General features: G+C 38.0%; 1 protein-coding gene across 5 annotated transcripts; it reads left to right on the top strand.

The window, feature by feature from the left end:
* Positions 1 to 1376: 1376 nt before the first annotated feature.
* On the top strand, positions 1377 to 43431 carry ZNF112 (zinc finger protein 112). 5 transcript variants are annotated; one of them, XM_026013953.2, is made up of 6 exons: positions 1377 to 1552; positions 18145 to 18746; positions 20656 to 20703; positions 24297 to 24423; positions 28144 to 28239; positions 40030 to 43431. In XM_026013953.2, exons 3-6 carry the CDS (start codon positions 20689 to 20691, stop codon positions 42531 to 42533), a joined length of 2742 nt encoding a protein of 913 aa, XP_025869738.2. In that variant the 5' UTR covers positions 1377 to 1552; positions 18145 to 18746; positions 20656 to 20688; the 3' UTR covers positions 42534 to 43431. The 5 variants fall into 5 exon arrangements, with proteins under 5 accessions (XP_025869738.2, XP_025869737.2, XP_025869739.2 ...); XM_026013952.2 differs by having other exon boundaries at positions 1395 to 1552; positions 18145 to 18615; XM_072754529.1 differs by having other exon boundaries at positions 1467 to 1552; positions 18145 to 19227.
* Positions 43432 to 60948: the final 17517 nt, after the last annotated feature.

Here is a 60948-nt window from a genome sequence, read left to right as displayed (position 1 = left end):
TAGCTCATCATGCGATCCCTTTTGTAAATATTTTATTTGTGCTTGAGAAGATGTATGTTTTGTAGTTGTTTTTTTTTTTTTTTATGATAGTCACACACAGAGAGAGAGAGGCAGAGACACAGGCAGAGGGAGAAGCAGGCTCCATGCACCGATGAGCCCGATGTGGGATTCGATCCCAGGTCTCCAGGATCGGGCCCTGGGCCAAAGGCAGGCGCTAAACCGCTGCGCCACCCAGGGATCCCCAAGAAATAAAATCTTTTTTCAAAAAGCTAAAGAAAAAACTTAAGATCTTGTAAAGGTCTTAATTCCTTCCCATATTACAGTGTTTTATATCTATCAATACAGTTGCTTCCATTTGCCTTATGACTCAGGTTTCATAATCAGCAATTAAAGCCAAGGAAATGTGGGAAACATTTGTTGCTTCTGCTTTAAGTCCTGATCAATGGTTGCATCTGTTTCTTATGAATTCTTGGCATCCACGTCCATTCTTGTGGATCTTGGGATGAACAGCTCAGGGTAGGTAGCACGGACAGTTTTAGATGCATGCGTGTGCCTATAGAATAAAAAAAGGCAATCCGGTCAGAGTAAGATTGAGACTCTATATTTGTCAAATTCAGTACTGAATACAGGTCAGTACAATTTCCTTATAATATCTGAATTCTGGGGCGCCTGGATGGCTCAGTGGTTGAACGTTCGCCTTTGACTCAAGTCATGATCCTGGGGTCCTGGGATCGAGTCCTGCATCAGGCTCCAGCAGGGAGCCTGCTTGGCCCTCTGTCTATGTCTCTGCTTCTCTCTGTGTCCCTCATGAATTAATAAATAAAATCTTAAAAAAAAAAAAAAAAGAAATCTGAATTCCGCTGCCTCCTCCAATCCCCCACATGGCTTCCTTTTTCATAACGTCTTCCTTCCTTCCTTCCTTTTCCTCTTTCTCATATTTCAAGGTTCTCTAATCTCTTTGAGGTAGTTTCCTAGAATAGGTAGATAGCTTGCTTTGGTTAAGTTTCTTGTGATAGTTTTCGTCATGTTTGGAAGAAAAAAATTCAAGAAAACGACGGAAGGGAGGGCGACCAAGCTCCACTAAGAGCATAGAATTAATTCAGACTATCCAAATACTATCTCAAAGAGAGGGGAGCCCTGAGGAAGAGGCCCCTCCGCAGGACATGCCGGGATTTGTAGTCCACAAAGTCAGACGCATCAGGATCCAGAAACAAGCTCTGAATGTGTGGCTGGCTGGAGAAAATAACAGAAGTCTGTACAAGTTCTGTACATTGGGCAGCATTTCCAGGCTCCGGAATTCACGCCAGAACGCACGCTGTTAACAAGAACCCAGGCTCTCCCTGCGGCAGCCCGCACTTCCGTCCCAGGAAGGCGACGAGGCGGCCTGGGAATTCTGGGAAGTGTAGTCCGGGAACACTTCCGCCGCAGGACGCCAAGACGACCTCCCGGCTCCTGTCGGGAATTCTGGGAAGCGTAGTCCAGGAGGTCTCTGTGGGTAGAGTCGCTTCCGCTCCAGGTACGCGAGGCCGAGGCCTTCATTCCTCTGCGAAAGGTGAGCCCTCCCTCCCCGGGCGCCCTCCCCGCGGCCGCGCTGACCTGGCCTCACTTTCCGTTGGGCCCGTGGTGACCAGGCCCTCGATCCGGGGGAAGAGAATCCGCCTGTGGCGGAGGACGGGGTTTGTGTTTCCTTTGAATGGGCTCCGTGCAGTCCCGGGCAGCGGGTGCATCCCCGGCTCAGGCCCCGGGCCAGGTTCCCGCGTCGCCAGGAGTGAGGGTCTCCTGGGGTCTGCACCTCCCGGCCCTAACGCGACCACCAGCCAGTGCTGCCGCTTCCCAGTTCGGAAGAATTTCATTAACATTCGGAGAATTTCTTCGCGTCTCTGCCGTCTTCCTCTTCTTGAAGTTGATATTAGTGTCCACCTAATAGAGTTATTTTGAGAGTTCAGCGAGGATGTAGAAGTGAAAGACTGAGGTCTCTTGATAGCAGTCCTTTTAAATTTTAGTTCCCTGAAATCAGCATCGGTGAACCTGGGATGGGGTGGTCAGAGCTCTTGCTGCAGTGTCCCTGGCCCTTCTCTGATCCCTGGAGGAAGTGAGGCTGCATCTAGATACCTATTTTTTTTTTATTTTAATCTAAATTTAAGTTTCTGTAGAGGGTCATTCCTGGGTGTTGTCTGGGATGTCCACTGTGATTTATGCGCGGGTTCTAATGAAGTTGTGATTTCTCTCAGCCTCCTTTCCCTCCCCAGCCTGGATTTCTTGAGAAAGGCCGTGGGGGAGGAGGGAATGACACTTTGGCTCCTGGGAGCAGAGCCTTTCCTGAGTAGGACTTAGCATTCTTTTTCTTCTTAGGTTATCTCCTGTCAGACGAGAAGATATTTCCTTTACTCTTCTATAAATTCTTCTGCCACAAAGATGCCCTGACCTTTGGTGAATACATGCAGGAACGGATAGGGGAGTACTTGAGCAAGAATAATAATGATTATATTTATGGTTTGTTTTTTTAAAGCTTTTGTTTAAATTCCAGTTAGTTAACAGACTGTAGTATTGGTCTCAGGTGTACAATATAGTGATCCAACAACACTTTCATACATCGCCCGGTGCTCATCACAAGTGCATTCCTTAATCGCCGTCTCCTATTCCACCCATTCCTCCACCAACCTCCATTCTGGTAACCATCAGTTTGTTCTATATAGTTAAGACTCTGTTTCTTGGTTTGCCTCTCTTTTCCTTTTGTTCCTTTGTTTTATTTCTTTAATTCCACATATGAGGGAAATCATATGGCATGTCTTTCTTTGAATGACTTATTTCACATAGCATCATACTCTCTGGCTCCATCCACATTGTTGCAAATGGCAAGATTTCATTCTTTTTTGATGGCTGAGTAATATTTCATTGTGTATATATACCACATCTTCTTTATCCATTCATCAGTTGGTAGACACTTGGGCTATTTCCATAATTTGAGTATTGTAGATAATGCTGCTATGAACATCGAGGTGCATGTGCCCCTTTGAATCAGTATTTCTGTGTCTTTTGGATAAATACCAGCTAGTGTAATTGCTGGGTCATAGGTAGTTCTATTTTTAAGTTTCTGAAGAACCTCCATACTTTTTCCACATTGGCTACACCAATCTACATTCCCACCAGCAGTGTAAGAGGGTACCCCTTTCTCCATATCCTCGCCAAAATGGTTTGGTTTTAATCATTCTGACAGATGTTAGGTGATAGCTCATTGTAGTTTCGATTTGCATTTCCCTGATGATAATTAATATTGAGCATCTATTCATGTGTCTGCTAGCCATCTGGATGTCTTTTTTTTTTTTTTTAAGATTTTATTTATTTATTCATGAGAGACACAGAGAGAGGTAGAGTCACAGGCAGAAGGAAAAGCAGGGTCCCTGCAGGGAGCCTGATGTGGACTCAATCCCAGGACTCTGGGATCACAACCTGAGCTGGAGGCAGATGCTCAAACACTGAGCCGTGGTGCCCCCTATCTGGATGTCTTCTTTGGAGACAGATCTGTTCATGTCTTCTGCCCATTTTTAAATTGTATTATTGTTTATTTGGGTGTTGATTTGTGTAAGTTCTTTCTCTATTTGGATACTAACCCTTTACCAGATATGTCATTTGCAAATATCTTCTGCCATTCCAAAAGTTGCCTTTTAGTTTTGTTAATTCTTTCCTTCACTGTGCAGATTTTTATTTTGAGGTAGTTCCGATAGTTTATTTTTGTCTTGTTTCCCTTGCCTCAGGAGATGTATCTAGAAAGAAGTTGCTATGGCCAGTGTTAGAGGCTGCTGCTTGTGTTCTCTTCTAGGATTTTGATGGTTTCCTGTCTCACATAAAGGTCTTTCGTCCATTTTTGGGTTTACTTTTGTGTACAGTGTAAGATAGTGGTCCAATTTCATTCTTTCGTGTGTGCTGTCCAGTTTTCCCAACACCATTTGTTCAAAAGACAGTCTTTTTCCCATTGGATATACTTCCCTGCTTTCTCTAAGATTAATTGACCATATAGTTGTGAGTCCAGTACTGGGTTTTCTGTTGTGGTCCAATGATCAATGTGGAGTTTTTTTGTGTGTGTGTGTGCCAATACCATACTATCTTGATGTCTGCAGTTTTGTAATATAACTTGAAGTCCAGAATTGTGGTGCCTCCAGCTTTGTTTTCTTTTTGGGAATTTTTATGGTTTAGTACAGATTTTAGGATTTGTTCTAGCTCTGTGAAAAATGTTGTTGGTATTTTGATAGGGATTGCATTAAATGTGTAGACTGTTTTTGGGTAGTATAGACATTTTAACAATATTTTTTTTTTCCTGTCCATGAGCATGGAATGTCCTTTTTTTTTTTTTTTTTTTTTACAATTTTTTATTTATTTATTCATGAGAGACACAGAGAGAGAGAGAGAGAGAGAGAGAGATTGGCAGAGACACAGGCAGAGGGAGAAGCAGGCTCCATGCAGAGAGAGAGAGAGAGAGAGAGAGAGAGAGATTGGCAGAGACACAGGCAGAGGGAGAAGCAGGCTCCATGCAGGAAGCCTGATGTGGGACTCAATCCCGGGTCTCCGGGATCATGCCCTGGACTGAAGGCAGTGCTAAACCGCTGAGCTACCAGGGCTGCTCAATGAGCATGGAATGTCTTAACATTTCTTTGTTTCCTCTTCAATTTCTGTCATCAGGTTTTTCCTAGTTTCAAAGCAGAGGTTTTGCACCTCTTTGAATTTATTCCTACCTATCTTAAAACCATAAGATTTTAATGTGCAATTGGAAAAGGAATTGATTCCTTGATTTCTTTTTCTGCTGCTTTATTATTGTTGTATGGAATGCAACAGATTTCTATACATTGATTTTGAATCCTGTAACATTATTGAATTTGTGCATCTCTTCTAGAAATTTTTTGGTGGAGTCTTGTGGGTTTTCTAGAGTATCATGTCATCTGTGAACAGTGAAAGTTAGACTTCTTCCTTGCCAATGTGGATGCCTTTATTTCTTTTTGTTGTCAAATTGCTGCCAGTACTTTGTTAAATAGCAGTGGTGAAAGTAGACATCCCTGTCTTGTTCCTGACCATAGAGGAAAAGCTCTCAGGTTTTCCCCATTGAGGATGATATCAGGTGTGGGTTTTTTTAATATGACCTTTATTATGTTGAGGTATGTTCCCTCTATCCCTCTGGTGGAGGGTTTTTATTGTGAATGGATGTTGTATGTTGTCAAATGCTTTTTCTGCATCCATTGAAAGGATCATATGGTTCTTTTCATTTATTGATGTGGTATAACACATTGGTTAATTTGCAAATATTGTACTGCCCTTGCAGCCCAGAAAGAAGTCCCACTTGATCATGGTGAATGATTCTTTTAATGTACTATTGGATTTTTTTCCAATAAATCCAATTGCTAGTATTTTTCCAATAAATCCAATTGCTAGTATTTTTCCAATAAATCCAATTGCTAGTATTTTTCTGAGAATTTTTGCATCCATGTTCATCAGGTATATTGGCCTGTAATTATTCTTTTTAGTGGGTTCTTCGGTTTTGGAATCAAGGTAATACTGGCTTTGTAGAATGAGTTTGGAAGTTTTCCTTCCTTTTCTGTTTTCTTGGAATAGTTTGAGAAGAATAGGTATTAAGTCTTTAAATGTTTGGTAGAATTATCCTGTGAAGCCATCTGGCCCTGGGCTTTTGTTTGTCAAGGAATTTTTTATTACTGATTCCATTTCTTTGCTAGTTATTCGTCTGTTCAAGTTTTCTATTTCTTCCTATTTCTATTTTGGCATTTTAGATGTTTCTAGGACTTATCTATTTCTTCCAGGTTTCCAGTTTGTTGGCATATACTTTTTTTTTTTTTTTAAGATTTTATTTATTCATGACAGAGAGAGAGAGAGAGAGAGGCAGGCAGAGACACAGGCAAAGGGAGAAGCAGGCTCCATGCAGAGAGCCCAACGTGAGTCTCAATCCCGGGTCTCCAGGATCACACCCTGGGCTAAAGGTACGCTAAACTGTTGAGCCACCCAGGCTGCCTGGCATATACTTTTTCATAATATTCTCATAATTATTTGTATTTCTGTGGTGTTGGTTGTTATTTCTCTGCTCTTGTTTGTAATTTTATTTACATGAGTCCCTTCTCTTTTTGATAAATCTGGATGGAGCTTTATCAATTTTATTAATTTTTTTGAAGAATCAATTCCTATCTCATTGGTTTGTTCTATTGTTTTTTTAGTTTCTATATCATTTCTGTTCTTATCTTTAATATTTCCTTCCTTCTTTTGGCTTTAAGTTTTGTTTATTCTTTTTCTAGCTCCTTTAGATGTAAGGTTAGGTTATTTATTAGAGATGTTTCTTGCTTCCTGAGGTAGGTCTACATTGTTATATGCTTCCCTCTTAAGACCGCTTTTGATACATCCTAAAGATTTTGGACCATCATGTTTTCATTTTTATTTGTTTCCATGTATTTTTAAATTTCTTCTGTATTTCTTGGTTGACCTATTCATTGTTTCATAGCATATTATTTAACCTACATGTATTTGTGATTATTCCAGACTTTTTCTTGTGGTTGACTTCAAATTTCATAGTGTAGTCAGAAAATATGCATGGTTTGATCTCAAATTATTTGTATTTGTTGAGGGCTTATTTGTGACCTAATATGTAGTCTATTCTGGAGAATATTCCATGTACACTTGTAAAGAATATGTATTCTACTTTTTTAGGATGTAATGTTCTGAATAGATCTGTTAAGTCCATCTGATCAAACATGTCATTCAAGTCATTGTTTCCTTGATGATTTTCTGCTTAGTTGATCTGTCCATTGATGTAAGTGGGATGTTAAAGTCCCCTACTATTATTGTATTGCTATCAACTAGTTCCTTTATATTTATTATTAATTGTTTTATATATTTGGATGCTTCCATGTTGGGCAATTGTTATATCTTTTTGTTAGATTGTGTCCTTTATTATATAGTGCCCTTCCTTGTCTCTTGTTACAGTCTTTGTTTTAAAGTCCAGTTTCTCTGATATACATACTGCTATTCCGGCTTCCTTTTGACATCTGTTTGCATGGTAAATGTTTCTCATCCCTTCACTTTCAGTCTACAAGTGTCATTAGGTCTAAAATGAGTCTCCTTTAGGCAGTGTGTAGATGAAGTCTTTTTTTTTTTTAAATCCATTTTGACACACTATGTTTTTTTATTGGAGTGTTTAGTCCATTTACCTTCAAAGTAATTATTGATATATATGTATTTATTGCCATTTTATTACTTGTTTTATGGTTGTTTTCTAGAGATTTTCTCTAATCCTTTCTTGTCTTTCTCTCTTTTATGGTTTGCTTATTTTCCTTAGTGATATATTTGGATTTCTTTCTCCTTATTCTTTTTTTTTTTAAAGGTTTTATTTACTCATGATAGACTTAGAGAGAGAGAGAGAGAGAGAGGCAGAGACACAGGCAGAGGGAGAAGCAGGCTCCATGCCAGGAGCCCGATGCCGGACTCGATCCCGGGACTCCAGGACCGCACCCTGGGCCAAAGGCAGGCGCAAAACTGCTGAGCCACCCAGGGATCCCCCTTATTTTTTTTTTTTAAGAAGATTTTATTTTATTTTATTTTATTTTTAAGATTTTATTTATTTGTTCATGAGAGGCACAGAGGCAGAGGGGCAGAGACACAGGCAGAGGGAGAAGCAGGCTCCATGCAGGGAGCCCAACGTGGGACTCGATCCCGGGTCTCCAGGATCACACCCTGGGCTGAGGGCAGTGCTAAACCACTGAGCCACCTGGGCTGCCCTTTCCTTATTCTTTGCATGTTTATCAGTGGTTTTGGAGGGGTTTTGTTTTTTAGTGGTTTTTGATATATGATTACCATTAGGTTTGCATATAGCCTTTTCTGCATATAGCAGTCTATATTAACTTGATGGTTAAATTTGAACCCATTCTTTTCTCTTTCCCCATGTTTTTGGTATATGTTATTGTATATCTTTTTGTGTGCGTGAGTTCCTATACTTACTTTTTACAGAAATATTTGTTTTTACTGCCATTGTTTTTTCCTACATTCATACTGTGACTCTGGTCTCTCCTTTCCACTCAAAATTTCTTGCAGAAATTTTGTGGCCACAGACTCCTTTAGTTTTTACTTGTCTGGGGGAACTATTTGTGTCTCCTTCTATTCTGATTGATAGCCTTGCTGGGTAGAGTATTCTTGGCTGCAGATTTTTCCCATTGAGCATTTGAATATATCATGCCTCTGTCTTTTGGCTTGCAGTTTCTGTAGAGAAATCTCTTGCTAGCCTTATGGGTTTTCCCTTGTAAGTTACTCCTTTTGTCTTGCTGCTTTTAGAATTTTTTCTTTATCACTGTATTTTATAAATTTAATTATAATATGTCTTGGTGTTGGCCTACTTTTGGTGATTTTGATGGGAGTTCTCTGTGCCTGCTGGATCTGAATGTCGGTTTTCTTCTCCAGATTAAGAAAGTTTCAGCTATTCTCTTCTCTTTTCTTTTCCTTTCTTTTCTTTTCTTTTCTTTCCTTTCTTTTCTTTTCTTTCTTTTTTTTCTCTTCTTTTCTTTTCTCCTTGATTTTACTTACTTATTTGCCAGAGAGAGAGAGCACAAGAAGGGGAAGCAGCAGAAAGAAGGAGAAGTAGGCTCCCTAATGAGCCCAATGCAGGACCCAGTCCCAGGACCGTGGGATCATGACCCAAAGGCATGTGAAGGCAGATGCTTAACTGACTGAGCTGATCAGGCATCCCTCAGCTATTACTTCTTCAAATAAATTTTCAGCCCCCTTTTCTCTCTTCTTCTTCTGGGACTTCTATAATATGAATGTTACTACATTTGATGGAATCATCAAGTTCCCTAAATCTATCCTCATTTTGTGTAATTCTTTCTCTGTTTTGTGTAGCTTCATTGCTTTCCATTATTTTGTCTTCTAGGTCATTGATTTGTTCTTCTTCATCTAGCCTGTTGTTTATTACATCAAGTCATTTTTGTTAAGATTTTATTTATTTATTCATGAGAGACATAGGCAGAGGGAGAAGCAGGTTCCCTGCAGGAAGCCTGGTGTGGGACTCAATCCCAGGAACTTGGGATCATAACCTGAGCCAAAGGCAGATGCTCAACCACTGAGCCATCCAGGTGCCCTGCATCAAACATGTTTCTAATCTTGTTTATTGCACTCTTCATCTCTGATTCTTTTTTTAAGTCTTTTATCTGTGTGTTAAGGGTCTCAATGATGTCTCCATTCTTTCTCAGGTCCAGTGAGTGTCCTGAGTATGATTGTTGCTTTAAATTCTCCATCAGACATCTTAGTTGCTTAAATCTCTGGCTGTGGTCTTGTCTTATCCTTTCATTTAGGATAAATTCTTGTCTTCTCATTTTGTCGAAGTCTCAGCCTGCTTCTTTCTCTATGTTAAAAAGCCAGTTATGTCTTTGCTCCCAAAAGTAATGGCCTTACCAAGAAGAGGTCATGTAGTGTCCAGGGCCTGGCACTTTAGGGAGCATCTCCAGTGTGTGCTGCAAGCACTCTGCTGTTGTTTCTGGCTGCTCTGTCCTTCAGGCCAGTTGTCTGCAGATGCTCTCCTTGCCTACTCTGGACGGTGATTGGTCCCTGGCCTGAATGGGGTGAATTATATCTAGGAGTGCTCTATCTGCTTGTGAAATGAGACTTTCCACCACCTCCACCAAAAATGAGGCCATGTAAAACTCTCTGGTCAGGAGACGTGGTGAGGGCAGGGTTTTGTGTTTGTGTTTAGGGGGAGGGGCCTGCCACGCTGGGACAGATAGATGTAACTGAGAAAGGCCGTTCTGCTGGAGCGCAGCAGGGTGGGGCTTGATGTAAGCAACCAATGTCAGCATTGCACTGCTTCCCACTGGCTCTGTGTTTATGTTTAGGGGTGGTGGAGGGAAATGGTGCCAGTCAGCTCTTTTGTTCCCACAGAGGTGTCTTTGTGAATGCTGCCTCTCAAGGACATGCTCTGAGAAGAGCAAATAATCTCCTCGCTGTGTGCCCAGGTGCTCTTCAAATGACTGTTTTCATGTTGTATGCCCCCAGGTTGTTTACCTGCCTTTCCTTCAAGTGTAGCACAGTGCCACTTGTCTATCCCAGCCAAGCCTGCTGACCTTTAAAACTCCAGGCTTTCATAGTAGAGGTTGTACTGTTCTAGGGGAGTTCCTCTAAAGTATTTGTTTGTTCAAACCTTATAGGTCACCCCAAGTATTATTTTTGTTGTCCAGAAATCCAAGGTACTCAAATATATTACTATAATCTAGTATCATAGCTTTTGAGGTCGTACCTTTATCTTAAGGGCAGTAGTTTGCCCTAAAATTCTTATGTAAGGATCATTGGATAAATGTCTTAGACATGAAATTTATGAATGGCCCTTTATCATTTCTTTACCCCCCCTTCTTGACATCCCAGGCTTGCCTCCAATTTTAGGTCCTTCAGTTTGCTTCTGCAAGCAGAGAGAACTCCTACATGAGGGGGCTCCTTTCCCTCATGTACAGTTCAAGTAAAGATCAGGAACCTTTTGTAAAACTATGAAAGTTTACTATGCTAATGTCTGATGGAATATTTCCCTGCTAGTGCAACTTTTGGAAGTTGCTTTCTCCATTGATTTAAACCTACACATGCAATTAAAAAATGCAATGCAAAAAAAAAAATCCCCACCAGAAAACAAGCTTTAAGTCCCACTGTTTGTAAGAACTTAGAAAATTCAGCCCTTCTTACTTTCCAAGCCAATGGCAATAGGGAAATGTTCTCCTTGCATTTTCCCCTGTGTGCTCCACTCTCTCACCCTTCTCTGTGAGCATGGTTTCCACCCCTGCAAACCAGCCAGGATTCATTTCTTCTCTAAACCACATCTCCATATTTCATATTGAAGAATTGTTGTAGCCTCTTCTATTTAGTAGGGTTTGTTCTGTCAGTCTTCAGATTGATTTCTGGGATATTTAGGATGATTTGATAGTTACCTAGTTGTATTTGTGGGACAAGGCAAGCCTAGGGTACTCTTACTCTGGCACCGTCTTCCTGTCTCCTAACAATTATATTTAAACATTCAGTGCTAAATATTGTTGTAGGAGTTTTATATGAGTTAACATATTCAATTTTCAGGAGTTCCCTAGGGTCCAATGGATATTGTTAGTCCCATGTTAAAGATGAGAGAAGAGAGACAGGGTCAGCATAAGTAATTTATCCTGGGTTCACACACATAAGAGGCTGAACTGGGATTTCAATTTAGGTTTCAATCTGTTGTCTTAGTTCTGACTGTGTTTGGTATCAGGTTGAGAAGTCATGTTTTAGACTTTTGTAGATGGCCATAAAAGCTATGTATGTCAATGAGCTTTCAGTTTTTGATGATATTTTCAGTTGTCTGAAATTTAATTGTATTTTATTTAAAATCATATTTATAGTTCTAAGTGAAATAAGTCAGAGAAAGACAACACCATATGATTTACCTATATGTGGAATCTAGAAAACCAAAGCAAACAACAATAAAAAAAAAAAACAGAAACAGACTTGTAAATACAATGAACAAACTAAATTGGTGGTTGCCAGAGGGGAGGAAGTGGGTGCAATGGGTGAAATAGATGAAGAGAATTAAGAGGTACAAACTTTCTGTTATAAAATAAATAAGTCACGGGGATGAAAAGTACAGAATAGAGTCAATAATACTGCACTAATTTTGTGTGGTGACAGATGGTAACTAATCATAGGGAGAACTGCATAACATATAGAATTGTCAAATCATTGTGTCATACCTGAAATTAATATGTCAACTATACTTTAAAATAGGCTAAATCCTAGAAAGAAATCTGTAGTTCATATTCTGATTATAGAAATGATTATATATTGCATATTGTAGAGAATTAGGAAAATGCATGAAATATAAACAAATGATAATAGCAAATATTTTTAGACTCTTACGACTAGAGGCCATGTTTCCAATAGTTTATGTGTATTGATTTATTTCTCATAACAAATCTATTACTCCTACTTTACAGATGGGGAAATGGATTTTTAAAAAACAATTATTGTATGGTAAAATTCATTTTTTTTTCTTTTTGGGATACAGTTTTATTAATTTTTAAAAAAGATTTTATTCATTTATTTATGAGAGACTCAGAGAGAAAGAGAGGCAGAGACACAGGCAGAGGGAGAAGCAGAGTCCACGCAGGGAGCCCAACGTGGGACTCGACCCCGGGACCCCAGGATCACACTCCAAGCCAAAGGCAGGTGCTAAACCACTGAGCCACCCAGGCATCCCAGTAGTACTACCATACTTCTACTTTTAGCTTGAATTTAAGAAACATCATCAAGTCTGTAGCTAAAGCTAGTTTCTAAAGCCATTCATGATTGAGGTCAATCTTTCTCATTTAGAAATATTTCAGTCGCAGCTCTGAGATTTTTTTAAAAAGTCACAATAAAACTTTACTGCTGCTCAGCCATTGAACTGCTGTATGGTAAGGCAAGTTAGGATATTCAGTTTCTGTTTCTGACAAAATTCATTAAACTGATGATGGTTAAGTCTGTGAGACTAAATGAAGTTTACTGTTGACACTGCTGGTTCTGTAGCACATAATAGATTACAATATTTTCTGCAAAGTACCTGCTTTGAATAACAAAATAAATAACCATAGGCTTTAAACACATTTGTATAAGCTTTATAAATTTGTAATCAGTTTTAACACATCCTAGCTCCTTACACTTCAGGATTTACTGAATTAGGATTTTTTTCAACTTTAAAAATATTTTAAAAAATAAAAAATAAAAATAAAATAAAAATAAAAATATTTTTACCTGTAATTGTTCCACACAGACTATTCCTAGAGGCTAATTATTTAGTCACTTTAAACTTGGCATTGATTCCTTGAATGAACAACTACTGAGGAATGTCAGTAATATATGTGGAATTATCAAAAGTGAAATAAAATTCATTGAATCATATTCTTTGTATTTTATTTTATTTTTTTAAGAAAGTCTCAGAAGGAGACAATATATTTTTTTAAAGATTTTGTTTATTCATTCATTCATTCATTCATTCATTCATGAGAGACACACACAGGGGGGGAGAGAGAGAGAGAGAGAGAGGCAGAGACACAGGCAGAGGGAGAAGCAGGCTCCATGCAGGGAGCCTGACCTGGAACTCCCCAGGTCTCCAGGATCAGGCCCTGGGCGGAAGGCGGCACTAAACTTCTGAGCCACCTGGGCTGCCCTATTCTTTGTATTTTAATTGACTATAATGTTTTAATTGTTTTCAGCTTTCAAGCAACTATTTTTGCCCCAAGTCTAATAATCTTAAACAAATTTGTTTTCTCTGGACACATTTCTTTGGCTGCTATAATCAAACAAGATTTAATTAACTCATCATTGGTAAATTACCTTTCTTTGCTTAGGTCAGAAATAGAAGCTGAATGTCCTAAACTTACTTTGGTTGTAGCTTCATTTTCATTACTTATTTTTTGTGAAGAAATTCTGCTCTGATGAGACATTTTATTTTAAATTTTCTAGTTTCTCTGACCACTCCTTTACCATAAATTGAGGATACTTGTGATAAGTGCTAGACTTTTTTTTTTTTTTTTTTTTTTAGCATAGCGATGTTGTCACTGCATAATAAGGAAGAGGCTTTGTCATCTAATTTAGTAACAAAATATTTCACTTCCAATGTGCCTTAGAAGTGCATCATTTAAAGTCTACTTTTCTCTTCTTGTTTTGACAGGATGAGTATGTACTTGTAAAAAAAAAACAAAAACAAAAGGTTGTGTACAACAATACACACATGGTACTTGAGGTGCTGGTAATTCATAACAGAGTCATAGTGATTTGGATTGTGCTTAGTAACAGTACAAAGAAATGAGAGTGGCAGTACAGTCTCTGTTACAGCTATACAACTGCTGCTGTAGTATGAAAGCAGCCAGAAATAGACTTAAAGAAATGAACATAGCTTTGTTCCAGTAAAACTTATAGAATTTGTGGAATAATACCATTTGATCATTTACACATGCCATAAAATAATGATCTTTTAAAAAAGTTTTTCTAACCATTAAAAAATAATCAGTGTTGGGGGGATCCCTGGGTGGCTCAGCGGTTTGGAGCCTGCCTTTGGCCCAGGGTGATCCTGGAGTCCCAGGATCGAGTCCTGCGTCGGGCTCCTGGCGTGGAGCCTGCTTCTCTGTCCTCCTGTGTCTCTGCCTCTCTCTTTCTCTCTCTACATCTATCATGAATAAATAAATAAATAAATAAATAAATAAATAAATCTTTAAAGAAAAATATCAGTGTTAGTCCATCACTAAGTATGGTAAAAAACCAGTGTTAGCTCATAGCCTAAACAAAAACAAGCAGGGGGGCTGTATAGTGGCCACATTTAGCTAAACTTTTTATTTTCTCTTGTGTTCTTATGTTTTCAATTACATTGGTTTATGTCTTATGTTTATGGGATTTATTGATTTCTATCCACTTTTTATTTTTTCCTTTTTTTCTATTTACTTTAGGTGTAGTTTATTTGCCCTTTCCTAGTTAGCTTAAATTGATTTAAGACTCTTCTTTCCTAACACATGAATACATTTCTCTATAACATTTGCTTTACCTGTATTTCACACATTTTGATATGTTCTTTTGTCATTTTGATTCCATTCTAAGTATGTTCTAGTTTCTTTTGTGACTTTGGCCTTTTGGTTGCTTAGAAGTATGCTGTTTAATTTCCAAATGGAGGTTGTCCAGAAATCTTTTTGTTATTCATCTCTAGTTTATTTCTATTGTAGTTTGAGAAAATACTTCATAAGATTTCAAATTCTTATCGAATTAATTTTTTGGAAAATGTATCTGAAATTTAAAAATTTGTTTGATGGTCTCAATAGCAGACTGGAGATGACAAAGCAAAGAATCCACGAACTTGAAGATAAAGGAATATAAATACTTCAATCTGAGCAAGAGAGAGGAAAAAATATTGACAAAAAGAGCAAAGAATTAGAGCCTTGTGGGACAATATCAATTCTCATAATCATGTCATTAGAGTCTCAGGAGAGGAGGAGAGGAATATTTGTGTGGAAGTACTGGCTGAAAACTCCCCAAATTTGGTGAGATACATACATTTACAGATTCAGGAAGCTTGGTGGATACCAAATACAAGAAGTTCAGAATCACTTCTGGATACATCATAAAGTTCTGAAAGGTACAGGTAAAAATTCTTGACCACAGCTAGAGAAAATAGTACATTATATGTGACAGAATGATGATTCAAATATCTACAGATTTCTCAGGAAAAATTATGGAGACTAGAAGATGGAACAACATCTTTAAAGTACTTAAGTAAAGGAATTGCCATCTCAAAATTATATATCCAGTGAAAGTTTCTTCTGCAAATGAAGGGGAAAATGTCACATCTGTGCTAAAAAAAGAAGTGCTAAAAGAGGTTCTTTAGGCTGAATAGAAATGATACCAAATGGAAACTAGGAACTTAAGACATTGAAGAAAGAGTAACAGAAATATAAGCTTTTGATAAATATAAAATACCATTTTTCTCCTTTTAAAAATCTACGTGACTGTTTAAAGTGAAAAATTAGAACTTTCTTTGGCTAGAGTGTGGTATATAGAGTAATACAACTATTACATCCAGGGGGAGGGTTAAGGGAAATACTTGATGATAAGGGTTTTGCAGTTTACTGAAAGTGGTAAAACAGTAAAACTAAGTGCACTGTGAAAGACTAGATGTGTATAGTGCAACCCTAAAGGAAAAAGATCCCAAGAGCTATAGCCAGAGGTTAATAGATAAAATTATTGGAATCCTAAAATCTTTTTTTTTTTTTTAAATAACCTCAAAGAAGGGAGAAAATGGGTAACTGAAGAAGAAAATCGGGAGGAAAAATGGGGAAAAAATGGTAGACTTAAATCCAACCATATAAAAAATTACATTAAATGCTAATGGCCTAAATACATTAACTAAAGAGATTATAAAATTGGATAAAAAACAAGAACCAGGTATATAATGTTTTAAATAGCCTACTTTACATATAAAGACATAAGTAGGTTAAAAGTTAAAGGAATTACCCAAAAAAAGGTATGCCATGGAAATACCAATCAAAAGAAAACTAGAATGGCTGTAGTAATATCAAAGTAGACTTCAGACCAAGGACTATTACCAGGAATAAAGAGGGACATTTACACCAAGGGTCAGTTCACCTAGTAAACATAGCAATCCTAAATATGTATTCACAAAATATCATAGCTTCAAACTACATGAAGAAAACTGGACAAAACCGAAAGAAGAAATGGAGAAACCACAATTTTGTATGGAGATTTCAGCACACTTCTCAGTAACTGATAGAATGAGCAGACTTGTTCAGTAAGAATACAAAAGACCTGAACAATACTATTAACATTTTCAGAAAACACCATGAAATAAATAGAATGCATATGATTTTCATGAGCTTCAATTTTGATCATTTCTGCTGACCTGTCTTTGAGTTCACTGGTGTTTCTGCTCTGTCTCTCCCACTCAGTTGCAGGTTTCTATATAGTAGGGACTACATCAAGTTCTCAGTGTGCTTATTGCCAAATATAGGTATTGGCAGAGAGGAATTATTCAATACCTGTTTGTGGTTGGTGTAGCTTTCCAACAGACATCAAGGTAGGGGGACCTTCAGCTCAGTGAGGTTGTATTAAATTTTCTGAAAATGGAAAGGAACAAACAATATAAATATTTCCTGTTCTTTATCTCAATCAGATTGGATAGAATGCTGAAACCACCCACTTTTTTACAGAATGATCAAAGGGTGATATACACCTATTGATAATTACGGACCTAAAATAAATATGCTTAGAAGCAAACTATAGCTTATGTGTGGCTTCTATATTTATTTCATGGTGACAGCAAGGTAATAACAGCTAACATTTGTTGAGTGCTTATGAACTACACTGACTTTCTAAACTTGGATGCATTAACTCATTTATTCCTCATAATAACTCTACTTCTATCTTCATTTTACAGATGAAGAAATAGAAGCATCAAGAGGTTAATTAACATGTAAAGTTTGCCCTGCCAGTAAGCGGCAGAATCTTGATTAAAGTTTCGCAGCCTAATTCTATAGCCTAGGCTCTTGGCCCAAACATTCTGCTTCCATTAGACTGGCAAAATGGGTTTTAGGAGTTGATATGGCTATAGTAAAGCCTGTTAAAAGGTATCCTAGAACAGGGGACATGAAGTTGAGTGTAAAAAGCCAAGAGGATCTAGGACTCAGGTGGGCAAACTACTACCCATAGCTCATTTTTGTAAATCCTCTCTGCACATATAAAATCCTGGAAGCTTTCCTGTGAGATCAAGTGATTTACATAGCTGGAGTTTACAAGGGAGAACAGACATGGAAGATTCTTCTATGGGTGGCTTCCTAAGAATCTAGACTTTATACTAAAGGCACTGGGTGGCCATGCACATGTTTTAACCAAGAAAGGAACAGAATCAGACTTTTACTCTTTACAAAATATTTTTTTAAAAAAATTTCTGTGGGATGATGAGTGTTTAAATGCCTATTTAACATGAATTGCTTTATATTTATGTTCTGAATTCTTAAGTCCCTTGGATGATTAGTGATTCTTGTTGCTTGATAAACCTGATCAGTCTAAGCTGGAAGACTGCATTCATGCTGAGTATGTGCCCGAAGAAACATGCACAACTCACAGTACTGTTCTTATCCCTTAGAGATAACTCCTGGAGCACCTTATAATAGGGAGCTGTGGTGAGCTGGGAATCAGAGCCTGAGTTCCAGGCCCTGCTCTGCTCCTTGCTTATGTGTTCTCCAGTCATTCCCTATACTCATTGAGAGGCTGAATAATGGTTGATTGCATAGGCTCAGGTTGCAAACTGCCTCTATTCATTTCAAAATCTATGTTTGCAAGCCTCTCTGCAAACTGTAGTCAACCCAAGGGGAAGGGTTTCATTTTCATGAAAACGCTTGCTCCACTGGTACCAATTTATAGACCCTGAACCTGGGCCTGGGCATTGGTTTGGTACTGTTTCATTTTTAAAATTAACTTCCCAGCAATAACTAGTGGGCTGGTAGATTGAGAACCACCATCCTAGTAATTAAGAACATGGACTCAGGGATGATAATGCTGGCTGCTCTGCTGACTGAATGGATAATCATGAATAAATAACTTAAAATCTCAATGCTTCAGCTTTTCCAGTTACTGCAACACATGGCGGCATGAACAGCAAAGTCTCCTGCAACACCCCGTATCAAGAGATGTGGGAAGTCCTGAATGGCAACCAGCATAAGCACTGGAAGTTTTTGGAGACAGCAGAGCTGCGCCTCTCGGACAAATGCTTCTCAGGCACCATCAGACTTAAGTCACGCCCTGCTGCAAATTCTCCATGTGTGATTTAGGGAACCAGCAGTACTGTGATGAGGCCAAGGCTGTGGATATTTCCCATATGGGCATTGAGGCACTGAAGACTCACCAAAAGTAAAAATTAGTCAAGAAATATGATGTCTTTATGGCTTCAGAATCTCTGATCGAGCAGATCCCATGAATTCTGGCCCAAGCCTGAACAAGGCTGGCAAGTTCCCTTCCTTTCTGACCCGCAGTGAGAACATGGTGGCTAAAGTGGGTGAAGTGAAGTCTACAATCGAATTCCAGATGAAGAAGGTGCTGTGTCTGGCAGTAGCCATTGGCCACATGAAGATGACAGATGATTTCTGCATATCATTGCTCAAGAAAAATAGGCAGAACATCTGAGCTTTATACATCAAGAGCATCTTGGGCAAGCCCCAGTGCCGGTACTAAGGCACAGCTTAATAAACCCTAGTGTTCTCATAACAAACAAACAATCCAACTCAATGCTTCAGTAGTCTCAACAGTAAAAATTGTCTCAATCCTTTGAGTTGTTGTGAAGATTACATGAGGCAACTTCTCTAAAGCATGTATTTTGGTTCTTCTCACCACCTTTTCAGCTGCTTCTTTGCCCCAGGCACCCTCTGTTTGAGTACCCTGTTGAACTTAGAGTGGCTAATACGGCTCTGTCTCCTCCAGGGCTAACATTGGGCCTCGTTTTCTTCATTGAGCCCATCTAACTCTCTCCCTTATCCAGTCTAGGTTTGGGGACCCTTTCCATGTTCCCCCAAAGGACCCTGTTTAAACTCTACTCTGGCATCTTCAGTGTGTAATAGCTAATTTACTAATCGATCTCCCACAGTTAGGTGTGAGCAATTAGAGACCTGGGCACTATATCCCTTTTAGAAGGTGATCTATAAATATTGGGTAAGTGGAAGAAAACAACTCTTTCACTGCTAACTACAAAGCCAAGTCAATGCTTGTTCTTGGTAATTATGCATACATTCTGTGGATTCTTCAGCTGTGGCGTATGTAGGCATGGACCTGGAAGCAGATGGGTACCCTACTGGAGGGGCAGAAAACCTCTCTGTCAGATAGTATGAAAAGGTTCAATCTTATTCACAGCCTATGGCCAGCCCTTTTTTTGAGTTCTTTCTCTTCCACAAATGATCTTGAAGTTGCTTGAAAACAGTAAATCGCAGTAAATACCTATTGAAAACAATAAATAATCTTGCCCAAGAAATTCAACTCCAAAAAAAAAGAAAAAAGAAATTCAACTCCTGGTCCCCAAGTCCTCACAAGCATCAAGCACTGAGCCAGTGCTTTCCATAGATATGAGAAATATAGTGGCATCACTGGCTTCTTTAATCTTTCATTATATCCCTGTGGGAAGAGGAATGTGCTATCTGAGCCTCTTCTGGCTTCAAGAAGAATATGGGGACAGATGGTAGCTACCCTTGTGGGGAACACAGAGTAATGTATAAACTTGTAGAATACCTGAAACTAATGTAACATATGTGCCAACTATACTCAAAAATAATAAAATTAAGAACTAATAAAATTAAGAAGTTAATTAAAAAAAAAAAGAATATCAGTCATTAAACTTTTCAGAGGGGTGGTCTCCATGTCTAAACAAGTATTATTACTGGGGCAACAGAGTATTAAGTAAGAAGTCATCTTTGTTGCCAAGATGTCTTACAAGACAGATTTACAAGGATAGTTTTATAATGGAGAATAGTGTCTGATTTTCTGTTATAATAGAAAACGTTGTTATAATTACAACAGTTTTCTGTTAGTCACATGTAATCCTATTGGCAGTCCTGATAATGTTGGCTGTATTATGGTCCTAATGCTTCAGATTACACAAATGAAGTCTAGAGAGGTTACTAAATTAACCATGGTTAAATATATGTATATATTATATATTTTGTGTGCTACCTTATATATTATATGTCCTATGCATATTACATATGCTTTCTGTAGCAATGCCAATATAGAGCAAATGTACAGCCAGTACACAACAGTGCCAGGTATTGAAACTGAATTCTATGCCCAGAGTCCACTTTTAACGAGTACATTCCACTGCCTCTCCGTTTCCACATTTTCCAGTGTCAGTGAGTTCTTAGGAGCCGAGAGGTATGTGAGGAGTGCTGAGTATCACTGCAGACTGTCCTATGCATGTGGGCACCCTGCCAGGATAACCTCATGATAACTGGAATACAGCTCATGCTCTGCCTGCCAAGGGGTGTGTGGCAGTATCTGCTCGGGCAAGGGACACTTTTTTCTGTTTTGAATAAAGATACATTTCACTTTCTCTCATGGCTTCTTTCTTATTGCTTCGTTTTGCTTTCTCAGGTCTTGGCCTTTCCCTGGGAAAAGGAGGAGAAAATGATCAAGTTCCAGGTGAGCTGGATTTTTTTTTTTTTAAGATTTTATTTATTTCTGCATGAGAGACACAACATGGGGCTCAATCCCAAAACCATGAGATCATGACTTGAGCCCAAACCAAGAGTTGGATGCTCAACTGACTGAGCACCCAGGTACCCACAAAAAGCAAGAGAAAGAGAGAGAGGCAGAGGGAGAAGCAGGCTCTTCTCAGGGAGCCTGATGGGGGACTCAATCCCAGGACTCCAGGCACACCCTGGGCTGAAGGCAGGTGCTAAACCGCTGAGCCACCCAGGGATCCCAGTGAGCTGGATTTTTATTTCTGTCACTGAACGTTTTATTTCACTTCTCAGGCGGATACATTTCTTTCTCTTCCTTGCCAAGAATAAAGAATTATAGCAGATGTTTAATGCCATTTATATGCCATGCTCTTTGTTCTTTTTAAAAAATTTTTTCCTTTAAGTTTTTGTCTTACTGTCATTTTATTTTTATTAAAAATAATGTAAAAGAGAAGAGAAATTTTTTATTATTTTATTTTATTAAATTTTATTTAAATTCAATTTGCCGACATATAGTATAATACCCAGTGAAAGTTTTTATTTTTATTTATTTATTTATTTATTTTCCAGTGAAAGTTTTTAAATAGGGATGCCTGGCTGGCTCAGTCAGTGGAGCATGTCACCTGATCTCAGGGTTATGAGTTCAAGCCCCACGTTGGGTGTAAGATTATTATTATTTTTTTTTAATAATTTTTTTTTAAATTTTTATTTATTTATGATAGTCACAGAGAGAGAGAGAGAGAGAGGCAGAGACACAGGCAGAGGGAAAAGCAGGCTCCATGCACCGGGAGCCCGACGTGGGATTTGATCCCGGGTCTCCAGGATCGTGCCCTGGGCCAAAGGCAGGCGCCAAACCGCTGTGCCACCCAGGGATCCCTGTAAGATTATTTAAATATAAAATCTTTAAAAAAAAAAAAGAAATTTAAAAAATGAAAAAGTCCATATGTTACTGTGTTTATGAATTTCTTGTTTTTCCATAGTCATTTTATATGCATTATTATATGCAATAATTTTAAACTTTTTTCACTTAAATTACACGACTTAATTTTTGTCATCTAATATTTCAGTGAGCTGCTGTACCCCTCCATCTTTAACTATTCCCCATTTACAAATTTTGTTTTTGATGATTCTCACAGTTTTATGCAGAAGTATCAGTTTTCACTACCTACAACCTTTATTTAAAAGCAATTTTTAAAAAGATGTATTTATTTATTTATTTGAAAGAGTGGAGGGTGGGGGTGGGCAGAAGGAAAGAGAGAGAGAGAGAGAATATCTCAAGCAGACTCCCTGCTGAGTGTGGACCCCGACATGGGGCTCAATCCCAAAACCCTGAAATCATGACCTGAGCCCAAAACAAGAATTGGATGCTCAACTGACTGAGCACCCAGGTACCCACAAAAAGCAATTCTGAGAGAATTCTAACAGTTTGTTGTAGGTACTCAAAACAAAAAACAAAAAACAAAACAAAACAAAAAAACAAACCTTTTTTCTCCTAAATGATGCCTCAGGTACTTTATAAAAAGAATACCTAAAAGATGGTTTTATGTAACAGGATCTTACTGAAGCTGAACTCAGAAAAAAATTGTGGGATGTTTTCACACAAAAAGAGCTAGATTTTTTTTTTTTCCCTGAAGCTTTCTTTGTGTGTATCTGTGTATGTTTCTGTACTTCTGTGTGTTTGACCCTTCATGTATTAATTTCTTTTATTAGAGCAATGCAGGCCTTTGTTAAAGAATTGTAGTTATGCTGTAGGACATGCAAGCACTTTCCATCTGTCACTTTATTCACTGCTCCAAGGGGGAGTTAGAATAATCTGCACTGTTAACATGAAGGTAAGAGGTTTATGGAAGTTTTAGTCCTGCTCAAGTTCCTGCAGCAGACAAGTGTCTAGCCAACTCCGTTTCCCTTCTGGATAAAGAGTATCAGGAAAGAGGTTAACTGGAGGAAAGAGAAGCAAAACAAAATCCAAAACCAAACCAGAGTTTTCATTCAGAGACCAAGGCTTGAGGTTGTGACATTTGGAGCTCCAGCCAGAACAAATACAGCATTGGACAGGTCTTTATACAAAACACTTACATTTCCCAGGGTACCTGGGTGGCTCAGTGGTTGAGCGTTTGCCTTTGGTGCAGGTCATGATCCCAGGGTCCTGGGATCAAGTCCCACATCAGGCTCCCCGCAGGGAGTCTGCTTCTCCCTCTGCCTGTCTTTGACTCTCCATGTCTCTCATGAATAAATAAAATTCTTTAAAAAAAGAAAACATTTGCATTTCCCTATACTAAAAGGAGACAAATGACCAAATAGAATGAAAAATATTTGCAACATATTTGGAAGAAAAGGACTTAATGTCTCCAAAGTTAATATTTTGAATACAACAAGAACAAGAGATGACCAGCAAATACATGAAAAGGGAATGGTCTTCATTACTAATCAACTATGAAAATTTTTCTAAATAACTGTTTTTTTACTTCTGAGATTATCAGAGATTTTTTTTTTAAGTATTCATATCTGGTGTTGGCCAGAGTATAGTGGTTTAGGGATTTATACTTGGAAGAAGAATAAGCTGGAAAAAATCTTTTTTGGAGGAAACACCTATCACGAATTCAAAACGCTAAAGGTTGTCATTTAGCATTACCATTTCTACTTTTAGAATTTATTTTAAGGAGATGCTCCAGGGTCTGTGTGAAAGGATTTTTTGTTGTGACATCATTTATGATAGATAATCTAAAACTAAGTAAGTGAACATTATTTGGGTGAGTTAATCATAATCCTAAATCATTGACTTACTATATAGCGCTATAGTGGGAAGACAGACATGATCACAATAATAATCATAATAGCTAACATTTATTGGGTACTCTGTGCCAGGCACTGCTCCAGAGTGCTTTGCCTATAGTCACTCATGTTATTATCAGTACCCTATGGTATAGGTAGCAGCGTGCAGAGGAGAAAATGAAGAACTTATCCAAGGTCACTTAGCACGAGGCAGAGCATTCCAGTGTGAATACAAGTGGTCAGGCTCTAGAGCTGTGCCCACACAACACCGTAAACGCTGTGCACTCTGGATGGGGCATAGAGGATGAACTACATACTTCAACAGCAAGGGTGATCAATAGCCTATAAGTTTGGCACATTTAATAAGTGGAATGTATGTGTGTATGTAAAAGAGAGAACAGAGACTCCATCACACACTACTAGATCTGAAGCTTTGCTGGGGGCAAATGACGTTTTTTTGTTTTTTTTTGCAAATGACGTTTTTAATAAAATTTAAAATATTAGTAGCTCATGAAGCAGCAGAATTCCAGGAACTTACCTCTAGGAATGCTAACAACAAGCAGCTATCAGTTTGTTGGTTTGTTTGTTTGGCAGTAAAATAATGTGCGAGGATTTCTTTTCTTGCAGTCCTTTTGGTACATGGAATGAGTGGTATAGAAGGCAAGTAGAAGGTAGCTACTTTGATTGGGTCTCCCAAATTCTAGAACTGCTTCCCATCCTTGACACTTTCTTAGTGCTGCCTTTCTTTCAAAAGCATTCTGTGTGTGCTTGGTGTTGTAGGAGCCAGTGATGTTTAAGGATGTGGCTGTGGTCTTCAGTGAAGAGGAGCTGGGGCTGCTGGACTCCACCCAGAGGAAGCTGTACCGAGATGTGATGCTGGAGAATTTCAGGAACCTGGTCTCTGTGGGTGAGGACCAAGCACTTGATGATTGCATGTCAGCCCCCTGGAATGTCTGAGGTGTTTAAGCTCTGAGACTCTTGAAATCATCCCCTGAGCTTGGGCAAATAAGAGTCCTCATAATCCTTGTACAACACAGATAAGATGTTTCTATCCTTCCAACTATGTAACTGGGCAAATTGTGGTCCAGCCCCATCACTTGTCAGGAAGTCAATTTAGTGAGTTGCTCCAGCTTTTTTTTTAGGGTGCTAGTAACAATAACTGTTTTTTTTGTTGTTTTTTGTTTTGTTTTTGTTTTTGTTTTTTTTTTTTAATAACTGTTTTATTAACTTGATTTTGCAGAGGTATTTTGTTTTTTGCATTAACAGTGTATTTGTAAATAACTTAACTTACAAAACATTTGCAAAAGTAAAGAATAAGAACACCTCAATAGCTTTTACATGGATTCACCTATAGTAGCATTTTACCCCATTAATATTTTTATTTACATACACATTCTTTCTTTCTCCATATATATTTGTGTATATATATGAAAACATATGTATATTCCTAATATTTTTTGTGAACCATTTGAGAGTAATTTACATATACCATGGCCCTTATCTCTAAAGACTTCAGTGTATATGCAGAGTTTGGGAGTCCCCAAGACTGCTCTTACTCCAACACCAATTGTAGTAAGCTCAGGGGTCCCCAGGACAATTCACTAGGAGGATTCTCAGAAGGCTCTGAAAACTGTTATACTCATGGTTACACTTTATTACATGAAAATGATACAAGTTAAAATTAGCCAGGAGAAGAGGCACTTGGGGCAGCATCAGGGGATTTCCAGCACCATCTTCTAATTGTCTCTCCCAGAGGAGTCATAGGCAGCGCTAACTCTTCCCAGCAGTGATGGGTCACGGTACACAGGGAGTATTGCCAACAAGAGAGGCTCACACAAGCTTTGGTGTCCAGCACTTTTATTGTGGTTTGGCCATGTAGATATGGTTGGACACCTGTGTGGCTAACCTTAGTTTCCAGCCCCCCTGGAAATGAAGCTGATAGCAGGTGGCCCAAAGATCCCACCATAAATCACATTGGTAACCAATCTGGTGTAGTCCAAAGCCTCCACGTGAGAAAGACACTCTTCCTGGACAGAGAATCCCAAGGACTTAGAGATCGCTTCCTAAGAGCTGAGGCCAAAAACCAGACCTCTCTTTGAGCAGCTTAATTCTTCACTGAATGGTATATTTTGTAGAAATAGGAATATTCTCTTACATATTCCCAGTATAAATATAATACTTTTATCCAATCTTTCATTTATGCTCTGCTTTTATCAGTAGACCCAGTTATATTCCTAAAAGCATATTTTTCTTTCTCCAGAGTAAGGCCTAGTTTTCAGTCTACTGTAGCTGTCATGTCTCTAGCTTCCTTTAATTTGGAACATTTCCACAGCAATTTCTTTGTCTCTTATGAAAGTGACCTTTTAGAAAAATACTGTTATTTCTATCTTCCTCCACCCCCATATTTCATGTAGCATTCCTAATATTTCCTTATAATTAGGTTCAGATGATCCATTCTGGCTGGAACTCTGCATTGATAGACCTTTTGAGAATATGACATCTAGAGAGGTCTGCCATCTGTTCCTCATTGGTGGTGCTAATTTTGATCATGCAGTCAAGATGTCCAATTTCTCCACTACAAAATTATTGCTTTGTTTCTCTTGCAATCATAGGGCAACATTTTTTAAGACCACACAAATATTTCTGTGTAGATATAGCATCCAGTGATGATTCTTCCCTTATCCATCTGGTCTTTACCATGATCGTTACAAAATGATTTTCTGACTTAGTACCTCCTTCACAGTTAGCAGTCAGCTCTTGGCATTCTACAGTAAGCAAGAGCCCCCCACACTTTAATCATTTAGTTATTTATAGAGACTTGTGAATTCTTTTTTTAAAATGGTTTATAATATTGCCATAATTGTTTTGGTGCTCAAATTGTTCCAAATTCAACCTTTCGTAATATGCCCCCACCACTTTTTTGAGCACTTCCTTACTTTATGGCATAGGTGCTGTTGTGTGTTCATATTTTACTTTATATCCCAGCTCTGGAATCATCCGTCTCTTGGAGAATGGTATTTAACAACAAGGCTTGAATGCTAGATATTGTCACTGCCACTGTAGTGGCTTTGTTTCTTGGTCTCAGGCAATAGAGCAGGTAGGTAAGAATATGTATGTGTGCATATATTCACAAACATATACATACATACATGTGAGTAGATGTTCAGTTTTATTAAACATACGGGAGATGTTAAGTAAAATTATACTGAAATACCATTTCTCCCACATGAGATTACCAAAAATTCAAACACTTAACACTGTACTTTTTTGGCATAGCTGTGGGAAATAAAGCACTCTCATGCACTGAAAGTAGGAAAGCAAAACAGAACAGTCCTGAAGGAGGGGAATTTGACAATTACCCAGCAGTGTTCCCAGCAATTCTTCTAGGAATTTTCCCTAAAGACAGCAAAGTGCAAAAGAGCATTAATAGTATATTACAATTCATGTAAGTAAGAAGGGGAAATAAGGAAATCTACATATATCTGCTTGTCTTTATAAGAAGAAACCCAAGAAGGATTAATCAGAAATTCATGAAGTTAGTCTCATACAGTGGTAAGGTAGGAGTGTGGAAGATGTGTCACACTCCTTTCAGTATGCTTTTCTGCCTGGTTGGGACTTTTTGAAAATATGTTAGTTCAGTGCATTTTAAAAACTAAAGAAGAGAAAGGTAAGATGGGTAAATGAGTGATGGGCATTAAGGAGGACACTTGTGGGGATCCCTGGGTGGCGCAGCAGTTTGGCGCCTGCCTTTGGCCCAGGGCACGATCCTGGAGACCTGGGATCGAATCCCACATCGGGCTCCCGGTGCATAGAGCCTGCTTCTCCCTCTGCCTGTGTCTCTGCCTCTCTCTCTCTCTTTCTCTCTGACTATCATAAATAAATAAAAATTAAAAAAAAAAAAAAGGAGAACACTTGTAATGAGCACTGGGTGTTATATGCATCTGATGAATCACTAAATTCTACACCTAAAGCTAATACTACACCATAGGTTAGCTAACTAGAATTTAAACAAAATCTTGAAAGAAAAAAGTAAGAATGCAAAGGTATGACAATCTAAAACTAAAAGAAAAATGAAACAAATGAAATTAGTTATATTTGAAACTAATACCATAACCACCCTGAAGAAAGAAAAGAAAGAACGAACTCTGGAAATAGCTAAGGAACACAGTACAGCATGTAACTGTATCCTCTTAGTGTTAGGTATAGTGGGAGGGGGATGAGGAAACAAACTGCAATCCTGAACAATTTTTAGTGGATTTGCTCATCGTAGTGATATGGAAGAAGCCATCATGAAACTATTTTAGATGTATTACAAGTGCCACAGCAGTTTAGTGGAGAAACTATAGTCTTTTCAACAGAGGGTGCTAAAACGTTGGACTTTTGTATGCAGAAATCTATACCCATGCCTCACATCTCACTAAGAAATTGACTCGTAAGTGGATAATAGACTTAATGGAAAATGGAAAAGTGTGAAACTTCTAAAAGGAAACAGAAGAAGATCTTCATGACCATGGGTTAGGCAAACAGTACTTCGGCACCAACAGCATGATTCAGAAAAGGAAAAAAAAAAAGGATCAATTGGACTTCATCAAAACTTAAAACTTTTGCTCTCCTTGCTTTTCTACAGGGAATCAGTTCTACAAACCAGAGCTTATATTCCAACTGGAGAGGGAAGAAAAGCTTTTGATGATGGAGACAGAAACCCAGAGAGATGGATATATAGGTAAGAACTGTCCCATGGTAACCTCTCATAAGATGTGAGTCAGAACATGTCAGGCCTTAGGGTGTCTGTCCCCTCAACCTCCTCTGGCTTTCCATATTTATCTGTAATTGTTTATTTCCATCCATTCATTCAGTTCTGCACTGCCCCATCAGATCCATCATGATGATGCTTCTGCTTCAGGTTACTTGCTTTTTTTTTCTCTTTGCCTTCAATGAATGAATTCATTAATAGATGCACGGTCCTCACTGTCTTCAGTCCTCTGGAACAGCTGGTAGGCATAGAATAAATCTGCACAGTTGAAGGATACTCTAGAATGCTGTTTTCTGATGGAGGCCTGTCCTAATTCTAATTGTGTAGGTGTCCTTGAGTATAGGTAGCCATTATTCTTAAAAGATTAAGAATAGCCAGTCACTAAAGTCAGTATCAAAAGTGATCAATGCCAGCATCATAACTGGTCCTTCCCATGCAGCAGTTCCAACTGAGACACTCTTACATTAACTTCCTTAGTCAAATACCCAGCTTTCTTATCTTTCCATTCTGTCCTTTCTTTTCATCCTCTTATCCTCTATCACCTTTAAGAGTCCCTTGACCTAGCTACAGTTTTCTTAAACTTCTTATTCAATTTCTTTAAACTTAAAAAAAAAAAAGGGAACACCAAAACTATCGGTTCAACTATTTTTCTCACCCCTAACCCTCTCCTTTTGAAACCATTAGTCTGTTCTCTGTATCTGTAAGCTGGGTATCTTATTGTTGTATTTTAACCTACATATAAAAGAGATCATACTGTGTTTGTCTTTCTCTGACTTGTTTCACTTAGCATAATGCCCTCGAAGTCTATCCATGTTGTTGCAAATGGCATGATTTCATTTTGTCTTGTGGCCAAGTAATACTACACCATCTCTATCTATCTATCTATCTATCTATCTATCTATCTATCTATCATCTATCTATCTATCATCTATCTATCTCCATTCATCTATTGATGGACACTTAGGTTGTTTCCATATCTTCACTATAATGAAGTAAATAATGCTGCAGTGAACATGGGGGTATGTATATCTTTTCAAATTAGTGTTTTCATTTTCTTCAGATAAGTACTGAGAAGTGGGATTACTAGATCATATGATAGTTCTTTTTTAAAATTTTTTGAGAAACTCCATACTGTTTTCTGTAGTGGTTGCACAAATTTCCATTCCCACAAACGGTGTGTGAGGATTCCCTTTACTCTGCATCCTGGCCAACACCTTTTCTCTTGCATCTTTTTGATACTGGCCATTGTAACAAGTATGAGATGGTATCTCATTATGGTTTTGATTTTGCATTTCCCTGATTATGAGTGATGTTGAATATCTTTTCATGTCTGTTGGCCATCTGTATGTCTTTTTTTGAAAAATGTCTATTCAGATCTTCTGCCTATTTTCTAATTGAATTGTTTGGGGCTTTTTTGCTATTGAGTTATAGGAGTTATTCATATATTTTGTATTTTAGCCCCTTATCAGCTTATGATTTACAATTATTTTCTTCCATTCAGTAGGTTGCCTTTGTATTTTGTTGAAGATTTACTTTGCTGTGCAAAAGCTTTTTAGTTTCATGCAGGTCCACATTTTATTCTTGCTTTTGTTGCTTTATCTTTTGGTGTCAGATTAAAAAAATTATTGCCAAGACCCATGTCAAGGAGCTTATTGCCTGTGTTTTCTTCTAGGAGTTTTATGGTTTTAGTCTTTTTTTTTTTTTTAAAGATTTTATTTATTTATTCATGAGAGACAGAGAGAGAGAGAGGCAGAGACACAGGCAGAGGGAGAAGCAGGCTCCATGCAGGGAGTCCGACGTGGGACTCGATCCCGGGTCTCCAGGATCACGCCCTGGGCTGAAGGCAGGCACTAAACCACTGAGCCACCCAGGCGTCCCTGGTTTTAGTCTTATGTTCGAGTCTTTAATCCATTTCGAGTTAATTTTTTGTATGGTCTGAGAAAGTGGTTTAGTTTCATACTTTTGCATGTGGCTGACCAGTTTTCCCAACACCGTTTGTTGAGGAGACTTTTTTCCCTACTACATATTCTTGTTCCTTTGTTGTAAATGAATTGACCATATAAGCATGGGTTTATTTCTGGGCTCTGTTCTCTAGAATAGATCTATGTGTCTGTTTTTATCCCAGTACCATATTGTTTTACTTACTGTTGTGTTATAATATAGTTTGAAATAACAGGAGTATGATGCCTCTAGTTTGTTCTTTCTCAAGATTGTTTTGGCGTCTTTTGTCATACAAATTTTGGGGTTGTTTGCTGTGGAAAATAACCATTGGAAGGTATCCCTGGGTGGCTCAGCAGTTTGGTGCCTGCCTTCGGCATGATCCTGGAGTCCCAGAATCGAGTCCCATATCAGGCTCCCTGCGTGGAGCCTGCTTCTCCCTCTGCCTGTGTCTCGGCCTCTCTCTCTCTGTCTCTCATGAATAAATAAATAAAAATTTCTTTAAAAAAAAGAAAAGAACCATTGGAATTTTGATAGGGAGTGCATTGAATTTGTAGATTGCCCTGGATAATATGGACATTTTAACAATATTAATTCTTCCAATCTGTGAGCACAAATATATTTCCATTTATTTGTGTCTTCTTCTATTTCTTTCATTAATTCTTGTTTTCATTAATTTTGTGTCTTGTCATTTTTCCAACATACAGGTCTTACACTTCCTTGGTTAAATTTTTTTGTGGATTTTTTATTCTTTTTGATGTAGTTGTAAATGTGATTGTTTTCTTAATTTCTTTTTCTGATAGTTTGTTATTAGTTTAAAGAAATGTCCAAATTTTTGTGTATTGATATTTTATTCTACAACTTTACTGAATTCATTTATTCTAACAGTTATTTTGTGTGTGGAGTCTTTAGGGTTCTATATATAATATCATGTTATGTGTAAATACAGTGACAATTTTTCTTCCTTTCCAATTTGAATGCCTTTTATTTCTTTTTCTTGCCTAATTTCTCTAAATCTGTATAAAACATGTGAGACTGGACATCCTTATCTTGTTCCTGAGTTTTGTTTTACCATATCATATTATCTATGGGTTTTTCATATATGGCCTTTATTATGTTGAAGTACATTCCCTTTATACTCACTTTGTTGAGAATTTTTATAATGAATGGTTGTTGAATTTTGTCAGATGCTTGTTATGCATCTGTTAAGATGATCATATGATTTTTTAAAGATTTTATTTATTTGTGAGAGAGAGTGAGCATGAGTGGGGGGAAGGACAGAGGGAGAAGCAGACTCTCACTGAGCAGGGAGCCTGACTCAGGACTTGATCCCAGGATCCTGGGATCATGACCTGAGCTGAAGGCTGCTGCTTATCCTACTGATCCACCTAGGTGTCCCAAGTTGATCATATGATTTTTATACTTTATTTTGTTAATGTGGTATATCATATTGACTGATTTGAGAATGTCAAACCATCCTTGCATTCCTGGGATAAATCCCACTTGATCATGGTGTATGATCTTTCTAATGTATTGTTGAATTCAGCTTGATAATGTTTTGTTAAGGATTTTTACATTGCATCTATGTTCATCAGAGATATTGGCCTGTATTTTTCTTTTCAGCGTAGAATTTTCAAGTTTGTCATTTATGTCCAAACATTTTAGTAATATTTCTGGGGTCCTTAAGACTCTGACAGCTGTGTAGCTAAGAGTGCTCCTGGGTAGACAAAAGTCAGTAAAAAAAAATTTTTTTTTTAATTTTTTTTTTTTCAGTAAAAATTTTCAAAGCAACTTATTTCACTTCTATAATGTTTTGCTGCCATCTCAGTTAAGATTCAAGGTTACAGATTATACAATATAATTTTAGATAAAATACATTCTTAAGATGCATTTAGGTATAATACATTCTTTAGATATAATATATTCTTTATATATATATATATTTTTTTAAGAATTTATTTATTTATTAATGAGAGACACAGAGAGAGGCAGAGACATAGAGGCAGAGAGAGAAGCAGGCTCCATGCAGGAAGCCCGATGTGGGACTCCATCCCGGGTCTCCAGGATCAAACCCTGGGCTGAAGGCACCACTTAACTGCTGAGCCACCCAGGCGTTCCATTCTTTATATTTTTTAATATACTAATATTTAATTTAATTAACTGATTTTAACAAACTGATTTTTCTCTCTCATGATATCTTGGGGAAATCCCAACCAGTCAGTGATTATAACTTTTTTTAAATCATGGCATAGAATATTACAATATGTGCTATAACATGTATCATTTATCCATTTTTTAATTGATGGGCATTAGTTTATCTTCCCCCCTTTTTTAATAATACAGAAAGTACAGTGATAAAAACCTCAATCTAAATGTCCTTGGATACTAGAGTGATTTTATTTCTGTGGAATAAATTACCTAGTGATTCAAAGATTCAGAGAGAGAACCCAACCCTTACTAAGCTTTAACTTTGGAGTTGCAACCCAGAAAGACATAATTCTCCCCCATTGGCTTTCTTGCCTATAGCAACTGATTTAATTGATTTGGGTAAAGAAACATTTTTAAAATTAGTATTCTTTTTTTTTTTAAGATTTTATTTATTTATTCATGAGAAACACCCAGAGAGAGAGAGAGAGAGAGGCAGAGACACAGGCAGAGGGAGAAGCAGGCTTGCTGCAGAGAGCCTGATGTGGGACTCGATCCTAGGACTCCAGGATCACGCCCTGAACCAAAGGCAGATGCTTAACTGCTGAGCCACCCAGGCATCCCTAAAATTAGTATTCTTATAACCACTCTTTTGTCAGGCTCCTCATAGAAGAAATCTTTACATTTACAATAGGAAAGAGAAAGATGTCAATAAATAACAGTTTCTAAACTATTCATTTCATTTCATTACACCAACTTCTCAGTTGTTCTTTTTCACTGTAGGGAGTGACAATCAAGATGGGACAGAAAAGGAGATCAGATCTCTATGAGAGATTATTTAAAGATAATGCTAAAGAAGTCTGGCCCACCAGTCAACTAATGGCATTTAATTTTTCTAATTTTTAAATTTTATTTATTTATTTATTTGAAAGAGTGAGAGCAGAGGGAGGGACAAAGGAAGAGGGAGAAGCAAACTCCCTATTGAGCAGGGAACCAGATGTGGGGCTCCATCCCAGGACCCCAGAATCATGACCTGAGCTGAAGGTAGACACTTAACTGACTGGGCCATCCGGGTGCCCCTTGTGGCATTTTTTAAAAAATAGATTAGTGTTATGAAGGCAGGAAAGCTTCAATACTGAAAGAGCCTAATACGTGTTCTGAAAATACTTTGGTCTTGTTTTACAGTAAGTAAAATTATTTTGCTTGTCACTTTCCAAATAGAAGACAAATATAATGACCAGCAGGGAAGGCTGTACTTTTGAAAACAGATTATGAGATATTGTTGGATGTATTTGGAATGTATGACCTAGAACAGCCTGAGAACACTAATGGTGAGAAACCATTTATGAAGCTGAAAGTCAATTTAGTAGATTATGCATGCAATTAAAAAAAAAAAAAAACAGAAAATATCAGAGGTGCACTGCAGTCAGGATACCACTGCATGAAATGCTTATTTCAGATGTGCAGATATGTACATTTACATACGTCTGTACTGGGTTACATTATATACTTGGGCACATGGCCAAAAAAGTATGAAAACCACTGGTCTAGGGGCACCTGGGTGGCTCAGGTGGCTCAGTGATTGAGCATCTGCCTTTGGGTCTGCCTTTGGCTCAGGTCATGATCCTGGGATTGAATCCTGCATCAGGCTCCCCATAGGGAGCCTGCTTCTCCCTCTGCCTATGTCTCTGCCTCTCTCTGTGTGTCTCTCATTAATAAATAAAATCTTAAAAAAGAAAAGAAAAGACTGGTCTAAATATTTGAAGAAGGTGTAAACTTCATAATGAAACAATAGCAAGGCTCAAACGCAAAGTTCAAACATGGAAATGTGGAAAAATGTCAACAGGTAGGTTTGTACCTCTTAGTTTCATGCCTGTATGGGCTAAAGTTTCAAAATATAAAGAACAGGGATCCCTGGGTGGCGCAGTGGTTTAGCGCCTGCCTTTGGCCCAGGGCGTGATCCTAGAGACCCGGGATCGAATCCCACGTCGGGCTCCCGGTGCATGGAGCCTGCTTCTCCCTCTGCCTATGTCTCTGCCTCTCTCTCTGTGTGACTATCATAAATAAATAAAAATTAAAAAAAAAAAACAAAATATAAAGAACAAATTACCACTTAGAATAGATTCTTTCTCTCCCTTAGGATATGTGAACCCTGGAAGTACAACTTCTTTTTTTCAATTTACAGTCCCTAAGAATTCCTCATCTTTAATTCTGCTTCCTTTAGGTTATTACCTGGCACTGAACAGAGAAACATCCTATTCCTTCCATTGGGTCTTAGACAGCTGTTCTCGGCTGTTTCTTCAATAATTTTAATTCCCTTTGGCTTACCAGGATATCAAACATCACTGTGTTAAAAATTGCTGCAACCATAATTAAATTTTATATGTTAACCTTAACTAAACCTCAAGTTGTTGGTTTGTTTTTTTTTTTTAAGATTTTACTTATTTGAGAGAGAGAGAGCACATTAATTAGCAGGAGGTAGAGGGAGAAGCAAACTCCCTCTGAGCACAGAGCCTAATGTGGGGCTCAATCCCAGCATCCTGGCTCATGATCTGAGCCAGTTAGGATGCTTAACCAACTGAGCCACCAAGGTGCTCCTGAACCTCAGGTTATAACACAACCTTTCATAAATATTTAGTGACATCTTACAGGTGTCATACATGTTTATCTGGAATTACAATTCCCTGCCAAAACTAACTTCTTAATAAAAACTTACCGTGTTTGCCTTAACTAACTTCATAAGAAAGAAGACATAAGAAAGATGTGGAGAAAATGGCATGTTGCTAATAAAATATGACAGATCTCTTTTTTTAATTACACATATGTTTATTCTTTTTCTTATAACTTTTTTGATTGTTAATAGTGGTTCTAACATCAGATCTCAGGCTGTGATAAGCCGGCCAATTTTATATTCTAATATAAAGGGGCATCTTTGTTTTCTGCATTTGCCCCTCTGCTCCCACTCTACATAACCTATTCTTCTTTTCATACATTATATGTTTCCCCTTGCAGACTGAATTAAAACTGTGATTCTGGGCAGCCCTGGTGGCTTAGCAGTTTAGTACTGCCTTCAGCCCGGGGCATGATCCTGGAGACCCAGGATTGAGTCCCGCATCGGGCTCCCTGCATGGAGCCTGCTTCTCCCTCTGCCTGAGTCTCTGCCTCTCTCTCTCTCTCTCTCTCTGTCAAGAATAAATAATCTTTTTTTTTTTTTTTTTTTTTATTTATTCATGAGAGATACAGAGAGAGGGGCAGAGACACAGGCAGAGGGAGAAGCAGGCTCCATGCACCGGGAGCCCGATGTGGGATTCGATCCTGGGTCTGCAGGATTGCACCCTGGGCCAAAGGCAGGCGCCATACCGCTGCGCCACCCAGGGATCCCCTAACTAAATAATCTTAAAAAAAAAAAACTGTGATTCTAAAATTGTAGCATGAAGCAGGGGTGTTGGAGCCATTTTTAACAGGGATAGATTAGAAAGGTAGAGTTCCTCTCAAGCTCACATGGGACATTCACACTCTGGGCCATAAGACATACCTTACCAAATTTAAAAGAATAGAGATCATACTATGTCTGCTCTCAGACCACAGTTAAATTATACTGGAAATCAATAAACTAAACTGGGAAATGAAATCCCAAAATATATGGAGATTCAACACACACTTCTAACATGAGTTAAAGTAGAATCTCGAGAGAAATTTTAAAAATATTTTGAACTAAATGAAAATTAAAACACAACTTATCGAAATTTGTGGGATCCAGAGAAAGCAGTGCTAGGAGAGAAATTTAAAGCACTGAAGACATATATTAGAAGAGAAGAGAGATCTAAAATCAACCATCTAAGCTCCTACCTTAGAAAATGAGAAAAAGAAGAGCAAATTAAATCTACAGTAAGAAGACGGGTTGAGCACTGGGTGTTATGCTATAGGTTGGCAAATCGAACTCCAATAAAAAAATATACAAAAAAATAAATAAAAATAAAAAACAGAAAAAAATAAATCTAAAGTAAGAAGGAAAGAAAAGAAATAATAAGAATTAGAGCAAAAATCAAATTGAAAACAGGAAACCAATAGAAAAAAAATGAAAACAAAGACTGATTCTTTGAAAAATTAAAATCAGTAAGCATCTAGCCAGGCCAACTAAGGAGAAAAGAGAGAGAATGTAAATTACTAATATCAGACATGAAATTCGGGTCCTATGGGCATTAAAAGGATAAAAAAGGAATACTGTGGATGAACTCTATGCCCACACATTTGATAACTTTGATGAAATGGACCAATTCCATGAAAGAATTTGCCAAAACTTACACAAGAAATTGACAATTTGTTAAGGAAATTGAATCAATAACTAATAATCTTCCAAAACAGAAAAAAACTCATTCAGTTGTGAGGAAAAGCAGTGAAGACACAAGAAATCCTCCAACGGTTAAATATACTCTCACAGAGCTAAGTCTCAGATGTGGTGAGGAGAGTAGCCAGCTGTGTAAGCATTTGTCTGTATCCTCTACTGCCTGCAAAATGCCTTCCTTTCTCTTACTGCCTTAATGGTCAGTAAGAATGCAGGGCCATCTCAGCCTGGGTCATCTGAATTGATATTCTTGACTAGCTTCTATTGAAGGAAGAGAGAAAAAGGAAAACATAAATTGAGTTTTTTTTTCTTTTAATTCTTTATTATTAACTATTACTAACTAACTAGCTAACTATTAAATTTAAAGGAGTTACTTGGTGTTTACAACACCTATAACATTTTTGTTGTTGAGTTGGTTCATGGTGGATGCTGGAATGACTGACTTTCTTCAATTCTAAAGCAGGATCACTAAAGAGATGAAATAAATTCTCAGCTTTCCTACTTGAAATGAGATCTTTTAGTGCTCTTTTGCAGTGCATATTTTCTCCATCGAATAGGTTCATTTATGAATATGACTTAATATCATTTCTCATGTAAATACCACATGCAAATCAATTACGCGACTGGAGCTCCTTAACACAATTTCTCATTGGTACCCTGCCTTTGATACTAAGATAGAACTTAAATGCTGAGAGAAGGAAAGGAAATGACAAGGTGTTTTGGTATGCACCACTGGATAAAGGAAGTTCAAGTTACTGTTAAGTGTGTGATCTTTTCCATAGAGCCTGAAACTAGGTGAAATGACCTTTCCCCCATTCCTGCATTGCTTTAACATTGTAAAGCCACCATCAAAATGAAACTTTAATCTCTTAAACATTTGAGAAGGGTCATGTCAGGGATCCCTGGGTGGCGCAGCGGTTTAGCGCCTGCCTTTGGCCCAAGGCGCAATCCTGGAGATCTGGGATCGAATCCCACGTCGGGCTCCTGGTGCATGGAGCCTGCTTCTCCCTCTGCCTGTGTCTCTGCCTCTCTCTCTCTCTCACTGTGTGCCTATCATAAATAAATAAAAAAATAAGAAGGGTCATGTCATAAATGTACAAATTTCTATTGAAATGGCTTTGTAAAAAACTGTTTTTTGACTAGCAAGCCACTTTCATGTCCTCAAGCCACCATGTCAGTCCCAAAAGATATATTAAACTATATCTTTATGGATGTATACTGAGTGTTTCTGATGATACCAAACAAGACTGTAAGCATTATGAACTCTAGCTGGATGGCAAACTTCTCCACATAAGCTATTTACTTTATCTGCCTCCTGCAGTATGTCCCTTCACCTCATCTTTAGGTGCTAAAATATTAATGTGATAACTGGAAGCTTGGCTTTTAAGAAGCCAGAGACACCAATAAGTGAGTTTTTTTGGTGGGGGAGTATGGGGGAAGGTCAGAGGGTAGAGAGAGAGATTTTTTTTTTTAAGATTTTATTTATTTATTCATGAGAGACATACACAGAGAGAGACAGAGACACAGGCAGAGGGAGAAGCAGGCTCCTTGCAAGAGCCCGATGTGGGACTCGATCCTGGGACTCCAGGATCACGCCCTGAGCCAAAGGCAGATGCTCAACTGCTGAGCCACCCAGGCGACCCGAGAGAGAGATTCTTACGCAGGCTGCATGCCCAGCACAAAGTCTAATGTGGGGCTCGATCTAACAACCATGAGAACGTGACCTGAGCTGAAACAAGAGTTGGATACTTAACTGGCTGACCCACCCAGGCACCCCACTAGCATTTTTTTTAAGTACCGAGAGGAATACGTATGGATGTGCCAGAAAGTGTTACCAAGCAGTCACTGTAGTGCCCCAGAGCCTAGTGCCACCCAGTCATCAGTGTGGCATTTTCTTTTTTTTTTTTTAAGTTGGGGATAATGTGGGGCTACCCATAAGATTTTATACAAAAAAAAAAATACACTATTTGAAGTTATTTTAAAAATGAAAAAGACTCAATCCACAAGAGATTCCTGTGACCTTTGCTTTTCTCATTAGCAGGTGGTCCCATAAGTGTAGCCCTACCTCTTACACAGTTTTTCAACTTTGTGGCAAAATTACCACCACCAGTTTCTTTCCCATGAAAAACAACACATATACATGTCTTTTTAATTCTGAGAGCGAGAATGACTCACCCTGTGATCTATTCATTATATGCTTATTGAGCAGCTCCTACTTTCTGGAAATAAAGTCCTTGTCCTTGTAGATAATATGTTCCAGTGTGGACAGACAAAAAAGAAAGTATGAAAAGAATCCTGTTTTACTGCTTTCTTTTCTGGATGCTGTAGAGAATTGATGTGCTGCCAGGTGTTAGAAAAGTACATGTTGAATCCAGTGTCCACAGGGAGAATACTTCTTACCAGGATATGAAGATTTACTGTCTGCTTGGAAGCTGAATGTTAATAACTAAGTGACAGATCATTTCCACCCAAATGTGCCTCTCTTCATTTCTTTTGGTACTTCAAATTCCCTAAACGTTAAAGTATCTTTCTAGTAAAAGGACACAACGCAAAGTCATTGTTCATTGAGTTTTGGTTTTTGATGGTGTGCTTCAAAGGACACCTAAAGGTGCCAGGGAACTTGGCTGTGCTCCGTCCCTCCACCTCCATTTTTTTCTGTCTTTGGAGTTGAATTCTGTCACAGTGCTTCACATTCAGACCTATACAATAGCCTTTGCTAATTGTAAAATATTTTTTTAAAAGTTGAAATGGATATGGCATACAGTGACTTAGAAGAGTTTATTATTCTCATGAAGATAGCTTATTAGAGGCCATATGATGCTTCAAGCATAGAGGTCTGTGTTTACAGCATTGTGTGCACAGCATTTAACACTGTGCCCTAACACAAAAGCATTCCCATACCCACATGCCAGAGAAAAAAGCAAAAGTTATTAGGACAAAAAGCATTTGTCCACTTGAATCCTATTCTTTCCAATTTGATAATATCCCCTTCTAGTTTGTCCTTGGGATCTCCACACAATCCATGATAAACCCATGCTAATACATATATGGTTTTACTAGGCCTTTTGAACAGGGCCACCATGTTTGATGTTTTCATGTTGTGTTGCAAAGCCTTGATTTTCAGGCATACAGATAGCCTGAATTATGTGGGTTCTACTTGTATTCCTGATATAACCAAAGAAGAGCCACTTTCTAAGTATTCTTCGGAGTAGTAACATGAATTTTCCTGTAGTTCGTTGAAGTTTCATGTCATAACCTAAGGGTAAAATTTTGAAATTTCTGAATAAAAACATTCACTTGTGCATATGTCTAAATTCTCTTTATCATTATAGGAACCAAGAGTCAGCATAATATGAAGAGTAATCAAGAAGTGGGATTAGGCTACATTTCTCCCAAGGAGCTTTCATCCTGGCAGACCTGGCAACAAGGTGCAGGTGGTTTAATAACCAAGTGTCAAGATTCCATGAAAAAATTTCAAGGGAATATTTCTCATTTGCAAAAACAAGGTGATTTCCCCTGCCAGGTTTGGGCAGGAGTGCCAATTCATATATCTGAAGATGAGAACTGTATACTGACTCATATAGAGGATGTTTCCAATTGCCTAAAAAGCCAAGAATTTCCATCTTGGAGAGCCCAGCATTCTTGGAGGAAAATGTATCTGACAGAGTCACATAATTATCAGTGTAGATGTCAGCAAATTTTGATGAAAAATAATTTCTGTAAGTGTGACAGCACCAGTTGGGTCTCACATCACAATGATAGTGTGGGAGTACACAGAACAGAAGAAAATTACAGCTGCCATGACTGTGGAGAGAACATCATGAAGGTTTCTTTGCTTAATCAGGACTTAATACAAATAGGGCAAAAGCCCTACCCCTGTAATGAGTACAGAAGAGCCTTCAGTGATGACTCCAGCTTAGAAGTTTATCAGAAGTTAGAATTAGAAGGGAAGGGCCACACCTACAGTCCGTGTAGAAAGGGCTGTAGTTACAGTTCAGCTCTTTGTATTCATCAAAGTGTTCATAGAGGAGATGGTTGTGTTTTTGAGAGTTCACATCTGCAGTCCCATCAGAGAAAACCTACAGAAGAGAAGCCATGTAAGTGTGGATATGGTGAGAGCTTCAGTCAGTGCTCCTCTCTTAACACTTGTGAACTTACTCACATAGGAGAGACATCCTGTACATGCAATATTTATGAGAAAGACTTCAGTCATAGCTTAGACCTTAATAGTATTTTTAGCGTCTGTACTGTGGAGAAACCCCATGAATATGAGGAGAATGGGAATGTCTTTAATCAGAGTTCTTGTCTTCAAGTCCACCAGAAAATCCACACTGAAGAGAAACTATACACAAATGTGGAATATGAGAAGGGTTTTATTTGTAGCTCAAATCTTAACATTCAGCATAGAGTTCACACGGAAGAGATTCCTTATAATTCTGAGGAATGTGGTAATGCCTTCAATCTGGCCTCACATTTTCAGGACCTTCAGATAGTCCACACTAGGGAACAACCATATAAACATTATGCATGTGGTAACAGCTTCAACCAAAATTCATATCTTCAAGGTCATCAGAAAATTCACATTGGAGAAAAAGCTTACAAGGATTGTGGGAATGGCTTCAATTGGAGTTCAAAACTTAAAGATCGTCAGAGAGTCCACACTGGAGAGAAGCCATATAAATGCAATGCATGTGGTAAAGGGTTCAGTCATAGATCAGTTCTTAATGTTCATCAGAGAGTCCATACAGGAGAGAAACCTTATAAATGTGAGGAGTGTGACAAGGGATTTAGTCGGAGTTCATACCTTCAAGCCCATCAGAGAGTCCACACTGGAGAAAAACCGTATAAATGTGAAGAGTGTGGGAAGGGCTTCAGTCGCAATTCATACCTTCAAGGCCATCAGAGAGTTCACACTGGAGAGAAACCATACAAATGTGAGGAGTGTGGGAAGGGCTTCAGTCGGAGTTCACACCTTCAAGGCCATCAGCGAGTCCACACTGGAGAAAAACCGTTCAAATGTGAGGAGTGTGGGAAGGGATTCAGTTGGAGCTTTAATCTTCAAATTCATCAGAGAGTTCACACAGGAGAGAAACCCTATAAATGTGGTGAATGTGGTAAGGGCTTCAGTAAGGCCTCAACTCTTCTGGCCCATCAGAGAGTCCACACAGGAGAGAAGCCATACCAATGTGATGAGTGTGGTAAGAGCTTCAGTCAGAGATCATACCTTCAAAGCCATCAGAGTGTCCACACTGGAGAGAGACCATATATATGTGAGGTATGTGGGAAAGGCTTCAGTCAGAGGGCATATCTTCAAGGTCATCAGAGAGTCCACACTAGAGTGAAACCATATAAATGTGAGATGTGTGGGAAGGGCTTTAGTCAGAGTTCACGCCTTGAAGCACATCGGAGGGTCCACACAGGAGGGAAACCATACAAATGTGAAGTATGCACAAAGGGCTTCAGTGAGAGTTCACGCCTTCAAGCACATCAGAGGGTCCACACAGAAGGGAGGCCCTATAAATGTGAACAATGTGGTAAGGGTTTCAGCGGGTTTTCAAGTCTTCAGGCTCATCACAGAGTCCACACTGGGGAAAAACCATACAAATGTGAGGTATGTGGAAAGGGCTTCAGTCAGAGATCAAATCTTCAGGCTCATCAAAGAGTCCACACAGGAGAGAAACCATACAAGTGTGATGCATGTGGTAAGGGTTTCCGTTGGAGCTCAGGTCTACTTATTCATCAGAGAGTCCATAGTGGTGATAAATTCTATAAAAGTGAAGAGTATGGTAAGGATTATCCTTCATCAGAGAACCCATACAGAAATGAAGTTCTATAAAACAGTTCTATTTGTTTTGAAGTCCTCAAATAGGAACTGAAATTTTCAATGCACTAGAGTTCTTATAGTAGAAAAAGAATTTCTTTAATGAAAATTTAATGTATTCACAATAGTCAGACCACACAGCAGAGATATCTAGCAAGAGAGTTTCCATAATGGGTTTTGTCACAACTTTAACAGGCATTGCACATGACTTAATTATCATTGTACTAGGGCTTATAAAAGTAACAAAAATACAATGATGAGTGTGCCTAAATCCATGTCCACTCTAACATAAGCTTTAGTGAGAGAAAGGGCTTCATTCATTGCTGAGTTACAAAACCATGACATTGCATAACTCAGTGCAGGTGCTCAATACTTTTTGCTAAATGACTAAAAATGTATAATAGTGTCATATTTGAAAATTTTATTAAGCTCATTCCCCACCCCCTACCAAGAAAACAATATAAAAATGTATTTGGAGGAAGAATCCTGCAAGTAATCTTAATATAAGCACTTCAAGTGGGAAAATTTACTTGAAATGTAGGATAGATATCAAGGAATACTGCAATATGAAATTATATGAATTTGGCTATAACCTTGCTGGAATTGGTTTCCATCCTTTGTCCTATCTCAAGCAGGATAAGCTAAATTCTTACCATTTGGTCTCTTTCTATACAGTATACCATCAGTTTAAGTTTAGCTGTGTGTGTGTGTGTGTGTGTGTGTGTGTGTATACACATATGTGCACTTTAAATGACAGTACAAACTGATAATGTTTTTGGTTACACTGCATTTTACATAATTGACTTTCTACCCCTGCCCTGTGTGTTAAGGCAGAGTTTTACTGTAATATTTGCAAAGTGTCAGAAATGGTTACTAATGAAAAATACTTTCTTAATAAAACTCAAAATTATAATACTTTGGTTTTTTTAGTCTCCATATTGACATCAAAGTTCTTTGGATCTAACCGATTTCTAAGAGTTAAAGCCTTTGTGCAATTCAGACCTCCTTAGACAGAATCTGTGATGCTTTTGGAGGGCTTTAATTTTATCAAGTTCTATCCTTGTCCTCCCAGTCACACAAAGAAAGGAAAAATCTTGAATTTCTCTAAACATCTTATCAAATGTATTGGTTACATAAAGTAGGATTTTTTACTTGTTGGTCTCTATCTTACAAAAACAATACATTCTGTTGGGAGTGAAAAATACACAAGTTTGTTAGACAAGTGTCATAATATATATTATATATATTATATATTTAAATATATACTTTATATATATAATGTGTATATATAATATATACATATATATGTAAATGTGCATACCTACAAGAAATATAGAATAATGTATGATAAAGCAATTTTAATAGAAAAAAATTTTACAATGAGAGTAATTTTTTAAACTGGAAATAAATAGGGATTTGAATAAGTTTCTCCAAGTTCCTATAATATGGAGTTATAGAAAGTAAGGAATTGATCCAAAATGATAGGAAAGAATTGCACATATTGTGTAGTGAAAATGTGTATTGTACTTTCATAATATCCAGCTAATTTAAGTCTGTACACATGTATGTTCAAATACATGTTTCATAGATGATGTATAAAAGATTACTCATCATCATGTATACAATAGTTTTCTCTGACAAGCAAGGTTTTGGCTTAATCTTTTCTTTCTTGTACTTCATTTAAAATTTTTTTCAACTAACATTTACCAGTTGTACTGAAGTAATAAACTACTGAGATATCATCCTTTATAGGTAAGAACTCATAATATGATTGTTCTATTTCACTGGGTGGCTTTATAGCCAAAACTAAAGAATAAAAATCCCTGACATTAATTTTCAAAATCCCCTGGGTTATTGAGGATACAGATAAATTAGGTATCAGCATCTTTATCTTTCTGTGAAATTTCTTTAGATCTCAAAGATCATGCAGCCTAAAATGCTCTAGTACAATTCAGTAGTGTTATAAATTGGTGCATTATAATTTTTCTATCAGACGTCCCTCATTGGATGAACAAGATGACCAAGGCACTCACCTAGCCTGGCTTCAAAGGTGCTAGTTCAAGTTGCACAATATCGTCAGAAACCAGGGCTTCTAATACATTTCTTTACTATCATTGCTTATAAGGGAAGATTATGAGAGCTCATGGTGGTTTTATCATTTAGGGTGCTCTTAGTTGTAAGTAACAAGAAATGTAAAGAGTTGCCTAAACCAAAAGTATTTCTCAGTTCATATAAATGAAAAGATACAGGTAGGGTAAGACTTGGGTCTGGGTCAGCCAAGGAGGCTTTGTATTGCTATTCTTTAATTCTCTTACCTCTGTCCTTGTGTATGAACTCTTATCTTTAGATTGCTCACAACATGGCAGTATCACCATTTTTGCTCATAGCTGAGGGAAGAGAGCTTCTGTCTCATTTAGGATTATGTAGTCCTAGCTCCCCCAAATGCATAAGATCTCTGTTGTCTCCAATCCCCACTCAAGACTGAGACTATACCAAGATGATTAAAAATATCCCTCTTTCCTGTAAATAGGCTAGCTTGCTCCTAGTGATAAGCAATATAGCAGGTTACACTGGGAAAGTGGCAAGAACATGGACCTCTGAGAATCCTGGGGCACAGATACATAGGGATGGCCAAAAGCTGAGGGTGAAGAAGGAACATTGAGAAAAATCCTCCAGCATTCCAGCCCCTACCCTAAGCACCAGGTAACATTAGAAAAATTTGAAGTGGTGTACTAAAGATAACTATTACAGCAACAGAATTTAATTCCAACTTAATTCCTGACCAGATTGCTTCACCCTAACATCCTAGCAGAATAGCAGTGCCCCAGGCAAAAATAGTATTTACTTCAGTCTCCACTGTTTCATACATGTTATCTGGCATGCAATCAAAAAATTACAAAATGAAAAGAACAGTCATCTGCCAAGCAACAGCAGACTAATTAATAAACCATGCATTGAGATGAACTAGTTTTGGAAATATCAGAGAATTTTATGTAACTAGTTGATGTGTTGAGTGCTTTTATGAGAAGGACAGACAATATACATGAACAGATGGGATTTCCGTGATTATTAACAAAGAATCAAATAGGGAATGCTAGAAAAAATTTATCACAAAGGATGCTCATGAAGGACTCATTAAAACTGAGAATAGTCAGAACTTGAATATAGGTCAATTGAAATCAAACTAAAAAAGTGTGAAGAGGGATCCCTGGGTGGCGCAGCGGTTTGGCGCCAGCCTTTGGCCCAGGGCGCGATCCTGGAGACCCGGGATCGAATCCCACATCGGGCTCCCGGTGCATGGAGCCTGCTTCTCCCTCTGCCTGTGTCTCTGCCTCTCTCTCTCTCTCTCTCTCTCTCTCTCTCTCTCTCTCTCTGTGACTATCATAAATAAATAAAAATTTAAAAAAAATGTGAAGAATACAGAAGAGAGTATCAAAGAACTGTGGGAAAACTCTGGTCTAATATGTGTTAAGTTAGAAATCTAGGAAGAGAAGAGAGCAAGAATGAGAAAATAAATATTTGCAGAGATAATGGCTGAGAGTTTTCAAAAAAAAAAAAAAAAAACTCTACCAGATCCAAGAACCTCAGAGTACCCAAGCAGGATTTTAAAACAAACAAAAACATGATCTATTGTTGCCAAACAGCTGAAAATGAACAAGACAGATGAAATATTGGTGGCTGAGAAAAAGGACAAATTACATACAAGAAACAGATGAGAAGAGCAGACTTCTAATAAAAAAACAAGCCAGAAGTCAATGGAGTGATACCTTTAACATTCTGAAACAAAATACTGTTAATCAGAAATTCCTAGCCCAATGAAAATGTTTTTCAAAAAAATATGCAAAATAAAGATTTTCAGATGAATAAAAGGTAATAGAATTCACTAGCAGCAGATCAGCACTATAAGAAATATTAAAGAAATTTCTTTAGACAGAATATTATACCAGTAGTAAATTTGTATCAGAAAGAGAGGGAGGGAGGGAGGGAGGGAGGAAGGAAGGAAGGAAGGAAGGAAGGAAGGAAGGAAGGAAGGAAGGAAGGGAGGAAGGAAGGGACTTTGAAAATGCTTAAAATCAAGTCAAGGGCAGCCCGGGTAGCTCAGCGGTTTAGCACCACCTTCAGCCCAGGGTGTGATCATGGAGTCCCAAGATCACGTTGGGCTCCCTGCATGGAGCCTGCTTCTCCTGCCTGTGTCTCTGCCTCTCTCTCTCTCTCTCTGAGTCTCTCATGAATAAGTAAATAAAATCTTAAAAAAAAATCAAGTCAAATATTTTTCTCATTTTTAATCACTTGAAAATATTCATTAAACCAAAAATGTGAGCAAGATTTTGTGAGTTTATAGCTTATATAAGTAAAATGTAACAATACCATAAAACAGAGCAGAGAGAAATTGGAAGTATGCTGTTCTATACCACATGAATTGGCATAATATTAGAAGGTAAACTGTGAAAAATTATAGGTGTATATTATAAGCCCCAGAATAACCATTAAAAAACAATTTAAAGGGACGCCTGGGTGGCTCAGCGGTTGGACACCTGCCTCTGGCTCAGGTCTGATCCCAGAATGTGGGATCGAGTCCCACATCAGACTCCCTGCGAGGAGCCTGCTTATCCCTCTGCCTATGTCTCTGCCTCTCTCTCAGTCAGTGTCTATCATGAATAAATAAGTAAATCTTTAAAAAGATAACAATTTAAACTGGTATATAATAAGCCAGTAGTAGAGACAAAATAGAATTATTAAAAAACAAAGTAAAACAAAACTCAATCCAAAAGCAGGAAAATTGAATAACACATGGTGGAAATAGTAAAGATTAGCATGATGGTAGGTTCAAATCCTGTGATAATAATTATATTAAATGTAAGTGTTCTAAACACACCAGTTAAAACATTGTCAGACTGGATAAAAAAAGCAAAACCTAAGATAGGCTGTATGTTTTCTATAAAAAACTCTTTTTAAATATAGAGGTTAAGTGGGCTAAAAGATGAAGAATGAAAAAAAGTATGCTAAAAAAAAAAAAAGAAGGAAAGAAAAAAGATATGCTATCCAAAACTAATCCAAAGGAAGCTGGACTATTACATTCATATCAACAAAGAATTCATACAAGGAATATTACAAAGTGTACAGCAGGTAACATACAATTCTAAATGTATATGCATCTAACAACAGAGTTTAAAGATTCATGAAGCAAAAACTTATAGAAAACCACAAGTATATTTGTAAAACTAAATAGTTCTCTTAGTAATTGGCAAAACAAGATGATAGAAAATCAGTAAGGATATAGAAGACTTGAACAACACTGCCACCCAACTTGACTTATTTGCCATTTAGAGAAAATTTCATTCAACAGTGGTTGAATATGTATTACTTTCAAGTGCATTTGGAATTTTGCCAAGATAAATTGTATTCTGAGCCATAAAGCAAACCATACCAAATTTAAAAGAAGTAGTCATGCAAAGTATTTTTCCTCTAATCCAAATGAAATTAAACTATATCAAGCAAGTGATAACCTTTTGCCAACCATCAGGAACAGCAATTCCAGAATGTCAACCTATTGCATGGCTTGCAGGTGTCAAGGGGCCTGTAAGTATTAGGAACACCTTTAAGCCTCTAAAATTAACAATTTCAAAGGATGTATGAATTCCTTGAAAGACAAATCACCAAAGCGTACACAAGAAGTGGACAGTCTGGGATGCCTGGGTGGCTCAGTGGTTGAGCAACTGCTTTTGGCTCAGGACATGATCCTGGGCTCCTGGGATCGAATCCTGCATCAGGCTGCCCTTGAGGATCCTGCTTCTCCCTCTGCCTATGTCTGCCTTTTTCTGTGTGTCTCATGAATAAATAAAATCTTTTTTTTTTTTTTTAAAGAAGTGGACAGCCTGGATAGTCCTTTATCTCCTAAACGAGTTGAATGTATAGATAAAAACCATCTAGCACTGGGTGTTGTTTGCAACCGATGAATCACTAAATCTTACCTTTGAAATGAATAAAACAGTATATGGTAATTAAATTGAATTTAAGTAAAAAAGATAAAAACTAGCAAATAATACCTAGGGGCAAATGGCTTTACTGGCAAATTCTAGCCAATCATTTCAGGAAATAAGATTACCCTGATAACAAAATCCAACAGTGACATTTTAAGAACAGAAAACTATTGACTGATATTCTTCATGAACCTAGACATGGAAATCCCCAACAAAATATCATATTTAGCAATTTCTAAAAAGAATAATGCATCATAAAGTGGTATTGATTCTGAAAATGCAGATTGTTTCAATATACAGAAGTCAAACTGTCTAACTCAGAAGGGAAAGAAGCATTTGACAAAGTTGAACATCAATTCATGACTTAAAAAAAAAACCCAACCCAAACCTAGGAATTAAAGGGAAACTTCCTCAAGCTGATAAAAGACATTGGCAAAAATATTGACATCATTTTTAATGGTGTATAATTGCTTTTTTAATGTTTTTACTTTAATTCCAGTTAATGTTAAAAAAATAAAATGCAAACTGCTAGAAGGAAAGAAGATTGGATACTTTGACCTGCAGTTTGGAAACAAGGCAAGGACTTCTACTCTCACTACCTCATGTCAATATCATTTGGGAGGTACTAGCCAGTGCACTAAGGTGAGAAAAATAAAGAGGAAAGGAAGAAATAAAACTCTAATTGCAGAAGCTAAGATTATGCAGAAAAGTTCAAGGAATCAACAAAAAAAGCTAGTAGAACTAATAATTTAGCAAAGTCACTAGATACAAAACTAAATATATACAAAAATCACTATACTTGTTCTGAACTATTGGAAAATGAAATCAAGAAAGAAAAAAGCAGGACCATTTACAATAACACCAAATATATAATGTGGAGGGGAGAGAGACATGAGTGTATGTGATCTTTATGCTGCATATTACAAAATACTGATGAAAAATTTAAAAGACCACTTAAACAAATAAATATGAGTTTCTCATGGAATGGAAGACAATCTTGTTAAGCCATTTATCCTAATTGATCTATAAATCCAACACAGTCACACTCAATATCCCAGTAGGAGTTTTTGCAGAAATTGACAAGCTATTTCTAAAATCTGCAAGAAGTAAAGAATGGCCTAAAACATAAAAAAGAAAATAATATTGGAAGACTCACATTATCTGATCTCAAGACTTACTATAAAGCTTCTATAATCAACACAGTGTAGTATTGGTGAAAGGATAGACACATAAAACAGAACATAATAGACTCCAGAAATAGACTCACATATATATGGTCAATTGATTTTTGGCAAATGTGCCAAAGCAATTCAATGGGAGAAATAGTCATTCAACAATGTATTCAGGAATAATTAAACATCCATGTGCGAAAGAATGAATCTCAACCTATACATCATACCATACAAAAAGTTAACTCAAAATGGATCTCTTTAGATCTAATGTAATGTAAATCCTAAGCAATAAGGGGTCTAGAAGAAAATGTAGGACAATTTTCTTTATCACTTTGAGTTAAGGAAGGAGTTCTTAGTATGATCCATATAAGAAATTTAGTAGACTGTACTTCATCAAAATTTAAAACCTCTGCTTTTCAAAAGACACTGTTATGAAAAATCAAGACTCTATAGATTGGGAAAATATTTTCAAAATATGTTAAAACAGGATTGTATTCAGAATATATAAAGAATTCTCAACATTGAATACTAAGAAAATAAACAGCTCACTTAAAGACAAGTTTTGAAAAGTGCTTCAAAGAACATATATGGATGTCAAATAAACATATGATACTGTGATCAACAACACAACCACAATGAGATAGAACTGCACACACCTATTAGAATAACCCAAATGAGAAAACCAGACAATATCAAGTGCTGAAAAGGATACAGAGCAAGTGGAGCTCTCAGACATAGCTGTAGAAATGCAAAATACTACAGCCACTTTGAAACACAGTGGGGCAGTTTTTAATGAACATACGCATTGCATACAATACAGCAATACCTTGAAAACAGGTTCAAGCAAATATGCAAAGGTTGATGGCATTATTATTATAACTGCAAAGCCTCAAAACAACCTAAATATCCTTTAATTGGGGAGTGGAAAAGCAAACTGTTATAGGCCTACAATGCAATATTACTTGGCAATTAAAATAACAAACTATTGGTATAACAGCATGAGTGAATCTCAAATGCATTATATTAAGGGAAAAGAAGCCAGACTCAAAAGGCTACATACTGTGTGATTCCATTTATACAACATTCTGGAAAAGGCAAAATAGCAGTGACTAGTAACACATACTATTTGAGGATAGAGCAGGGGGTGATTATAAAGGACATGAGGGAATTTTTTGGACTGGATGGAAGATTCCATATCTTGATTTCAGTGACCTATATGTTAGTCAAAATTCACAGAACTGCACGCTAAAAAGAATAAATATCATATGTAAATTATACCTCGATAAACTGCCTTGAAATGAATGCCTGAACATTGATAAATAAAATTGTATAGAAAAACTCAATGTGTAAGTGAAATATTTGAAAATTCAAACTCACCAACTCACCACTCAGATACATACTGTGAATACCTTTATCTACTATGCATTATGTTATATAGGCAAATACCTCTGTATAATATTTTCCAAAACTACAACTATAGCATGCATACTATTTTCTAACTTTAAAGAAATTCATCAATATGCTAAAGATATTTACCCTATCAACAAATTAATCTACTACTCCTTTTATTGGCTACATAGTATTCTACTATGCTTATGTAGCAATTTTTACTTATTTCTTAATGATGAATGTTTTTCACTCTCCAAAAAAGTCAATGAAAAATTGAGAACCATAAAATTTCTCTTCTTTCAAGTCTCCTGTTAACGCCGTAACACAAAGTAATCAATTGTCTTAGCAGACTCACATGACTCATAGTTCTTATACAATAGATATTATTAGGGATCCCTGGGTGGCGCAGCGGTTTGGCGCCTGCCTTTGGCCCAGGGCGCGATCCTGGAGACCCGGGATCGAATCCCACATCAGGCTCCCGGTGAATGGAGCCTGCTTCTCCCTCCGCCTGTGTCTCTGCCTTTCTCTCTCTCTCTGTGACTATCATAAATAAATAAAAAATTAAAAAAAAATTTAAAAAAAAAAATAGATATTATTAATGATTGAAAGCATATACAATAAAATCACATCCAAATGTAGCTTTCCTTTAGGAGGGCCTCAAAACCATTAAACACACACCTTCCAAAGAAGTCCTATTTCTTGCACTGGAAAGCAATTTGGGGAATAACAGATGAACACTAAAAATGTGTGTCAATATTTGCCCAAATCAGGCCCAGATGTACCATTCCTTTTTTGAGCAGCCTGAAATGATGAAGCACAGCTTGTAATTATGCCCTGGATAGCATTTTGGCTTCACAGTAACAGCTGAACAGCAATGTGAGTGATGCATGCCAGCTTAGAGGAAGAAGTTTAGTTTGAGAACTCTTAGATTTTATATTTGACTACTCATTCATGTAAGGAAAAAGAAATTGCATTATAGACTATATTTCTTCAGCAAACCATATATGAATTATATACATAAATTCTGAGTTTATTTGCAGTAGACAATTTGGACAAACCAAGTATATCCAGTTAAAGCCTACTTTTAAATTAGAATTTAAATTTATTGATTATTGGGATGCCTGAGTGTCTCAGTGGTTGAGTGTCTGCCTTCAGCTCAGGGCATGATCCTGGGTCCTGGAATTGATTCTCGCATCTCCCTACAGGGAGCCTGCTTCTCCCTCTGCCTCTGTCTCTGCCTCTCTCTCTCTCTGTGTGTGTCTCTAATGAATGAATAAATAAAAATCTTTTTAAAAATTTATTATCTTTATGCTAGTAAATATTATTTCCATTTTTTAACTACTCACATTTTTACATGGCGGTCAGATTGATATCACAATTCCTAAGATATTCCAGGGAGAGGTGGTGAATTACCGGGTCAATATTAATTACTTTCTTTCCATTTTTGTAAGAGAAATTTTTAAAAGATTATTGGTCCCAAAGATATATATTTTAAATTTGATGTTTCCTGAACACCTTCCTTCCCAAAAGTATCTAAGAGTATCCACATTCTTCATGTCCTCATGAACAATGGATAACCATTTCTCATCAAATAAAGGTGATCTGCTTTACCTGCCTGCCCCTAGAAAATTATTTTTTTATGAAACATGATAAAATCATCCAGAACTTTCATAATTGTTCATAGAAAATATCTGGCATTCAAAACATTATCAAGTTTGCTAGGAATCAGGACCAGATAAACAAAAACAATTTGGGTGATCTAGATACCAGAGTTATCTGACAGACTTAAAAATAATATTGATTAAAGCATTCAAGAAGAAAGACAAGAAGATGGAAAGTTTCACCAGAGAATTTGAACTCTTAAGGAAACCTTAGAACCAAAAAAATACAATAACTAAACTAACAGATGATAGCTGGATTTACTGTGGTAATCATTTTGCAATATATACAAATATTGAATCATCATGTTGTATGTCTAAAGTTAATATATTTTTTTATAAATTTATTTTTTATTGGTGTTCAATTTGCCAACATATAGAATAACACCCAGTGCTCATCCCATCAAGTGCCCCCCTCAGTGCCTGTCACCCAGTCACCCCCACCCCCCGCCCACCTCCCCTTCCACCACCCCTAGTTCGTTTCCCAGAGTTAGGATTATACATCAATTTCTTTAAAAGGTGGTTCTTCACCACCCAAAGCAACCTGGATTCCATGGACCATCTAAGTCTCCATGCATGGGCTTCAGAGAGTCAGAGAATCTTCTGAAATTATCTATACAATTGTTTGAGTATGTTTATTTGGGGAAGAAGAGGGCCTATTGACTTTCATCAGCTGCTAGAGAGGGAGATATGACTCCAAACCCCCCCAAAAGCATCAGAATCACTGAAAGTCCTTACTTTCTTAGCATGCCCTCTACAGCACTCATGAGCTAGCCTCTTCCTACCTCTGGACATCTTCCAAAAGTAAATATAAAAAACAAAAGCTACCTACTTTATTGCCTACCTGTATTAGTGGGGATAGGCTAACTGCTGTAAATCAACCCCCACATCTCAGGAGCTTAACACAATACGATTTTATTTCTGGCTCATTGTCCAGTAGAGAACAACTGGTTAAAGGGCAGCTTCCCTGTGATGAGTCAGAGACCCAGCCTCTGTCATCTTTGTAGTTCCAGCCTCCTCAGTGCTCTTTTCATTCTGTTGACAAACACAAAAATAACAGAGGATCAAGCATTGGGGTTTCCCTGAACCAGGCTTGTGAATGGTGTTCAGGGCTTCCCTTCACATTCCGCAAGCCTGAACCCATGTGCCACATCTAACTATAAGGGACCTGGGATATGTGGCCTAGCCCCAAAGGAAGAAGTGAGTTTGGGGAGCAGATAGCAATCTCTGCCACACTTACCTCCCCTCAAAAAAAATCAATGCACTTAATAGTACATTAAATACAGTTTACACACCTGTCTCTGTGACTCACATTTTTAGGAAGTTAACAGCTCAGTAACTCGAGCTTCTCCAAGGTAGACAATCTGCCTTAAATGCAGTATGTATGTAGTCAGTGTTTCCAGAACAAATGGGCAAAACAAATCGCATTTTTGGTAGAAAGAGACTTTTGAAAACCAAGATTTGAGATTTCGGCTAACTTACAGCTTTTTCTCAACCTAAAGGACTACCAGAACAACAGTAGAGTTCTAGAAAATGAAAACAGGAGGAGCCCCTACTCCTTAATAACAGAATTTTCCCTGAGATACCCCCCAAGGAAGCAGCTCTGTAGCCTCCTATTCAAGTTATATAAAGGACCTAGGTGATGTCATTGCATTCAGGGAATTGAAAAAAAGGTAACAACATGACGTGTGAATAAATCATGCTGGTGATTAACTAGTCACAGCTAGTTAAGTGTTTTCATCCTGGGTCCCTGTAGACCCCACCTAATCCAGATAGAGCAGACAACAGTGATGTCAGGAGCTTTTTCTTCTCCCTCAACTATGCCTTGTTATTACATTGCTTTTCTTCAAAAGTAAGATGTTACCTAAGTTACAGGTAATTTGGGATTTCCATTATTTCTCCTAAAAGTAGTGTTCCTATTCTGAAAAAGTTAACACATCCCAATTGCAGAAATGGAAAAAAAAAAAACAGACTCAGGAAAATTAATCTACTGCTTTATTTCACAAAAATAGCAGAATCTGAATTGATTGGGCTACGATTACTTTTGAGTTTTGCTGTAAAATGTTCAAATCCCCAAAAGAGTAGTAAAGTGGACTCCTCGGTTCCACTTTACAACAGTGAAGAATACATTTTTCTGGACCTCAGTCCATCTCTCACAGAATAAATCATGGCTGCTCTGATTTTAATTGGTTTGTGGAATAATAAGGCTTGTTTATTATTTTCATTATCAAGAATACATTAGAAGTAGGTGATGTGATACCTAAAGATGAACTCGATGAGGAAACATTTTCAAGATTTTATAAAGGATTTACTCCTTTTGATACTGCAGCGCTTTCTCCAATTCCCTGCCAGGGAAGCTCTCATTCATCTAAAGAGATCATGTTTCTTTAGAGTGAGCAATTAAAACCAAGGTTTTTGCTGCTTCTACATTATGCCCTGATTAACATTTGCATTTTTGTCATTTCTTGGTACCTTGGAATCAACAACTCATGCCAGCTAAACTGTTAGAGCTCCCAATGTGTCCAGGTACACATGGAACAAGGAAACTCCAGTCCAGGTAAGATTGATACAGTATTCCTTAAATTCATTGTCCAATGCAGTTCAAGCCAATCCTCCTTCAAGATCTCCATTTTAACCCACATGTGGTTTCCACTTTATGATGGTTTTTATTTTCTTTGTGTATTTCAAGATTCACTTTTCTCTCCTATACAAGATATTTATTTTATTGACCATTGCTGTTTAGTGTAGTTACACGTGTAACTAAAAAACAAAAGTGAGGCATGCCTGGGTGGCTCAGTTGGTTATGCATCTGCCTCCTGCTCAGGTCATGGTCCCAGGGTCTTGGGATCCAGCCCTGCATCAGGCTCCCTGCTCAGTGGGAAGTCTGCTGCTTCTTCTCCCTCTGCCCTATCCCCTGCTGTTGCTCTCTCTCTCTCTCTCTCTCTCTCTCTCTCTCTCACGCTGTTTCTCTCTCAGATAAATACATAAATCTTCTTTTACACTTGATCTTAGCCAAAAGGACGAGAAGCGAGATAAAAATCTTTTTTTTTTTTTTTTAAGGTGAGAAAGAAAAAAGACTGGGTTTGACCGAAGGCACAGAATTCATCCAAAATGAACCTGATTACAGGTTCCCAATATCTAAAAGTACAGCGTTCCTTTAACACACAGGAGTATCCCCCACTTTCTGAACATTGGAATAACTTCGTTTTTATGAAAGATTTACATTAGTATGGTAATGGATTTTTTCATACAAGGGAAAATGCTTTTAGGATTTCTTCTAGTTACCAAAGCCAGTACTAAAGTAAGTCTTTTATAAAAGCAAAGTGGAGTAGAGCTTTACGAAACAAGGGATCCCTGTATTCAAAACACCAAAGGGCAACCTGACAGGAAGCACTACTGTACAGGACGCTCTGGACATTAGTGTAGGAGATCTATGTAGTGGAAAAAACTTCTGTGCCAGGCAAGCGTGTCAGTGGCGCTCAGTCCACCAGAGCTCTGTTTTTTTGGAGACGTTTTGGCTCCAGAAAGACGTGTCTATGGAATATTTTCCCCTCCGGGATTCTCGGAAATTCAGTCCAAGCACTCTGTGCGGTAACCCACTTCTCTGCCAGAACTGTAGTCATCGGTGCTCTAGCGCACTGCAGGAAGCACAGTTCAGACGCTGCCAGTGGCCCCAAGCACTTGAGCCCCTGGGAGGGGTAACCCGTGGCCTTTGCTCTTTTCCGAAACTCTGTAGATTTCAGGAGCTCCAGGTAGTGGGACCGGGCTGTGGATGGTGTCCTCCTGGGCATTCTGGGAAGTGTAGTCCCGGGACGCCATGTAGTCTCAGGCACTTCCGTTCTGGGGAATTCTGGGAAGCATTGATCTAGAGCCGCCGGAGGCGGGGGGCCACTTCCGGTCCCAGGTGGGTGAGGTTGTGGCCGATTTTCTCCTCCCGCTGGTTGTCAGTTGGGCATCCCGCAACATATGGAACTTTCGAGACCTGCATTTGAGGCAGCAACAACTCAGTAGTCGGTTTGAAGGGTGGGGGGTTGGAGTTGATGCTTGAGGAGCTGGGAGGACAGTTGTAGTTCACTTAAGCGGAGTCTTCGGGCGTCTGGGAAAGTTCTTGCCCCCTGGGGTGGGTGCAGCTTGGGTTGCAGTTTCTCCGCGCGCCGCTCCCTGCCGCCTCACCCACCAGCAGCCTTATAACAGGATACTTTGGGAGGAGTTGCTTAATCTCACTGTGCCTTCGTTTGCTCATCTGTAAAATGAGGATAGTGCCTTGCTAATGGTGATGGGATGGCCACTGTGGTTTGTTCCGGCAAAGGTGATAGTTCACAGCCTCCTTTCCTTCCCCAGCCCTGCTTTCTCAAGGACTGTGTGGAAGTGGAGGCGGTGACCCCGTGGCTCCTGGCAGCAGGGCCCCACGTGAGTAGGGCTTAGCATTCTTCTTCTACAAAGATATTCACATAGGTTGGAGAACGTGTGGATTGTGTGCTTGGTCATGATCAGTGCCAGTAAGTAATTAAGCCTTAGTTCTCAAGTTCCAGTCTAAGGGCTTTCTTTATACTGTGAAAAAATAATAAAAGGAAACCTCATTTAAAATGGAGTGGGGAAACCAAAAAGGGGCACTCTCACCCCCTATAACAATTGAAGTCAATCACAGGAACAATTGTCAATTATCGACCCCTACAGAAGAATCCTCAACAGGTAAGAATCAATTAAGGGCCCCAATAGGAAAAGAGGTACATTGCATCTCCTACAGGAAATTGCCCCAGCACCTTACCCAATGAGAAACCTCATCACTCTGAACTGTTGCTTTTCTCCAATGGGCTTTCATTCAAAACCATCCCTTCCCAATTTGCTCCTTCTCCGTAAAATATTATGCCCTCCTTTGTTGGGCTTACCTATGGTTTTACCATAGCTTCCATGTCCTAGATTGCACTTCTCTGCTATTTCCAAATAAATCCATTTTTCCTAGTAAAAATAACTTTTATTTTTAAGGTCAACAATACAAATTACATTTAGAGTGGCACTATGAAATGTATATTTGCTATTTAGGAATTAATGCTTAAGCTTTTAATTAATTTATTAAAAAAAACCCAAACCTATAACATGAGATCATAAGTAACAGCATTTGTTAGGAAACTATATTTACAAAATTAAATTTAAAAAGTGGTAACGTTTTACATTTTTGCAAACCTCTTTAATTTCTGCCTTTAAGAAAAACAGAGAGGGAGGAGGGGCAGAGGGAGACATTTCAAGGAGACTCTTCACTGAGCATGGGGCTCAACTAGGGGTTCAGTCCCATGACCCTGAGATCATGACCTGAACCAAAATCAAGAGCTGGCTGCTTAACCAACTGAGCCACCCAGGCACCCAGGAAAATAGTTACTTTAATAGACTATAGTATCTTCTTTGATACTGCATCAAAGTTCCACAAGTGATAGTTTCTTCTTTTTTTTTTTTCAAGTAGCCTCCATGCCCAGTGTGGAGCCTGACAAATGATAGTTTCTCAAAGGTTATTGAATTGTAGATCTGAAACCATATCAGTGTACTTTTTGTATTCTGTTACATTAAAATCCTTTGGTCTGTCTTGTGCTTTGAGTCTTTTATACATTTGTGATTCTGTGACATTATGCATTGCTTATTTAGGAAATATTAAATGGCTGCATTTTGCAGATCTTTCAAAATATTGACACATTTGGCTTTGCAATGTTTTAAAAAATTATAGTCATCAATATCGCCACTCATATCATCAGAAAAATTTTGTTTCTAATGACCTCAAGTCTTTAAATATCAGGAAACTGTCAATCTCTCAATAACGCAAATTTTTCAAAGTTCTGTTATTTTCTTCACAACAAATTTTGTCATTGGCAGCAAAAGCTGTCAGCAGTTTTCTTTGAAGTGACAAGCTCCTTTTGCTCATTTCCAAAAGTTCTGCCAAATATCTAGGTCTGAGCAACTGTAGTTTGTCAGTTTTTTCAAGAGGGGGCTGTCCTATGAGAAGACATGTCTAATTTACCTTATAGCTCAAAGAATGGCACAACTGCTTTTCCTATGAGCATCATCTGATAAGTAAGTAAACATAAATTTTACCACAGAATATATCAAGGACATATACTCAAGGTTTGAGATGCAATAAAATTAATAAATTTGCTGTTTCATCAAGTAATTCATTTTTTAAAAAGATTTTATTTATTCATTCATGAGAGACACAGAGAAGAGAGAGAGAGGGAGAGACACAGGCAGAGGGAGAAGCAGGCTCCATGCAGGGAGCCTGATGAGGGACCCAATCCCGGCACTCCAGGATCATGCCCTGGGCCGAAGGCAGACCCTAAACCGCTGAGCCACCCAGGGATCCCTCACATCAAGTAATTCCTAAGTGAAACTGTTACCGTGTTTACTGTGAGTACACAGCAATAAAGAGTACAGTGACTACTTACATATTTGCTACTACTGCCTTAATTTATGCACAGGTGGCAGCGATTTTAACCGACATTCTTTTGCACCATTGTTGTAATTGTAGAACAGCGAAAAAGACATAAAGCACCTTATTATTGTTATGAAATAGTTTTGACCTTATGGACTCTCTCTATAGAGGTCTCAGAGATCTCCAGGAGTCCGCAGGCTATGCCTTTATAACTGCTGTTTTATTTTTTGAAGAATCTGCTGACTTTTTCAGAATCCTCAGAAGTTGACATACAGTTATTGATAATACTTTATGATGTAAGACACATTTCTTTAGAAACAAACCAGGACTAATGTGTGGTTCCTACATGTATCACATGGTGACTTTAATGATAATGATGATAATTACTAGCATTTACTGATCATATATCAACAAGCAGAAACTTGAGCACTTTGAGCATATCAATTTGTATATTTCTCAATTCTTATTTTAGATCCAGGTGTGCCAGTTTTGAGAGTGAGTTCTACCACTTATAACCTTGGACAGGTTACTTAATCTCTCTGGTTCTCAGGTTCAAAGTTGTAAAATAAGGACTATATTGTTATATACTTCATAAGGTTGTTGTATAGGTTAAAAGAAACAATATATAAGTGCTAGTGTGTGCCAAATATGGAATACATGTAACAGACATTTTAGTTTAACATAGTGCATGACAAAAGCAAGAAAATACTGGAAGGGGCAGCCCAGGTGGCTCAGCAGTTTCGTGTCACCTTCAGCCCAGGGTGTAATCCTAGAGACCTGGGATTTAGTCCCACGTTGGGCTCCCTGCATGGAGCCTGCTTCTCTCTGTGTGTGTCTCTCATGAATAAATAAATAAAATCTTTAAAAATAAATAAATAAATAAACAAATAAACAAACAAATAAATAAATAAATAGAAAAAGTACTGGAAGGAATATATGGAGCACATATAGATATTTTGAGGTATTCTCTTCTATCTCATTCCCTTTTCTTGTAATTTGAAACTGCCATGCTATTTTACCTTTTGTTAACCTTAAAAAACAAAACTGCCAGTTATTTTACTAGCAAAAATGAGTTTATCCAGGAATAGGACAGGATTCCAATTCAGGACAACTAAGTGGGGGCAAAAACCATAGACATGTCTGCAGAACAAAGAAGGTGAATACTCTTACAGAGGAAAGGGGGACATTCAGAAGGCTGTTATAAACAAAAAGTCCATTAGAATAAACTGGGAGTTTAAAGTATAGGGGCTTCCCATGGGCTGGATTGTGACAGCCTGCCATTGGCTCGGCTGTTGGGTGGTGGGAAGCAAAGGAGAAAAACTTCTTCCTCCTGCTGGGATATAGTAAAGTAGTAACTCCCTGCACAGCCTTTCTGTTGCTATTGGGTCTGCAGTTGACCAGGGAATGATAGGCCACAGGAGCTCTTCCTTCTGACCTCCTGTCTCCATTCTTTTTTTTTTTTTTAATATTTTATTTATTTATTCATGAGAGACGTAGGCAGAGGAAGAAGCGGTCTCCCTGTGGGGAGCCCAAAATGGGACTCCATCCCAGGACTCCAGGATCACGCCCTGAGCCAAAGGCAGATGCTCAACCGCTGAGCCACCCAGGTGCCCCTCCTGTCTCCATTCTAAACAAGAATTCCTTTTGTCAAAATTTACACTTCAAACAAACATTAGCATTGTGTATAGAGACTACTTTTAAAATATCTAATTCACACAATTTCTTTACCTGTTCAAATTCAGATAATCCCTATGGGGTGGAGGGTATTAAGAATTGACTGCAGTTTCTTTTAAAGCTGATCTGGTAGGTCTAAAA

The sequence above is a fragment of the Vulpes vulpes genome, chromosome 1, assembly GCF_048418805.1.
Source record: "Vulpes vulpes isolate BD-2025 chromosome 1, VulVul3, whole genome shotgun sequence".
Classification (NCBI taxonomy): Eukaryota; Metazoa; Chordata; class Mammalia; order Carnivora; family Canidae; genus Vulpes; species Vulpes vulpes.
Note: the sequence above shows the minus strand (reverse complement) of the source record. Positions and strands in the feature narration are given on the sequence as shown.

Coding starts and splice junctions, on each gene's coding strand:
- ZNF112 (XM_026013952.2), top strand. CDS start 18,496: ATGAATTCTGGCCCAAGCCTGAACAAGGCTGGCAAGTTCCCTTCCTTT. Junction 20,704..24,296: donor AGAAAATGATCAAGTTCCAG/GTGAGCTGGATT, acceptor TTGGTGTTGTAG/GAGCCAGTGATGTTTAAGGA. Junction 28,240..40,029: donor CCAGAGAGATGGATATATAG/GTAAGAACTGTC, acceptor TTATCATTATAG/GAACCAAGAGTCAGCATAAT.